This window comes from Myxine glutinosa, chromosome 10 (genome assembly GCF_964187855.1).
Source record: "Myxine glutinosa chromosome 10, kmMyxGlut1.1, whole genome shotgun sequence".
Classification (NCBI taxonomy): domain Eukaryota; kingdom Metazoa; phylum Chordata; class Myxini; order Myxiniformes; family Myxinidae; genus Myxine; species Myxine glutinosa.
Window position 1 is genome coordinate 31,716,429 of NC_136270.1, and position 72,089 is coordinate 31,788,517.

Here is a 72,089-nt window from a genome sequence, read left to right on the forward strand (position 1 = left end):
TGTTCCCCCCTCTGGGCTGGTGCTCCTGCCTCACACCTTGCTCGGCTTCACGCTGTTGAGGCCAAAGCTTTCAGAATCATTGGAATCTCCTGCGATGTAGTCAACGCCGAGGGCCTTTCACTCACTCACCGCAGGCAGGTTGGTGGTCTTTCTGTCTTCTACCGACTCCTCTCCGGCCTTGCTCCCCCAGCTCTCTCTGTGCTCTGTCCCCCCAATATTCCTTCAGGTCGCACAAGATCTGCCTGCAACCCTCTTATGGTTAAACTGCCAAAGTCTAGGCTCTCTGCTCACCTTCACTCTTTCATTCCCCTTTTCTCCTGCCTCTGGAACAAACTCCCCCACTCCCTTCAATCCCACTCCTCCCTCCAGGTCTTTAAAACAGCTGTTCACCACCATCTCTTATCTTCCCCCATCGAAAACCTTGATCTTTTCTACCCCCGGTAATTCACCCCAGAGTCCTTGCAGTGTTCATATGTTTTAATCCTCTCCCACCTCCCCCCAAGTCCTCCCGATGTCCCTGCTCTCAAATGTTGTGTTTGTGTCCTTCCCCTTCTTCCCCCTCTCTTTTGTGTCCTCCCCCCTCTCTCCCCATCTTGTCTGCCGCTCCCCTTGTTTTTTGTGTTTTGTGTGTCGGTTTGTCTTTTTGTGTGATTAATGTTTGCTCTTTCACGAGCCTCGATCTTGTATACAAAAAAGAAAAAAAAAAAAAAAAAAGGCGACGTGCCACCTCACGGTAGCTCAGTCCGCCTTGCAGCATGCCCAGGGCACGCTGCCGTTGATCCCTTGACAATCGTGGCATGTTGATTGAAATGCCCATTTTGCACTGGCCTTTTTAAAGCCAATATCAAGACATCACGTGCAGCTCATTAAAATCATCCCGTACCCCTTGGCTAATCACTGACAGTCAAAACGGCTGTTCAACAGCTGTGCTATGAAGTGACCATTGAAGGTTCAAGTGACCATCCGTGACCGTTTTGTCTGACAGTGAGGACACTATTGTCCACAAATAAGTTCACACATTTACTACACGCAGTGTTATTGTTGATATTTAAAGGTTTCAAAGGTGGTAAGTTTCTTTTGCGTTTCAGTATATATATATATATATATATATATATATATATATATATATATATATATATATATATATATATATATATATATATATATATATATATATATATATACATATATACATATTGTTGCGGATATGGGATTTGCATCCATCCATATCCGCTTGTAAATATTCCCCTATTTCCTCAATACTTCCCAACTCTCCCCAAATCCCCCATTCCCTAGTCCCATTTTCTGTAAACAACACTCTGTAGACCCGACCTCCCCCTATTTCCCCCATTAAATGTCGTGCCCAGGTTCACCGCATCTCATGTAAGACAACTATAGGACATCTTGCTAGTTATTCTTAGTCTATGTCAGTTAAGGACTCGTTTCCATTAATTCTGACCCTTCGTTGCACCAGAATGTGATTGTATGGCACCGTTAGGAAGTTTAGGACCTCCCAATACCTCCCCACAGCTCTTCCTCACAGTTCAACAACAACAACAACAACAACAACAACAACCACAACAACGAGCGCAGGGAGTGCGCGTCCTCACTCCGGCTTGGTTGGTAGGGGTGTTGGGAGGGCACCAGGCCTTCCCAACGAGCCGCCATCGAACATGTGCTCGACGGGGTTACCAAATAGGGGCTCCCTGTCAGCTCCTCGTCAAGGGCGGAGCCCGGTAACCCCTGCACCCAATGGAAGCGGCGGACCGGCCCAGTGGGGCGGAACCAACCAGCCGAGGGCGTGTCACTCCCCGCTGAGCATGCGCAGGGAGAGGGAGGTGAGGTCAGATGCGCGCCGAGCTGAGAGCAAGCAAGACGTCCCCTTCGAGCGCTGTGACACCTCCCCGCATCTTCTGGACCGTGCTTTATCCTGTCCCCGAGCCATGGTGCACCTTGAGCTATCGACCTACCTGTCCCTTCCTGCCATCAATCCCTGCGTAAGTCTGCCTTGTTCCGTTTGTCTGTGGTCTGTCTGGGATAAGATAAGACGGTAATTAAGTGCCCATCTCTTCTGTGTCTTTACCTCACTGCCTTGTAATCTACCCCTTTTCTCCACCACTGTAATTATACCCTCCTCCGGAGGTCTTGAGAACTGTACCCCTTGCGTCGTTTCCTCTTTCCCAGTCGTCGTGTCCTTTCTACCATTGATTTGGCATAGCGCGATTTGGCCAACGTCTGGGTGAATCGGGTGAGTTGGGGAAGAATCGGCGAAACTGTTAGGTCGCGGCAATACCACCGCTCGGTAAATAACATCTTTAACCGCGTCCGTAACAATTGGTGTCTGGGCGTGAGATACGGACCCGAAGCGCGCTTAACGCGCTCAAAATTACAAGTCACCGAAATTTGATTTTGTTTTACAAAACCCGAATTTTGAAAGTCGCGCTATGGGAGATCAAGACGGCTGGGTTCCGGTAGAGGAGAGTGAGGCAGGGTCGATCCAGGACCAAATTGAGGGACATGAGGAGAGCGAAGCAGTGAGGGCGGCAGGTTCGCAAAATGGCGTCCTCGCGCACGAGGTTACGGGCGCGCAAAATGGCGCCTCGCACATGGCTACGGCGACCGCGCCCGCGACCGTAGCAGCGCCGCTGGTGGATTTGAACCTTTTTTTTATACAAATGAAGGCCCTTATGGACAAGAATAGTGAAGAAATGTAAAGCAGAATGATGGGGGTAATGGGGAACCGGATGGATGCTCAGAGTGAGCAAATGAGGGCTGATAGTGAGCGATTGGGGGGCAAAATGGGGGGCAAAATGGGAGAAATGGGGGGCATAATGGGAGAAATGGGGGGCAAAATGGGAGAAATGGGGGAACGGCTAGAAGCTAAATTAGAGGGGTTAGACAATGGGATAGAAGGGGTGAAACATGGGTTAACGGGGGTAGAAAACAGAATGGCCGCTCAAGAGAATCAAATGGAAGGGATGAAAAAGGGGTTAGAGGGGTTAGAAAACAGTATGGAAGGCAAATTGAGGGACATGAGGGACCAAGCGGAAAGGGAAGTTAAAAAAATGGGGCAGCAGATAGAGGGGGTCAGAATGGGGGTAGAAACTAAATTGGATGCTCACAGGGAGGAAATGGAGCAGATGAGGGTGGCATCTGGGCAGGAGATGCAAGTGATGGGAGAGGAGATCAGAAGAGGTGTGAGTGAGGAGGTCGAAAGAGTGCGCTGTCGAGAGTAAGGGTGAGTGCGCTGTCAAGAGTGGCGGTGAGAGTAGTAAGAGTGACACGGAGCGTGAGTTGGTTGTGGCAGGTGAGAGAGGATGTACACCTGGAATGGAAGGAAGCACACCTGGAATGGTAGAGCGTGTGTGGGAATGCACGCTGGAATTGGTAGTGAGGCACGTGGTTGGGTGTGCGAGTGAGAGCACACCTGTGATCGTCACAGAGGAGGTGACCGAGGAGGGGGCGCGAAGAGGTGTGTTGGTGAGGTGTGCGAGCGACGAATGTGTGACAAGGTGTTCGGTGGTCAGGTGTGTGACCACGTCTGTGAGCGGAATGAGTGTACCTGGGTGTGTAAGAGAGGGTGCAATGACCAAGAGCAGGGAGACGGCTGGATGTGTGAGCAAGGGACGGGCTGCGGGGTGTAAGCATGCAGGTGAGGCATCGACGGTAACCGGGTTAGAGGTTAGAACGACTTATAGCCGAATCGGGCCCTAGGTGCGTGTCGGGCAGCTTCGCGCGCCGCGAGGACCAGCGGGGATCCGAACCACGGCGGTTTCGAAAGAACCGCCGTACGCGATCCACGCCGGGCCGCGCTTTGAACGGCCGCGTCCGTGCTCCATTAAGCGGAGCGGGCAGCCCGATAGGAAGGGTCGTCATGGCGACCACTTTTTGTTGAGGCATTCCGGCAGGTCGAGATCGGGCCATGGGATGGCTCCGTGCCGAGATGGTGCGTGGGATCTCGGCCCGGGTAAACCTCCTTCCCTGCACCGAATGTCGGACGCATCCAGCCGCCGGCACCAAACAACCCGCATTCATTGCTCGGCTTTACGAAGCCGGGCTGTGGAAGTGAATTGGCGCACCGAGAGGCATTAGTAAGTAGACTGTAATGACGAGGATAGTGTTTTGGCCCCGAAATTAGAAAAACAAAATTTGATGATTGGCAAAGGATTGGCAGTAATGATTGGCAGATGATGGGTAGTGATTGGCAAATTTTTGATTTGTTGAAATTTGATGTGCAAAATTGGTAGTGGGAGATGCCCCATGTGATGGGATGGCCAATACACCATCCCTCACAGAAAGAGGGGGCAAAGGAGCACGAGTTATGGGGTGTATGGCAGTGAAGACTAGCCCGGGAGGGATAGGATATAATGATAGGGACTAGAGGTGACTATAGGTGACCAGATTTAAGTAAGAGACTTGGTACCTGTAGTGGGGACGTAGTAGCTTAGTGTTTGATAATGACGTGGGAGCGCTGAGTGTAAGGGAAGACGGAGGAGCGCGAGTTTTAGAAGGGAGTAGACAGAGCAGATGATGCAGTGTGAATGGAAGTGCTGGTGAGCAGCTTCAAATGAGGCATCGGTGAGGCAATGCTCCGAGGTGTGTGTGAGTGTACAAGTGATGAATGAGAGAGCATTGCGGATGAGTGTCATGGTGAGTAGTGAGTGTTGTGGATCAGCGCGAATGCGCTTGGGGGAGAGAAGGGTGCAGGCGGCACCAAGTATGAGAGCACAGGTGTGCAAATACAGGTGTGTGGAATATATGGAGCAGAGAATGAGTGGTGTGGAGAGAGTTGGAGTAAGTGGTATGGAGTGGAGTGGATGGTGCGAAGGTGTGAATGGGGGAAGAGTGGATCCCCACCACGAATACCCGGGGTGGGTAGTGTAAGTGTTAGGTAGAGGGTATAGGTAAATTGTGGTTGGATATTGGCATCTGTGGTGCGGGTGAGAGAATGGCATTTGGATGGGTGCATTAGTGTTGTGGAAATGGCTGGGCGTGTAGCCTGTTAGTGTGTGTAGTTGGTTTGGGCACTCCACCACTGTGAGGATGTCGGCCAGGTGAGGCCGCAGGTGGGCTCTGGGAGCCGGTAGTAGTTGTTGTGGATGGGGCCCGAGGATCCGGAGGACGGACCCGGGTAGCCCAGTGCCAGAGGGCACCGAGGGGTGACAGAGCCAGGAGGGGCCTTCCCCAGTTAGTTAGGTTAGGGTGAGGAGCTAGGTAAGCTCGGGTGGCAACTGCAGTGGTGGAGGTGTGCAGGTGGGTAGACCTGCTGGGAGAGCTACACGTCGCAGCCCAGAAATTGTGCAAGGGCACCGGGAGATGAATCGGGGGAGTGAGACCCCAAATTGAGAAGCACCACAGTTTGGTCAATGGGAATTGGTTTTTAGAACCCATAGTGTAAGTTGGCCAATGGATTGGCAGGGAAAGACCCCGGGTAATGTAAAGTTGTTAAAGTCATTTAGGAAATAGTTAGGATTGATGAACCTGTCGCACCATACGCAGCCACTTACCTGAGGTGATGATGATGACTCCACACCTGTGTTTTCTTTGTTTTGTGTTGCAGGAAAGGAGAATTGCTGTTTGGATTTGTGAGACGCATCACGACGTGGATGAGACATTGGGGTGATTCCATCTCTCCCTCCTTAGGAGGGACTGATGGTGAATTGGTGATGGCAAATTGTGATGTTGAGTTGGAGATGGCAAATTTTGATGAGAGTTGGAAATGGCAAATTTGATTGGTTAGGAGGGAGAGAAGACGAATTTGGTTTATGGGAGGAACGGGGAAGACAGTAGGGACGTTTGTTGATGTGTAAAGTAGATGTTTATGGGTAGTGTTGTGTTTTGTGGATACAGTAAGGGGTAAGGGAGGGGCAATGTAGGTTACCTGGTGGGGAGGGGGGTGCGTACGGTAGGAACGTACCTGTCTCACCTGGTTCCCATGTGCCCCCAGTGTGCATTACCTTGTATTGCGTGCACTTTTGCGCCCTTACCACCTTACTCACTTGTCTTCTTTTGTCTCCCACCTCCGAGGATCTGGCTTTGGGGCAGAGAGAGAGGAGAGAGAGGTGCTGGCTCCGCAGTTGTGGGCCTGTACTTCCGCTGCTTGCTGCCTGGATCGATACACCATATGGACCGCAATTTTTGTGGCCGCCCACAATGGACTGCAGTTCTTTTGCGGTCAAGCACCACCCGTGGATGGACCTGGGTCAACGTGGCACCTATGCCATACAGGTGAACCACTTTTAGTTGGACCCCTGACGGCCACAATTAAGAAATGGACGCGGTTGGCACCTTTCTTTATTTCTAAAGAAGCCAGAAGGCCAAGTGCACTCCATGAAGGCAAGACCAGCGGCAGAACATCGGCCGGCTGCGACACCACCGGTGACCATGGACACTTAATTGTGCATTTTTATGAACACTTTATTGGTGCACCGGATGGTGCTGACTGTGCGTAATGGGGTGGTGCTTTTGGTGCTTGGACGGGGTGCTCTGCACATTATTAAAGGCCGTAGGGCCACAGGGCACGCGTGGGTTGGTGTATCGATGCTGGCATGCGTGCTCTCCCTATGCATAACATCTGCATGTGTTCCTCAAAGAACAGGTCCTGGATCGTAGTGTAAATATCAGTGTTGTATACATAATGCTCCCTACCGGCTGTATGTTTAGTTTGAGGATGCTTTCCGCGATTCGGTTATCCTGTGGGTGTGTTTCTGTTAGGAGAAGGGTGCAACGTCGCAGGGGGACATATTTACTCATTTGTGAACATCTGTAAAACTGTCGCACGCAGGGTTGAGTTAATAGTAGAGGGAACTACATCTGAGTGCCACACTAAAGTAGGTAAAAATCTATCGGGTCGGGACGCCCCGAGGTAGAGAAGGGTGCAATGTTGCGGATATGGGATTTGCATCCATCCATATCCGCTTGTAAATATTCCCCTATTTCCTCAATACTTCCCAACTCTCCCCAAATCCCCCATTCCCTAGTCCCATTTTCTGTAAACAACACTCTGTAGACCCGACCTCCCCCTATTTCCCCCATTAAATGTCGTGCCCAGGTTCACCGCATCTCATGTAAGACAACTATAGGACATCTTGCTAGTTATTCTTAGTCTATGTCAGTTAAGGACTCGTTTCCATTAATTCTGACCCTTCGTTGCACCAGAATGTGATTGTATGGCACCGTTAGGAAGTTTAGGACCTCCCAATACCTCCCCGCAGCTCTTCCTCACAGTTCAACAACAACAACAACAACAACAACCACAACAACGAGCGCAGGGAGTGCGCGTCCTCACTCCGGCTTGGTTGGTAGGGGTGTTGGGAGGGCACCAGGCCTTCCCAACGAGCCGCCATCGAACATGTGCTCGACGGGGTTACCAAATAGGGGCTCCCTGTCAGCTCCTCGTCAAGGGCGGAGCCCGGTAACCCCCGCACCCAATGGAAGCGGCGGACCGGAACCAACCAGCCGAGGGCGTGTCACTCCCCGCTGAGCATGCGCAGGGAGAGGGAGGTGAGGTCAGATGCGCGCCGAGCTGAGAGCAAGCAAGACGTCCCCTTCGAGCGCTGTGACACCTCCCCGCATCTTCTGGACCGTGCTTTATCCTGTCCCCGAGCCAAGGTGCACCTTGAGCTATCGACCTACCTGTCCCTTCCTGCCATCAATCCCTGCGTAAGTCTGCCTTGTTCCGTTTGTCTGTGGTCTGTCTGGGATAAGATAAGACGGTAATTAAGTGCCCATCTCTTCTGTGTCTTTACCTCACTGCCTTGTAATCTACCCCTTTTCTCCACCACTGTAATTATACCCTCCTCCGGAGGTCTTGAGAACTGTACCCCTTGCGTCGTTTCCTCTTTCCCAGTCGTCGTGTCCTTTCTACCATTGATTTGGCATAGCGCGATTTGGCCAACGTCTGGGTGAATCGGGTGAGTTGGGGAAGAATCGGGGAAACTGTTAGGTCGCGGCAATACCACCGCTCGGTAAATAACATCTTTAACCGCGTCCGTAACAATATATATATATATTGTTTGTAATTGTTTGGGCTCTATTAGCTGCTGTTTCGATTTCCAGTGTAGTAACATTTTCTATTTGCACCTGTTGGTGGAATTTATTTTCAAGGTGAGTTTGGCATATCTTTTCTGGATTGTTTTCTTTGTGCTCTTGCACAGAGATTGCATGCATCACCTTTTTCAAGTGAACGGCCTTCTTTGGATACCAACAACATTCCCACAAATGAATTTGAGCACAAGAAGTGTGAACTGGTTTATAGCTATGATTTAGTATTTCGGGGGAGATGTGTTATCAACACTAGTCGGATTCCACACAAGTATTGCTTATCAGTTCTCTTGTGTGCATTTGCTTGATAAATTTGGTAACCTTGTACTTTTTATCGTTTTTTTGTTTTGTATGCAAAGTCAAGGCTCGTGGAAGAGTGAGAACATAGAGGTAGGCATGGACAAATGAGGGATGTGGGGGAGGAATGAGGAGTAGGGGAAGATGTGCACAGAGGCAAACTCTTAGAAAGGAAGAACTCGAAATTTGGATGGTGGTAGGCTGGGAGGGGGGAGGGTTGTTAATGGGGGTAGAAAATATAAAGAGATGTGCAGATGTGCTGGGGGGGGGGGGGGGGGGGGAGGAGAGATGTGCAGAAGGGTGCAAGACCCGAAAGGAGGTGGTAGAAGGCAGAGTTCACTGACCTGACTGCGATAGGGATGTGATAGGCCCACAGACTCAATTTCATTGCAGGAAATTCCAATAATCTTGAAGGCCTTGGTTTCCACAGTGTCTAGCTTAAGCAAGATGTGATGCAGGGAAGCCATCCTGGAGGACAGAGCAGTACTCCATCAAGCTGCGGATGAAGGCCTAGTAGGTGTATCGGAGTCCAGGTGTGCCAAGGATGAAACTGTACAACGTAGGATGCCCAGTCACGGCTGGACTTGCTGACCAACTTTGAAATGTGGTTTGCCCAAGAAAGATCATGGCTGATAATGACACCCAGGAGTTTGAATGGCTGAACCTTGAGGATATTTGTTTGATGCTTCGTTTTCTCGCTTTTGTGTTGTTCTTAAGATGGTTTTGTTTGTTGCTTTCAATGTGCATCTGTTTGTTGAGAATTGCATGCATGAGTTTCAATGTCTGTTTTTATTATTTATTTATTTTCATCATTTTGCGCAAAACGTTTTTGGTCTTCCCTGTTCAGGAGGTGCATGGCTTTTTGTTCCATCGGATGTTAAATTGCATCCATGGTCTTCGTCGTTGATCAGATTGCTTAATAAGGGGTCCAGAGAGAAAGAGACCAGAAGGGGGACAGACAGAGCAATCCCATTCTGTGGGGTCAGCCGCACGGGGTGTTGGTGGCAAGACTTTCACGGAGCAGCTACCGAGGTATAACGGAGCCAATTTGAGCACGAATCTTACTTGTTTAGGGTAACTCACCTACTCTTCATGGAAGGTGGGGATTGATAATGTCCACCAGATAATGCTAACAGATGGGACACCCAGATTGTTCACTCGAGGGACTGCTTGCTTTATGATGCAACAACCTGCATTTTTCAATCAAATACAGTCCATCCAAATGAGACACAGTGTTTTTATAATGTCCAACGCCTTTTGTCCGTGTGCAGCCATGGACCATTAGGATCCGAACACGCGACTCTAATGGAAACTCCACTGATCAAGATTAATGCGTGTAATTTTTATGCCCAGGAACAGCAGTGCTGCCACCCTCGGCCAGCCCCCTTGCTGTGATGCCGCCAGCCCCCTTTCTGATCATCAACTGTGCTCCATTAATTTGATTCCATTCATTTGTATACCATGGAAGCGGCTGGTGCGTTAATGCTTCGAGCTGAAAAACGTACAAAGAAAATCACAACAATTGACGAAATACAATAACATCGAATAACTTTCCATGGTATATTAACACATGCGAACGAAATGGTTTTCAGAGCGGTGTAATAAACGGATGCAGAGATTGCCGATTCGATTTTGGTTCAGGACCAGATCCAGATCCGGCCTATCAGTGGATGAATGAATGAATGACTGATCGTTTTAAGGCCATTTTCCCCGCTAGAGCGGGGGTTAGCCTTGCAGGCCCCATGACAATCATGGTTCCCTGTTTGAGGCAATGTTTTTTTTATGGCCGGATGCCCTTCCTGACGCCAACCCTTGGTCGCCTCTTACGATGCACAGCGATACGGTGTACCCATTCTAAACCGGGGTACACACCGGGATCATTCATCCCAGCAAGCTGGTACTCAATTTGCCGACCTCGGAAGGATGACAGGCTGAGTCAACCCCCCTGGTGTTAATTCAGCGAACGACCAGGATTCGAACCCAGGATCCCAAGCCAGCACCCTAACCGCTAAACCAACACCAGGCTACCAGGCAACACCGGCCTATCAGTGGATACAAAACGTAAACTCAGGATGGCGTATGTATGCGTTTTACCAAGTGTCGTTCTAGTTGATCCTGAGTTGCACCGTGATATCTACATAATGTACACAAGAGCCAAGTTTCATACACTTGAGAAGGTTGAAAAATTAACAACGGTCAGCAAGCGATGACGTCACAATATGAACTTTTAGAATTTTTTTTTTTAACTTTGTTCAGAAAACCCGTTTGGATACCTTGTTCTGAACGGGTTTCGGTGTAAACCCCTCGGACGTGAAAACAGGGCACCGTGTGGCTCGAGGATTAGGACGATTTCCAAGATGGGATGAGCAATGTATCACACAGCGTGCACATCAATATAAAGCAATGCACCGAAGACGAATGAGGAGAGCAGTAATTAATACCATTGCAAAGATAAAATGGAAGGGACCATTAGGTCGCGATACGGTGGTTTCCCGGTGGGAGATTGCACGACTTATCGACGATCCTGAAGGAGTTTTCAGCCATGCCATTATGGGGTACGTTGAGCCACCGAAAACTCAAATTGGGGTTTTCCATCTGTGTGAACCTTTCATGCTGTGCAGCTGGGGACAGGCATGGCAGCAGGAGAGGAACAAAAGGCAGGGATTGGGGAGGGAAAGCAAAGGATGCACGTGCCGGAGATTCGTCTATGATGTACAAGAGGATAAGGGGCCATTCATTTGGGTTTTTAGGGGAGGGAGTGGGTGGTGTTAACAAAGTGAGGGTATTGAAGATGGGGAGATTATGGCACACTTTTGGGGAGAGAGAAAGAAACAAAATAAATAATATAAATAAAATTGTCTGCTCTAATGTCTGTCCAGCATTCTCATTCGAATCGATGATTTGCGATGCCCAGAACGTCGTTTTCAAATCTCGTATACCACAAGTATTTGTCCATTGTCTAGTAATGTCCTTGTAATTTGCATTCAAGTACACAGTTGATGTCTACTAATGTCTTTGTCCTGCATGTGATTTATATAGTATAAGCTCCTTCATGAGCCTGAGATTGATGTAAAAGAAAGGCAATTTGAGATGGAGGAGGCCTTGTGTGATAGCAGTTTTCACCTCATGGAGCTCAGCACTTCCTTTAGCATCCATAAGTTCATATAATACTGTCGCGCGGACCCTTCCGGTTAATATCCGGGGCCGCGGATGGACCAGAACGGATTTACTTGAGGCGACGACCAAACATGGATTCAGCGATAAAACGCGGGAGGAAGAAGGGAAGTGGAAGCTGTGGCAAAAGCGCTTACCTTCAGCGAACCGACGGCAGCTGCAGGGAAATTAATGTACTCGACACCAAATTAGAATGTACAAAAATAAGCACGTTTATTCCGGAACCCAAGACAATGAAACGCGACGGTAATCAAATAAAGAGCCTAAGTTGGGATCCCACACACCTCACTTCAGAAACGAGACACAGGAATGAATTAATAAAAGAACACGTCGTGTAATTGTGAATGTGGTGCGTCTTAACTGTCCGTCGTCTTGTCCCCACTTGGCTCCAAACTCTGGCGTGGAGGAACCCTCCAACCACCTCGCACGCTTCGCTAGGCCCGAGCCAACGCCCTCTCCGTTCGCACACGAGGTCCCACCCGTTCACAGCACCGAGGCCCGCTCCTGCACAAACACCGAGCACCGCTCCAAGCACCACGCAGATGGCGAGCCAACGACCACCAGGACCTCTCAAGACCAAGAAGAAGCGCAAGAGCTTCAAAAACGTCGAGACAGCCAGAGAGCACAAGGGCTAGAGCTCCTGAAATGTCGTGCAACGCACTTTTATCACCTGGGCGGTGACGTCAGCCTTGGCGCGCCAACAACCAGCGCCTTCCATCGAACCTTACAGCTCCTTCCCTCCAATCACACGTTCCCGGTGGCGTGGTCACGCGATGTTGCTCGGCCTAGCTGGTGATGTAGCTGATGGCGGCCACCCGGCGGTGCCCCGATCTGACTTTCTGCCTGTCTTTTTCCAAAGTCGTTGTCAGAGAAGGGGATTTAAATACTGTGTGCACTACAGGGCCTATCCAAGTGTTTATATGTGTGCGTTGCCATAAGGGACAAAGGTCTGATTACCAGGTGCGACACGCAAGGGCTGTTATCTTTGATCCCTACACTATCTAACACCTGAACATCCTGGTATGTTCACAAGTATACTCTTACCCGACAAACCGGACTAAACACACAGAACTTATTACAAGGCACACACAGAACTTATTACAAGGCAGATTCCTTATCGCGACAGACGAAGCATGTTACCTTTTCAGATCTACCTGACTCTAGATATTCCTCTACCCTCCTGACATAACAATACCTTATCCTTCCTTCACACCCACGCACTTACTGTAAAACAGTGAAACGACACGCTACGAACCACTGTCATATTGCTAAGCTTGTGTGCAAGCAATGAATCCAAGCGACGGACAAACTTGTGTCCTAAATATCACTCGTCACAAAAGAACATTTAATCGCAGCCTCTTGAGCCGCAATTATTAATTAATTATCATTATTTTTCGTCGATTTTCAGTTAATTATTGATTATTTCCCCACTGTTCGTTGTCCTCGTGCTGTAGCATTAATAAAAAACAGAGACAGGACGCCAGACTTCCACGGACACGTTTAATCGCACCGCAGAGTTCAGTCGGTCGGTCATCGTAGATGGATTGAGTGAGTGGGAGGAAATCTGAATGATTGACAATGTGGCATGCATTGAGGTTAGCAAAGGTAGGGCGGTTTGCTGTTGCATATCGCCACCACCTGGTTAAACTGCAGCTTCACCGCAGCATCGGGAGATGGGCTATTGTATAAATTGTCCGATTAAAAAAAAAAGAAAAAAAAAATTAATGCTAAGATGTACGGAACACAAATGAGTAACAGTCGACAAACAATTACTCCATACTCCAAATCGTTTTTGCTGTCAGAAATGTAAAATATGTTACATAAAATACAGTGAATAAAGAAATCTTCACTAACCGGTTAAAAACAAAACCGGAGCTCGAGGATCGTGCATCGGTTCATAAAACCCTGTCACGGCATTCTGACACGTCTGTAAAAGCTACAGTTCAAACCGTAAATCCCAAACCGCTTTTCGGCCGATGGGGAGTGAATTAAAAAACAAAAATGTACAAGTTTATGACAAACTCTCTCGGGCACACGGACTTAACAGTGCGACGCAGAACGGTCCTCTTCTGACCACGTGCTTTCCACCAATTGAAAGAGCTCCATGGTAGCCCTTGCGTCCTCGACAGAACAATGGCCCTTGTTCCCAACCTGTGGGCAGATAAGTCGGGAGTTTGGGGGAGGGTAGTGGTGGAGAATGGTGGTGGTTAGAGGCATGATGAGACCGACTCGAGTCCACAATAAATGCTTAAACCAATCTTGGCTCCTCAGTCACAGCTGATTGGCCGAGTATCAGTTGCTGAACAAAACAAAAGCCACGACAATTCGCACAATCTGATACTTGTTATAATATCATGTAAACTAGAACGGCACTCAGTAGAGAGCACACCTCCACCTGGTTGGCCATATCACTCAATGGTGAAGAATCACTTTTAAAATTCTACCAGCTGGATCCGGATCCGGATCTTCACCAACATTTAATCGATTCTTCCTTGTCAGACACACAACCTGTCCAACAAGTTTTGTCCAAATCCATCCATAACTTTTTGAGATATTCTGCTATGTATCGTTTTTGGCCCGATCTCCCAATGGTGAAGAATCACTTAAAAAAATTCTCGTAGCCGGATCCGAATCGGGATCTTCACCACAATCTAATCATTTCGTCCTTGTGACATACGCTGCATGTCTGCCAATTTCGTCCGAATCCGTCCACAATTTTTTGAGATATTTTGGTCATAAACGGACAAACAGGGGTGAAAACATAACCTCCATCCACCTTTGGTGGGGGAGGTAATTAAGACAGAGTTTGAGTGTTTGGGATTCGCCGCTTGTTTCCTGTGCTGGAAAAGCCGCCTCCGACGATCACGTTTCCAAACGCACTCTCACATTCCTTACGCCTTGACAACATAAAAGAAAAAACAACAGCTTCAAGAGCGCCCTCAATCCTGCTTCTCCAAAGTGTCAGACTCACTCCTTGGAATCTTGCAGCCAGATTTTCCAGACAATCCCAAAATCTGAATTGAACTCATGCCTTATACATCCCCCTTTTCTCACCAAGCCTGTCTGACTTCCTTTTCCTCACTCTCAAATAAAAAATTTTTTCTTCTATATATCCAATCACCTCTTTACATCCTAATGATTACATTCGCCTCCAAAGGTGGATGGGGGTTGTTTTCACCCCTGTCTGTCTGTTTGTGAACAAAATATCTCAAAACGTTGCGGACGGATTCTGACAAAATTTGGCAGACTTGAGTGACAGACTTGAGACTTGAGCGTATGTCACAAGGACAAAACGATTACATTTTGGTGAAGATCCGGATTCGGATCCGGCTGCTATAATTTTTTAAAAGTGATTCTTCACCATTGGGAAATGGGGCCAAAAACGATACATAGCAGGATATCTCAAAAAGTTGTGGACGGATGATTTTCATTAAATGTGATTTTGTATTGTGATTTTCTGGTCTACTCTGGGATACAAAACACAAGCTGTTCGCCTGGCGGAGGTATGCTCTCTACGGAGTGCCGTTCTAGTTTCACCTGCAGCCGTACCATTGAATAGCCGTTTAGGAATGTTGCTGTCCAACAAAGGCATCCGTACAATGTGGAATGTGGAACCTGACAAGGTGGAGAAGTTTCTGTCAAACCTCGACTGTGATTGTGAAACTGGACCAGATGGCATCAGCCCACGGGTCCTAAAATCCTGCTGTGCCACTCTTTCACACCTTCTCTCTGTTCTCTTCACCCTCACTTTTGCTCAAGGTCATCTGCCATCAGTTTGGAAATCAGCCAACATTACCGCTGTGCACAAAAAGGTGCAAAAATAGATCCTTGCAACTACAGACCAATCAGCCTGCTCCCAATTATCAGCAAAGTCATGGAATCCATCATTGCTTTGTCATTGATCATCAATTTCGATTCAGACCAGGTCATTCTACTCTGGACATGCTGCTTCTGCTGTCTCAACAATGGATGGAGGTCCTCAATGCCAAACAGGAAATCAGAGCTGTCTCCCTTGACATATCACGTGCCTTCGATACGGTCTGGCACCCCGCTCTGCTCACCAAACTCTCCTCCTATTGTTACGTGCTCCTCCCTGACCCCCTGGTCACGATGTACCTCCGAGCCCCGAGAGGAGCCACGGCAGAAAAATATGTTACTCTGTGTTAGAAATCAATAGTGAAACCACACCAATGATTATAAACAAACAAATATTGTATTGAAAATCACACCAGAATAACGGTACAACCAATAGCAATCAAAAGTACACTTCATACATCTTATGATGGTACCATCAGCTAAAGTCAGTTAACTCACTGCGTTCCAAGTGAGTGAAAAAGAACACTCCTCAATGTCTCTATCACTCAAAGGTGATCCCCTCCTGCGAGTAGTGATGAGGCGATGAGGCGAGTAATGAGGCGTAGGCAAAGCGTAGACAGTCACGTGGTCCAAACCAAAGGCAAACTGGCGGCGGAATGGGAAGTCCCAAAGGTCCCCTCCAGACGTACACATTCACAGTTCAATCAGCGAACCACAACGTAATCCTCAAACGCCACGTTTGCGCACACACATCCCCGACAGACGACAGGATGGTGAGAAAAGCTGACGCATAGCAAAAACCTTTTTCGATGAGCGAAGCGCGAGGGTCAAAATGGCCGACGGCTCTTACTCGAGGCGAAGCGACCAGGCGAGGATTCTTCAGAATCTCAACGCCTAAACCTGACTACGCAGGTTTCTCTATCCTCTAGCGATAACACCTATCGCAGGAAGTTCCTTTCAAGGAAACTCGAAGTTCCCTAGCGACTTTCGTTCGATAACGCTCGCTACGGAGCTGGAAGCCACGCGTCTTGTCCGACTTTTCTCGCCACGCCTTCCTCTTCCTCTTCTTCCTCCTCCTCGTCGTCGTCGTCATCCGGTTCCGGTTTAATTTAAAACATTAATTCTTTTTACCTTTTGAAAACAGTTCATAAACAATAAATCTTTTGAAGACAATAATAGTACATAGAATCAGAAATATTTCAAGTGGAGGAAAACCCCATCAACGGAAGTGACAAATCCGTAACACGATGGTATCCATGGAAATCTCCACGCATGGCTTGCGGACGTCCTCTCTGGTCGTAGTCAACATGTGGCCCTGAATGGATTTCTCTCATCTCCCCTTCCTGTTCAGGCTGGAGTTCCCCAATGCAGTGTTCTGGGCCCTGTGCTTTTTTTGGTCGTCATCAATGATCTCTCCGACTCTCTGTAAAATCCTCTCTATCTCTTTTCTGATGACTCCACTCTCTGCCGCACCATACCTCATCCCTCAGATCGGCAGTCTGTAGCCGCCTCACTCTCTGCAGACCTGGACAAAATCACAGACTGGTCAAACAACAATCCTCTCCAAGAAGTTCTGTCACTCAAGCTTTTGGGTCTCGCTATCTGCCATGATCTTTCCTGGGAAAAACCACATTTCCAAGCTGGCCTCCAAAGCCAGTCGCCGAATGGGCATCCTCCGTCGTGCGAAGTCCTTCCTTGGAACACCTGAGCTCCTCACCACATACAAGGCTTTCATCTGTAGCTCAATGGAATACTGCTCGCCCCTCTGGGCTGGTGCTCCTGCGTCACACCCAGCTCGGCTTCACGCTGTTGAAACCAAAGCTTTCAGAATCATTAGAATCTCCCGCGATGAAGCTAACTCTGAGGGCCTTTCACTTACTCACCGCAGGCAGGTAGGTGGTCTTTCTGTCTTCTACCGACTCCTCTCCGGCTATTCCCCCAGCTATGTCTGTGCTCTGTCCCCCAAATATTCCTACAGGTCGCACAAGATCTGCCAGCAACCCTCTTCTGGTGAAACTGCCAAAATCAAGACTCTCTGCTCACCTTCACTCTTTCATTCCTCTTTTTTCCCGCATCTGGAACAAACTCACTCACTCTCTTCAATCCCACTCCTCCCTGCAGGTCTTTGAAACAGTTGTTCACCACCATCTCTTATCTTCCCCGATCCAATACCTTGATCTTTTCTACCCCCGTTAATTCACCCAAGATCCACTTCTTTTTTTTTAAATGCCGACTTTTTTCCTGCAAGTCCTAGCAGTGTCGACGAGTTTTATACCTCTCCCCTCCCCCAAACCCCTTCCCATTCCCTCTCCCCCCCAAGCCCTCCCCCGATCCCCGATGCCGATGACAGATCTCCCGATGTCCCTGTCCTCTACTGTTGTACTTGTGTGCTTCCCCCTCTCTCCTTTTTGTGATTAATGTTAGCTCTTACGCGAGCCTCGACCTTGTATCCCCAAAAAAATAAAAATGGAAAAGCATCTCGTTTATGAAATAATATGGTGTGAAATTTATGACAATTGATATCGATTTGTAATTCTAAAAAGAAACTGAAGCGGGAGTTTGCTTTTCCTTGTTGATTCGAGTTATTTTGGATATACGTATATCATTATGAAGCTGGTCAAATACAAATCCATCATTAATTGTTATTAAATCATCAATCAATCTAAAGATGTTGTGGGTTTATTCTTGTACATGTTCTGGACACAGTCAGACTCGGAAATTTGCAAATAAAGGTGTCGGATCTGAACCCCCTGGGTAATGGGTATCATGTTGCCAAATGTAAAGTTACCGTTATTCAAGAGAAATCAAATACTTCCTTCAAGTTTACTATTCGGGGAAAAACAAAACATTACATGAAGATGGACTTTCCTTAACAGACCCGTGCGCTCTTTTTGATCAACTGTAATGTACATTTTACTCCCTCCGGTTAATGCTTTATCTATCGCTCAGTCCAATGCGGCTGCGAATTTGTTATGTAGAATTTTCGGGTCTAATGTGGAGAAATAAGTTGATAGACATTTAGATTTATCTCTGTTGCTGATGCTGTCGATGGTTTAAAAAAATATATTGTTTAGCAATTAGTTTTCTCTTCCAATCACTCATTCCTTTGGGCTGACAGGATGGCCGAGAGGTATGCACATTCACCTACAAGCTGTCGAGCTTGGGTTTGAATCCTGACCTAGCTATAAACTGTCATCTCAGTGTTTCACAGGCAGCATAATTACCTCCGCCACCTAAGGTGGAAGGAGGTTATGTTTTCACCCCTGTCTGTCTGTTTGTAAAGAAGATATCTCAAAAAGTTGTGGACGGATTCGGACAAACTTTGGCAGAGATGTAGCGTATGTGACGAGGACGAAATGATTAGATTTTGGTGAAGTTTCGGATCCGGGTCCAGCTAGTAGAATTTTTAAAGTGATTTTTCACCATTGGGAGATAGGGCCAAAAACGAGACATAGCAGGATATCTGAAAAGGTTAAGGACGGATTTGGACGAAACTTGGTGTATAGATTGGGTGTTTGACAAGATCGAATCGATTCAATTTTGAGATCTGAATATGGATTCGGATACGTCAGGAAGGGGATCCGGCCATAAAAAAGAAAGAAAAAAGCATTGCCTCAAACAGGGAACCATGATTGTCATGGGGCAATCTCACTCATTTCTGCAGATATGGACCCCATATACCACTCATTTTGTTCGTGAGGACATGGCCCACTTTTATGAATAAATAATACGAAGTTTAGACTCGCGTCTTGCATGAGTCACTCAAACATGAAAGACGTGACCTTCGTGAAGGTCATTTTTCCCATTTTCAGAAAATGAAATCCATACAGTTTCAAAATTACAAGCTATCGATCAAATTTGGTGTCACAAGTGGATGCTGGTTCCACTACAGTAGCTCAATACCAAATATTGTATGATTTGAATGATGTATATGGTCAGGAGAGCATACATTGTAACGTTGAACCTCTCCGAACCCAGCACCACTGTAATTAACACATATATGGGCCCGATTGGGCCACCAGACTCGGTGGTGTGAAAGGTAAGAACCTCCGTTCCAAGTGTGGGAGGTCGGCTGTTCGATCGTCGTCCGAGTCTTACCACAGTCGACATGTATGCTCCATTGGGGTATAAAACCTGACTTGTGGGGTATATATATAAATACTGGTACCGATGACGAACACAAAGTCTACCAGACAATAGAAAAGACGAACTTGATGCTGCACTGTTGCCACTCGTCACCACTCGGTTAACCCATTTTCCCTTCCCTCGTCCGACGTCAAATGGTTACACCTTATTTTGAGTCAGCCCGCAGATTTTGTCAAACATACCTGCCATATGAACTGTGAACGATTCAGTCTATCAATGATGTGGAACAAAAAAAACAAAAAACAAAAAAAAAACAAACAAAAAAAACTTACCTGGATATTTCTGTTAAGAATGAGTTTGGTGAGGCGTTTCAGCGAGACGGGCATCGGGGAGGAGATGCCGGCACGCTTGCGCAGTGCCACGCATGATGCGATGTCTCTCGTCTGTGGTTTGGGGAGGGTGAAGCCGATGGCCCGAAAATCATTGAGAAGAGAGTGACCGACTACAATCTTTCCACGAAGGGCCGCTGCGATCTGCGAAGAATTTCGCAGAGGAATTAGAGAAAATGCAAATAGCTTATTAAATCTTCATTTGCTAAGTCCAATCATTTCTGCAACTATTTCGTAGATACACAATCACCTGTTCTGAAGTAAACTTGAGAGTTCCTAGAACACCTTACGCAGTATCGTCTTGAGAAAAAGGACATGGGACGGGTCTTTTCAACTCTTGCTTTGCATTTCCGAGCACCATCTGTATTGGTTTTGTTTGTGAACTTTGAATACTAGGCCTGATTGTAATCATAATGATATGAAGGCGACCGGTCAAACGGAGCAGTCTAGAGCAGAACCTTCTGCTAACTCTTCTTGGAGAAACATACGTTTTTGAATGATCTGAAAAAAAGATGCATTTAAACAAATAGATCTTTTGGACGAAGTGAGCTCTGTTATTGCATCACCAGCTGCCACCATTTTGTCTGAATCTCGCTGTCAGTCCACCCTCAGAGCACGCGACAAATTTCATTGGTCGACAGGGCATGAAATTTTGGTCCAAGTACTGCTACGCTGAAGGGTTTTGGAAGTGCAAACAAGGCGATTAGTGTTCTAGTGTTCAAATATATAATTAAATTGAAATGAGTTTGAAAAGCTGTTGAAAAAAAAAAAAAATCTGCATCGTCAAAAGAAACCAGGACTTCACTAGGCTGCCAGAGATGGGGCAAACCTCACCGCAGGTCTCATCGGACGATCCACTGCCTTGCTATAACCGAATGCTGACAGGTGAGGGAACCCAGGCCATAACGAGCATGATCCTCCACAGATGGTCCACAGTTGGCGACATTTCCTGCACGAGGTTAGATCAGGTACACAGAATAGTTCAGCTCACTTATACCACACAATAGCATGTAACTGGGTGTCTAAAAATGGCCATTCAAGCTTCTTGCCCACAGAGAGGGTTCGGATCGACATTGTAGCCTTCAGACTTGAGGAAATGTCATTAAATTCCCGAATTTTGCTGTATTAATCACCAAAGTGTGTTTTGTGGTCAAGAAATGGTGGATATTGCCTTAATATTTCCTTCAAACATGTTTGCACAAAAAACAATGGCATCTTTGGAGTCACCATTTTCTATCAAGCAAACCGAATGAAACTAGTCCATCTTAACTTACCACCAAGTTATGTAATATTAGCCAAAGGAAAGCAAGCCTTACATCTTTCTGTGCCGCTTTGTAAGGAATGGCATGGCGCAGGTGTCTCGCTGTGATTCCACTCCAAGGTGTGCGGTAGTCCGTTATGGGTGCCTCAGGTTGAACGTACTGGTCGTATATTACATCTCCGTTGGATGCGACGATACTACAGCGTGCCAGGGCACCGTGACAACCTTTAGGCCCCGTACCGACCATTTCGCAATCCAGAGACACGTACTTGCCCGGCTCGACTTGCATTTCCAGGCCATTTTCCGTTTCTCCCTTTACTCCACCATAGTTTTCAACTTCCGTAACAAATCCCCCGGCGTCGTACTTTAAAAGTCCCGAAGGCTCCGGCCTGACAACCAGAGATGTTCTGTTCGTTGATGAACAATTGTTTATCTTGCCAACCTCAGAACTCCCGACTTGATGAACGGTATGTGCCATAGTGGCTGAGTGAATGGTGTCGGACGGGCCCATTGGCATATCTGCCTGAAAAGGCAATCGTTTCCGCCTTCGTCTCGGAAGCTTCTTTGCAGCCCTCCCGGCCTCCATGGAGCAGATGGGTAAGAGTCGAATGTATACACCTTGTATTGTCAGCTGCAAAATACATCAGTAATAAGTGTACATATAAATATATATTACACACAGGCAAATAATAGCACTCACAATGCATTATTACAAATAAACTATGATGGCACTCTGTAGAGCACATACCTCGACCAGGCTGAACAGTTTACATTTTGTATCCCACTGATAGGTCAGATATGGATCCAGGCCTTAATCAGAATCAAATCGGCTTATTCGTGTCACCTACCCAACTCATCCACCAAGTTTTGTCATAATCTGTCCACCACTTTGAAATATCATGCTATATATCGCTTTCGGCTCCCTTTCGGCTCTCTCTTTCTTTCTTTGTTTTTGTTTTTGTTTTTCTTCTCTTTCTCTTTCTCTTTCTCTTTCTCTTTCTCTCTCTCTCTCTCTCTCTCTCTCTCTCTCTCTCTCTCTCGAAAATTTTTAAAAAATTATCATATCCGGATCCTCACCAAAATCTAATCAATTTGTCCTTGTCACATACCCAACCTGTCCACCAAGTTTCATCCCAATCCATCTATAACCTTTTGAGATAACCTGCTCACATCACAGACCTCCCAAACCAGATAAAGGTATAACTTGCGCCTTCCTCCCAAACCAGATAAAGGTAAAATTTGCCCCCTCCCAAACCAGATAAAGGTACATCTTGCCCCCTCCTCCCAAACCAGATAAAGGTATATCTTGCCCCCTCCTCCCAAACCAGATAAAGGTGTATCTTGCACCCCCTCCAAAACCAGATAAAGGTACAACTTGCCCCCTCCTCCCAAACCAGATAAAGGTACAACTTGAACCCTCCTCCCAAACCAGATAAAGGTACATCTTGCACCCCCTCCCAAACCAGATAAAGGTATAACTTGCCCCTTCCTCCCAAACCAGATAAAGGTAAAATGTGCCCCCTCCCAAACCAGATAAAGGTACATCTTGCCCCCTCCTCCCAAACCAGATAAAGGTATATATTGCCCCCTCCTTCCAAACCAGATAAAGGTGTATCTTGCACCCCCTCCCAAACCAGATAAAGGTAATCTTGCCCCTTCCTCCCAAACCAGATAAAGGTATATCTTGCACCCCCTCCCAAACCAGATAAAGGTATATCTTGCCCCCCCCTCCCAAACCAGATAAAGGTGTATCTTGCACCCCCTCCCAAACCAGATAAAGGTATAACTTTCCCCCTCCTCCCAAACCAGATAAAGGTGTATCTTGCACCCCCTCCCAAACCAGATAAAGGTATATCTTGCCCCTTCCTCCCAAACCAGATAAAGGTATATCTTGCATCCCCTCCCAAACCAGATAAAGGTATATCTTGCCCCTTCCTCCCAAACCAGATAAAGGTATATCTTGCACCCTCATCCCAAAACAGATAAAGGTGTATCTTGCACCCCCTCCCAAACCAGATAAAGGTATATCTTGCCCCTTCCTCCCAAACCAGATAAAGGTACATCTTGCACCCTCATCCCAAACCAGATAAAGGTATATCTTGCACCCCCTCCCAAATCAGATAAAGGCGTATTCTGAGATATTAAACCCCCTTGTAGTGCACGCACGTGCGTGCGTGCACGCGCGCACACACACACACACACACACACACACACACACACACACACACACACACACACACACACACACACACACACACACACACACACACACACACACACACACACACACACACACACACACACACACACACACACACACACACACACACACACACACCTCGTTTTTTTATTTTTGTTTCTCACAATTCTATCTTATGATTTTCAATTCTTATCTCTCTTATTCAAGTCTTATTTGAAGATACATTTAATTAATTGTACAGTATTGGTTGTTCCTAAATTTCAATACAATTTAAAGGATTGCTATAAAATGTAAATTATGTTAGTTTTACAACATCCCATATTCAACTTTATTTAAATTGCAAACCTCAAAACCTAAAGTGAGACCCTCAACCTATAAGCAATTGACTCGTTTCCCCACTGCATGGATCATCAGCTGGGCACCGTTCTTCCTCGAGGTTTCGATCCTTTCAGCCCAGGACCTCTCCAAACGGCGGATCCACAACCTCGATCATGGATCCACATCAGTAGATGGTGCATCAGTAGATCCACAACCGCAGTTGCGTCCAGGCAGTCAGTCAACCCATCAATGTAACATCACAAATCAAGCTTTACTCGCAAGATGATTGAATGCATTATCATATATTTACAACTTTCTTTACACACTCCATAATATGATAATATCATTAAATCATGCACATCTTACCTTAAATAAACCCATGCCCACCAACCAGCACGCCCACACCACCTACCTCTCGATCAAACTGGATTTCGAATGTTCTGTCACCGATAACGGCTTTTTAAAAAATGGTGCCGTCTCCTAGCAACATTGTCGTATATTTATTACTGTATTTTAAATGTACTGTATTGAACAATGTACTGTATTTATATATACTAGGGCATGCCCGTACTATATATATATCTAAAATTATATCCCCCCCCCTCTATTTACATGAAATGGTTTGGTCCAAAGCGAACGGCTTGCGAGTACGGTGACAATCCCCCCCCCTCTATTTACATGAAATGGTTTGGTCCAAAGCGAACGGCTTGCGAGTACGGTGACAATCCCCCCCCTCTATTTATATGAAATGGTTTGGTTCAAAGCGAACGGCTTGCGGAGTTTGGTAAAGAAATCGCCATAGCGTGCACAAAGGCGCAGGAAAGCGAAAGAATGGCAAATTAGTTTTAATTAGTTTTAAAACATAGTTTAACGCCAACATAGTTTGCCAACGTGAAATAAATGAATACGCTCTCAAATGTGCCGTCCGAGGCAGAGTCTGTTCGGCACGTTCGGCACACGTGATAGCTCGCTGCTCTCTGATTGGTTGAATCGTTTTTTGGACATAGCTCGGTAACTACTTGTCCGATTAATATGAAACCTTGAAAAGGCACATCCTCGGGTCCCCAGCAATATACCTGGCAAGTTTAAAGTATATCGGACCCGTGGTTGTCGAGAAACAGCGGTCACAGACAAACAAACAAACACACACACAGACACACAGACACACAGACACACACACACACACACACACACACAGAGATTGCTGGAATTATAGATAGATATGTCGTTAATAATATTTTTACTGTTCATATTGTATTTTACTATTTATATTTGGTGTCGTTTTGTGATCTTAAACAAAACTTGTTTTAATCTGCCAACTGTAGCTCCATGTGCTAGTAAACGTTTAACTAGTTGTTTAAATCTATTGATAAGTTCAGTGCTGTATTAGTAAACGTCTAACTAGTCATTTTAATCTATTGATAACTTCAGTGCTGTGTTTGTAAACGTCTGACTAGTTGTTTTAATCTATTGATAAGTTCAGTGCTGCATTAGTAAACATCTGACTAGTTGTTTTAATCTATAGATAAGTTCAGTGCTGTATTAGTAAACGTCTGACTACTCGTTTTAATCTATTGATAAGTTCAGTGCTGTATTAGTAAACGTCTGACTACTCGTTTTAATCTATTGATAATTTCAGTGCTGTATTATTAAACGTCTGACTACTCGTTTTAATCTATTGATAATTTCAGTGCTGCATTAGTAAACATCTGACTACTTGTTTTAATCTATAGATAATTTCAGTGCTGTATTATTAAACATCTGACTACTCGTTTTAATCTATTGATAAGTTCAGTGCTGTATTAGTAAACGTCTGACTACTCGTTTTAATCTATTGATAAGTTCAGTGCTGTATTAGTAAACGTCTGACTATTCGTTTTAATCTATTGATAAGTTCAGTGCTGTATTAGTAAACATCTGACTACTCGTTTTAATCTATTGATAAGTTCAGTGCTGTATTATTAAACATCTGACTACTCGTTTTAATCTATTGATAAGTTCAGTGCTGTATTATTAAACATCTGACTACTCGTTTTAATCTATTGATAAGTTCAGTGCTGTATTAGTAAACGTCTGACTACTCGTTTTAATCTATTGATAAGTTCAGTGCTGTATTAGTAAACGTCTGACTACTCGTTTTAATCTATTGATAAGTTCAGTGCTGTATTAGTAAACATCTGACTACTCGTTTTAATCTATTGATAAGTTCAGTGCTGTATTATTAAACATCTGACTACTCGTTTTAATCTATAGATAAGTTCAGTGCTGTATTAGTAAACGTCTGACTACTCGTTTTAATCTATTGATAAGTTCAGTGCTGTATTAGTAAACGTCTGACTACTCGTTTTAATCTATTGATAAGTTCAGTGCTGTATTAGTAAACATCTGACTACTCGTTTTAATCTATTGATAAGTTCAGTGCTGTATTATTAAACATCTGACTACTCGTTTTAATCTATTGATAAGTTCAGTGCTGTATTAGTAAACGTCTGACTACTCGTTTTAATCTATTGATAAGTTCAGTGCTGTATTAGTAAACATCTGACTACTCGTTTTAATCTATTGATAAGTTCAGTGCTGTATTATTAAACATCTGACTACTCGTTTTAATCTATAGATAAGTTCAGTGCTGTATTATTAAACATCTGACTACTCGTTTTAATCTATAGATAAGTTCAGTGCTGTGTTAGTAAACGTCTGACTACTCGTTTTAATCTATTGATAAGTTCAGTGCTGTATTATTAAACATCTGACTACTCGTTTTAATCTATAGATAAGTTCAGTGCTGTGTTAGTAAATGTCTGACTACTCGTTTTAATCTATTGATAAGTTCAGTGCTGTATTAGTAAACATCTGACTACTCGTTTTAATCTATTGATAAGTTCAGTGCTGTATTAGCAAACATCTAACAAGTTGTTTTAATCTATTGATAAGTTCAGTGCTGTATTAGTAAACGTCTGACTACTCGTTTTAATCTATTGATAAGTTCAGTGCTGTATTAGTAAACGTCTGACTACTCGTTTTAATCTATAGATAAGTTCAGTGCTGTATTAGTAAACGTCTGACTACTCGTTTTAATCTATTGATAATTTCAGTGCTGTATTATTAAACGTCTGACTACTCGTTTTAATCTATTGATAATTTCAGTGCTGTATTATTAAACGTCTGACTACTCGTTTTAATCTATAGATAAGTTCAGTGCTGTATTAGTAAACGTCTGACTACTCGTTTTAATCTATTGATAATTTCAGTGCTGTATTAGTAAACGTCTGACTACTCGTTTTAATCTATTGATAATTTCAGTGCTGTATTATTAAACGTCTGACTACTCGTTTTAATCTATAGATAAGTTCAGTGCTGTATTATTAAACATCTGACTACTCGTTTTAATCTATAGATAAGTTCAGTGCTGTATTAGTAAACGTCTGACTACTCGTTTTAATCTATTGATAATTTCAGTGCTGTATTAGTAAACGTCTGACTACTCGTTTTAATCTATTGATAAGTTCAGTGCTGTATTATTAAACATCTGACTACTCGTTTTAATCTATTGATAATTTCAGTGCTGTATTAGTAAACGTCTGACTACTCGTTTTAATCTATTGATAATTTCAGTGCTGTATTATTAAACGTCTGACTACTCGTTTTAATCTATTGATAATTTCAGTGCTGTATTATTAAACATCTGACTACTTGTTTTAATCTATAGATAAGTTCAGTGCTGTATTATTAAACATCTGACTACTTGTTTTAATCTATTGATAATTTCAGTGCTGTATTATTAAACGTCTGACTACTCGTTTTAATCTATTGATAATTTCAGTGCTGTATTAGTAAACGTCTGACTACTCGTTTTAATCTATTGATAAGTTCAGTGCTGTATTATTAAACGTCTGACTACTCGTTTTAATCTATTGATACTTTCAGTGCTGTATTAGTAAACGTCTGACTACTCGTTTTAATCTATTGATAATTTCAGTGCTGTATTAGTAAACGTCTGACTACTCGTTTTAATCTATTGATAAGTTCAGTGCTGTATTAGTAAACATCTGACTACTCGTTTTAATCTATTGATAAGTTCAGTGCTGTATTATTAAACGTCTGACTACTCGTTTTAATCTATTGATAATTTCAGTGCTGTATTAGTAAACGTCTGACTACTCGTTTTAATCTATTGATAAGTTCAGTGCTGTATTATTAAACATCTGACTACTCGTTTTAATCTATTGATAAGTTCAGTGCTGTATTAGTAAACGTCTGACTACTCGTTTTAATCTATTGATAAGTTCAGTGCTGTATTATTAAACATCTGACTACTCGTTTTAATCTATTGATAATTTCAGTGCTGTATTAGTAAACGTCTGACTACTCGTTTTAATCTATTGATAATTTCAGTGCTGTATTATTAAACGTCTGACTACTCGTTTTAATCTATTGATAATTTCAGTGCTGTATTATTAAACATCTGACTACTTGTTTTAATCTATAGATAAGTTCAGTGCTGTATTAGTAAACGTCTGACTACTTGTTTTAATCTATAGATAAGTTCAGTGCTGCATTAGTAAACATCTGACTACTTGTTTTAATCTATAGATAAGTTCAGTGCTGTATTAGTAAACATCTGACTACTCGTTTTAATCTATTGATAATTTCAGTGCTGTATTATTAAACATCTGACGACTCGTTTTAATCTATTGATAAGTTCAGTGCTGTATTAGTAAACGTCTGACTACTCGTTTTAATCTATTGATAAGTTCAGTGCTGTATTAGTAAACGTCTGACTACTCGTTTTAATCTATTGATAAGTTCAGTGCTGTATTATTAAACATCTGACTACTCGTTTTAATCTATTGATAAGTTCAGTGCTGTATTATTAAACATCTGACTACTCGTTTTAATCTATTGATAAGTTCAGTGCTGTATTATTAAACATCTGACTACTCGTTTTAATCTATTGATAAGTTCAGTGCTGTATTAGTAAACGTCTGACTACTCGTTTTAATCTATTGATAAGTTCAGTGCTGTATTAGTAAACATCTGACTACTCGTTTTAATCTATTGATAAGTTCAGTGCTGTATTATTAAACATCTGACTACTCGTTTTAATCTATAGATAAGTTCAGTGCTGTATTATTAAACATCTGACTACTCGTTTTAATCTATAGATAAGTTCAGTGCTGTGTTAGTAAACGTCTGACTACTCGTTTTAATCTATTGATAAGTTCAGTGCTGTATTATTAAACATCTGACTACTCGTTTTAATCTATTGATAAGTTCAGTGCTGTATTAGTAAACGTCTGACTACTCGTTTTAATCTATTGATAAGTTCAGTGCTGTATTAGTAAACGTCTGACTACTCGTTTTAATCTATTGATAAGTTCAGTGCTGTATTATTAAACATCTGACTACTCGTTTTAATCTATTGATAAGTTCAGTGCTGTATTATTAAACATCTGACTACTCGTTTTAATCTATTGATAAGTTCAGTGCTGTATTATTAAACATCTGACTACTCGTTTTAATCTATTGATAAGTTCAGTGCTGTATTAGTAAACGTCTGACTACTCGTTTTAATCTATTGATAAGTTCAGTGCTGTATTAGTAAACATCTGACTACTCGTTTTAATCTATTGATAAGTTCAGTGCTGTATTATTAAACATCTGACTACTCGTTTTAATCTATAGATAAGTTCAGTGCTGTATTATTAAACATCTGACTACTCGTTTTAATCTATAGATAAGTTCAGTGCTGTGTTAGTAAACGTCTGACTACTCGTTTTAATCTATTGATAAGTTCAGTGCTGTATTATTAAACATCTGACTACTCGTTTTAATCTATAGATAAGTTCAGTGCTGTGTTAGTAAATGTCTGACTACTCGTTTTAATCTATTGATAAGTTCAGTGCTGTATTAGTAAACATCTGACTACTCGTTTTAATCTATTGATAAGTTCAGTGCTGTATTAGCAAACATCTAACAAGTTGTTTTAATCTATTGATAAGTTCAGTGCTGTATTAGTAAACGTCTGACTACTCGTTTTAATCTATTGATAAGTTCAGTGCTGTATTAGTAAACGTCTGACTACTCGTTTTAATCTATAGATAAGTTCAGTGCTGTATTAGTAAACGTCTGACTACTCGTTTTAATCTATTGATAAGTTCAGTGCTGTATTAGTAAACGTCTGACTACTCGTTTTAATCTATTGATAATTTCAGTGCTGTATTATTAAACGTCTGACTACTCGTTTTAATCTATTGATAATTTCAGTGCTGTATTATTAAACGTCTGACTACTCGTTTTAATCTATAGATAAGTTCAGTGCTGTATTAGTAAACGTCTGACTACTCGTTTTAATCTATTGATAATTTCAGTGCTGTATTAGTAAACGTCTGACTACTCGTTTTAATCTATTGATAATTTCAGTGCTGTATTATTAAACGTCTGACTACTCGTTTTAATCTATAGATAAGTTCAGTGCTGTATTATTAAACATCTGACTACTCGTTTTAATCTATAGATAAGTTCAGTGCTGTATTAGTAAACGTCTGACTACTCGTTTTAATCTATTGATAATTTCAGTGCTGTATTAGTAAACGTCTGACTACTCGTTTTAATCTATTGATAAGTTCAGTGCTGTATTATTAAACATCTGACTACTCGTTTTAATCTATTGATAATTTCAGTGCTGTATTAGTAAACGTCTGACTACTCGTTTTAATCTATTGATAATTTCAGTGCTGTATTATTAAACGTCTGACTACTCGTTTTAATCTATTGATAATTTCAGTGCTGTATTATTAAACATCTGACTACTTGTTTTAATCTATAGATAAGTTCAGTGCTGTATTATTAAACATCTGACTACTTGTTTTAATCTATTGATAATTTCAGTGCTGTATTATTAAACGTCTGACTACTCGTTTTAATCTATTGATAATTTCAGTGCTGTATTAGTAAACGTCTGACTACTCGTTTTAATCTATTGATAAGTTCAGTGCTGTATTATTAAACGTCTGACTACTCGTTTTAATCTATTGATACTTTCAGTGCTGTATTAGTAAACGTCTGACTACTCGTTTTAATCTATTGATAATTTCAGTGCTGTATTAGTAAACGTCTGACTACTCGTTTTAATCTATTGATAAGTTCAGTGCTGTATTAGTAAACATCTGACTACTCGTTTTAATCTATTGATAAGTTCAGTGCTGTATTATTAAACGTCTGACTACTCGTTTTAATCTATTGATAATTTCAGTGCTGTATTAGTAAACGTCTGACTACTCGTTTTAATCTATTGATAAGTTCAGTGCTGTATTATTAAACATCTGACTACTCGTTTTAATCTATTGATAAGTTCAGTGCTGTATTAGTAAACGTCTGACTACTCGTTTTAATCTATTGATAAGTTCAGTGCTGTATTATTAAACATCTGACTACTCGTTTTAATCTATTGATAATTTCAGTGCTGTATTAGTAAACGTCTGACTACTCGTTTTAATCTATTGATAATTTCAGTGCTGTATTATTAAACGTCTGACTACTCGTTTTAATCTATTGATAATTTCAGTGCTGTATTATTAAACATCTGACTACTTGTTTTAATCTATAGATAAGTTCAGTGCTGTATTAGTAAACGTCTGACTACTTGTTTTAATCTATAGATAAGTTCAGTGCTGCATTAGTAAACATCTGACTACTTGTTTTAATCTATAGATAAGTTCAGTGCTGTATTAGTAAACATCTGACTACTCGTTTTAATCTATTGATAATTTCAGTGCTGTATTATTAAACATCTGACGACTCGTTTTAATCTATTGATAAGTTCAGTGCTGTATTAGTAAACGTCTGACTACTCGTTTTAATCTATTGATAAGTTCAGTGCTGTATTAGTAAACGTCTGACTACTCGTTTTAATCTATTGATAAGTTCAGTGCTGTATTATTAAACATCTGACTACTCGTTTTAATCTATTGATAAGTTCAGTGCTGTATTATTAAACATCTGACTACTCGTTTTAATCTATTGGTAAGTTCAGTGCTGTATTATTAAACATCTGACTACTTGTTTTAATCTATTGATAATTTCAGTGCTGTATTAGTAAACGTCTGACTACTCGTTTTAATCTATTGATAAGTTCAGTGCTGTATTATTAAACATCTGACTACTTGTTTTAATCTATAGATAAGTTCAGTGCTGTATTATTAAACATCTGACTACTCGTTTTAATCTATAGATAAGTTCAGTGCTGTGTTAGTAAATGTCTGACTACTCGTTTTAATCTATTGATAAGTTCAGTGCTGTATTAGTAAACGTCTGACTACTCGTTTTAATCTATTGATAAGTTCAGTGCTGTATTAGCAAACATCTAACAAGTTGTTTTAATCTATTGATAAGTTCAGTGCTGTATTAGTAAACGTCTGACTACTCGTTTTAATCTATTGATACATTCAGTGCTGTATTAGTAAACGTCTGACTACTCGTTTTAATCTATAGATAAGTTCAGTGCTGTATTATTAAACGTCTGACTACTCGTTTTAATCTATTGATAAGTTCAGTGCTGTATTATTAAACATCTGACTACTCGTTTTAATCTATTGATAATTTCAGTGCTGTATTATTAAACGTCTGACTACTCGTTTTAATCTATTGATAAGTTCAGTGCTGTATTATTAAACGTCTGACTACTCGTTTTAATCTATAGATAAGTTCAGTGCTGTATTATTAAACATCTGACTACTCGTTTTAATCTATTGATAAGTTCAGTGCTGTATTAGTAAACGTCTGACTACTCGTTTTAATCTATTGATAAGTTCAGTGCTGTATTAGTAAACGTCTGACTACTCGTTTTAATCTATTGATAAGTTCAGTGCTGTATTAGTAAACGTCTGACTACTCGTTTTAATCTATTGATAATTTCAGTGCTGTATTATTAAACGTCTGACTACTCGTTTTAATCTATTGATAAGTTCAGTGCTGTATTATTAAACATCTGACTACTCGTTTTAATCTATTGATAAGTTCAGTGCTGTATTAGTAAACGTCTGACTACTCGTTTTAATCTATTGATAAGTTCAGTGCTGTATTAGCAAACATCTAACAAGTTGTTTTAATCTATTGATAAGTTCAGTGCTGTATTAGTAAACGTCTGACTACTCGTTTTAATCTATTGATAAGTTCAGTGCTGTATTAGTAAACGTCTGACTACTCGTTTTAATCTATTGATAAGTTCAGTGCTGTATTAGTAAACGTCTGACTACTCGTTTTAATCTATTGATAATTTCAGTGCTGTATTATTAAACGTCTGACTACTCGTTTTAATCTATTGATAAGTTCAGTGCTGTATTATTAAACATCTGACTACTCGTTTTAATCTATTGATAAGTTCAGTGCTGTATTAGTAAACGTCTGACTACTCGTTTTAATCTATTGATAAGTTCAGTGCTGTATTAGTAAACGTCTGACTACTCGTTTTAATCTATTGATAAGTTCAGTGCTGTATTAGTAAACGTCTGACTACTCGTTTTAATCTATTGATAAGTTCAGTGCTGTATTAGTAAACGTCTGACTACTCGTTTTAATCTATTGATAATTTCAGTGCTGTATTATTAAACATCTGACTACTCGTTTTAATCTATTGATAAGTTCAGTGCTGTATTATTAAACATCTGACTACTCGTTTTAATCTATTGATAAGTTCAGTGCTGTATTATTAAACATCTGACTACTCGTTTTAATCTATTGATAAGTTCAGTGCTGTATTATTAAACATCTGACTACTCGTTTTAATCTATTGATAAGTTCAGTGCTGTATTAGTAAACGTCTGACTACTCGTTTTAATCTATTGATAATTTCAGTGCTGTATTATTAAACATCTGACTACTCGTTTTAATCTATTGATAATTTCAGTGCTGTATTATTAAACGTCTGACTACTCGTTTTAATCTATTGATAATTTCAGTGCTGTATTATTAAACATCTGACTACTTGTTTTAATCTATAGATAAGTTCAGTGCTGTATTAGTAAACGTCTGACTACTTGTTTTAATCTGTAGATAAGTTCAGTGCTGCATTAGTAAACATCTGACTACTTGTTTTAATCTATAGATAAGTTCAGTGCTGTATTAGCAAACATCTAACAAGTTGTTTTAATCTATTGATAAGTTCAGTGCTGTATTATTAAACATCTAACAAGTTGTTTTAATCTATTGATAAGTTCAGTGCTGTGTTTGTAAACATCTGATTACTTGTTTGAATCTATTGATAAGTTCAGTGCTGTGTTAGTAAATGTCTGACTAGTTGTTTGAATGTATTGATACGTTCAGTGCTGTATTTGTAAATGTATGACTCGCTGTTTTAATCTATTGATAAGTTCACCCTGAGAGTGGTACAACAAGGAAATTACCTGAGAGTGGGGCAACAGGGAGACGCCCTGAGAGTGGGGTAACAGGGAGACGCCCTGAGAGTGGGGCAACAGGGAGACGCCCTGAGAGTGGGGCAACAGGGAGACGCCCTGAGAGTGGGGCAACAGGGAGACGTCCTGAGAGTGGGGCAACAGGGAGACGCCCTGAGTGGGGCAACAGGGAGACGCCCTGAGAGTGGGGAACAGGGAGATGCCCTGAGAGTGGGGCAACAGGGAGACCCCTTGAGTGGGGCAACAGGGAGATGCCCTGAGAGTGGGGCAATAAGGAGACGCCCTGAGGGTGGGTCAATGGGGAAATGCCCTGAGAGTGGGGCAACAGGGAGACGCCCTGAGAGTGGGGCAACAAGGAGACACCCTGAGAGTGGGGCAACAAGGAGACACCCTGAGAGTGGGGCAACAAGGAGATGCCCCGAGAATGGTACAACAAGGAAACGCCCTGAGAGTGGGTCAACGGGGAAATGCCCTGAGAGTGGGGCAACAGGGAGACGCCCTGAGAGTGGGGCAACAGGGAGACGCCCTGAGAGTGGGGCAACAGGGAGACGCCCTGAGAGTGGGGCAACAGGGAGACGCCCTGAGAGTGGGGCAACAGGGAGAAGCCCTGAGAGTGGGGCAACAGGGAGACACCCTGAGAGTGGGGCAACAGGGAGACGCCCTGAGAGTGGGGCAACAGGAAGACGCCCTGAGAGTGGGGCAACAGGGAAATGCCCTGAGAGTGGGGCAACAAGGAGACGCCCTGAGAGTGGGGCAACAGGGAGACGCCCTGAGAGTGGGGCAACAGGGAGACGCCCTGAGAGTGGGGCAACAGGGAGACGCCCTGAGAGTGGGGCAACAGGTAGATGCCCTGAGAGTGGAGCAACAGGGAGACGCCCTGAGAGTGTGGCAACAGGTAGATGCCCTGAGAGTGGGGCAACAGGGAGACGCCCTGAGTGTGGCAACAGGGAGACGCCCTGAGTGGGGCAACAGGGAGACGCCCTGAGTGGGGCAACAGGGAGACACCCGGAGAGTGGGGCAACAGGGAAATGCCCTGAGAGTGGGGCAACAAGGAGACGCCCTGAGAGTGGGGCAACAGGGAGACGCCCTGAGAGTGGGGCAACAGGGAGACGCCCTGAGAGTGGGGCAACAGGGAGACGCCCTGAGTGTGGCAACAGGGAGACGCCCTGAGTGGGGCAACAGGGAGACACCCTGAGTGTGGCAACAGGGAGACGCCCTGAGTGTGGCAACAGGGAGATGCCCTGAGTGGGGCAACAGGGAGATGCCCTGAGAGTGGGGCAACAGGGAAACGCCCTGACAGTGGGGCAACAGGGAGACACCCTGAGAGTAGGGCAACAGGGAAACGCCCTGACAGTGGGGCAACAGGGAGACTCCCTGAGAGTGGGGCAACAGGGAAACGCCCTGACAGTGGGGCAACAGGGAGACGCCCTGAGAGTGGCGCAACAGGGAGACGCCCTGAGAGTGGGGTAACAGGGAGACGCCCTGAGAGTGGGGCAACAGGGAGACGCCCTGAGAGTGGGGCAACAGGGAGACGCCCTGAGAGTGGGGCAACAGGGAGACGCCCTGAGTGGGGCAACAGGGAGATGCCCTGAGAGTGGGGCAACAGGGAGACTCCCTGAGAGTGGGGCAACAGGGAAACGCCCTGAGAGTGGGGCAACAGGGAAACGCCCCGACAGTGGGGCAACAGGGAGACTCCCTGAGAGTGGGGCAACAAGGAGACGCCCTGAGAGTGGGGCAACAGGGAGACGCCCTGAGAGTGGGGCAACAGGGAGACGCCCTGAGAGTGGGGGAGACGCCCTGAGAGTGGGGCAACAGGGAGACGCCCTGAGAGTGGGGCACAAGCAATGGGATAAACAAACAGAGGGAGGGGATGTACAACGTACAATACAAGTATAGGGGGGGAGTGCAAGTCGAAAATTTCACAGGGAAAAATGGCGGGATGACTTGAAGGTGGTGGTGGGCCGCCAAGGCGGAGTCCTGTTACTTCGAGGGAGGTTGAACAGACTGGAGAAGGAGGCTCCACAAGTGGTAGAGATACCCAAGGTGAGCAACGATCCTGGATTCTGGATGTATAACCAGGAGGCGGCATGACATGCAGGGAGGGACTCAAGGAAGACCGAGCTGAGGGAGCAAGACCCGAGCTGAGGGAGCAAGACCCGAGCTGAGGGAGCAAGACCCGAGCTGAAGGAGCAAAACCTGACCACAGGGAGCAAGACCCGAGCTGAAGGAGCAAGACCCGAGCTGAAGGAGCAAGACCCGAGCTGAAGGAGCAAGACCCGAGCTGAAGGAGCAAGACCCGAGCTGAAGGAGCAAGACCCGTGCTGAGGGAGCAAAACCCGAACACAGGGAGCAAGACCCGAGCTGAAGGAGCAAGACCTGAGCTGAGGAAGCAAGACCCGAGCTGAGGGAGCAAGACCCGAGCTGAGGGAGCATGACCCGAGCTGAGAGAGCAAGACCCGACCACAGGGAGCAAGACCCGACCACAGGGAGCAAGACCCGAGCTGAAGGAGCAAGACCCGAGCTGAAGGGGCAAAACCCGACCACAGGGAGCAAGACTCGAGCTGAAGGAGCAAGGCTTGACTGGATGAGGAAGCGACAGGCCTCCCGCTTCTGCTGGTTAGTGGGAGATCACAATGATTGACGTCAACACAAAGTTTGTGAAACACTCAGATTGTTCACTCCAGGAAGGAGAACGTACACAGGACTCTCCACAACTTTCATGGACCATTATTACAACCGGAACCTCCACATTCAATTTGCCCCAAGGCTTTGTGGGTAGTCAAGCGCTTGCTCTTTGGTCCTGGAGCAGAACGGGTTACCTCAGCAGCGTTTGGCTGGATTACCGCGATCAATAAATCACATACCTGTTTGAAAAGAGAATGAAACAAAACTCATTCGAGAAACGGTGTTAATCATCGGGTGTAACGGAACCGGGCGCACGGACAGTACGGGCCACGTGACCAAACGGACTGCAATCACGGAGTGCGCGAGGAAAATCAAACGAAAAAAAAACACAAAAAACTTCCCCTGGAAGTTTTTTGCAACAATCCTTGAGGTAAAGTTGTAATTTCTTGAAACGTTCCGGTTAATGTTTTTAAAAAAAATCTAAATTTCAAATACCTCCTCGTCAATTGTTTTTATTAACGTCAAACGTTTATGAACCGCGACAATTTCAAAAAAAGGCACTGATAAATAAATATATTATAACAACATTTTAATAATAATAATATATATTATGGGGTGATTAGTGAAGAAGTTTGTGTTTTCTTTGTGAAGCCTTCGATAGCTCAGTTGGTAGAGCGGAGGACTGTAGTGGAAACCCAAAGGCATCCTTAGGTCGCTGGTTCGAATCCGGCTCGAAGGATTTTTATTTTTCAAATTTGTTTGATTTTTATTTCTTAAATTCGTTATTTCGTTGTACCTCAGAACAGAGTATTGTAAAGGACACTTTCTCGTCGAATTACAATAGCCTTTTCATTCCGATCCCAGTGGCGTCTGTTTTGCCGTTCGACGGCGGCACCACCAGGGCGCGCTGGAGATTTAAAACGGGTTTTTCCCCCAAAATGGCGCAGATTTCGTCACAGGTCACGAGTTGTATTGGACTTTTGCCGCCTCGTCCATTTGTCGTGCTCATGGGTGTTGTCATATTACTGTCCGTCCGTTAGGATTTTTCTTAACGTATGAAGCTTACGTAGTACATATTGATCGTATACATACATGATCTTAAAGCGCGGCGTTACGCGCGCTGCTTGCGAGCAAGGAGGGAGCGGACAAGCGGTAACTTATAAGCGTCTTTATTTCAGGAGCTCACTGTAACACTAGCGCGCTCCGGGCTGCGTGCCCCGTGTATATCCTCAGGCCACGCCTACCCCTCGGGCGTGGCCGCCGCCCACTTGGTGCGCGGAATGGTGTCACCACGCCAGTGCAGTGGGCTTTCGTGTCCGCCACACGCGCCCCCCCAGAATTCCCGCGCACCTGGAGGGCCAGTTTGCGGGGCAAACGGATGACCCGGCCGAAGCGCCCCCTGGCGATCGGCAGCGTCCGGGGTGCAGGGATGCCAGGTGGGATGCCCCTGGCTGCCCCTGGGATGGGTGCAGGACCGGGGGGCGGCGGGGCTGGGCGGTGCCGGGGGTCCGCCCGCAGGGGGGCGGCCCCGACGCGGGGGTCGGGCCACTGGCGGTGGATGGTCCACGTCGAGGTGGGCCGGCTTGAGGCGGTCTACAGAAACGCGGTCAGGAGTACCGCCGATGTCCAGGGTGAAGTGCTTTGCCCCGGTCTCCAGCACGCGGAAAGGCCCGTCGTACGGGGGCTGCAGTGGTGTCCGGTGGGCATCGTGGCAGACGAAGACGTACTCCGCCGTGCGAAGCTCCGGGGCGACGTGCGTCTGTGGGTGCCCGTGGCATGCCGTTGGCACCGGGGCGAACCTCTGGGCGGTCTCTTGCAGAGCGGAGCGCTGCTGTGCCGCGGACCATGGTGCCGTGGAGTCGGGGAGGAACTCGCCCGGCACCCGCAGCGGTTGCCCGAAGACCAACTCCGCCGCGGATGCGCGCAGGTCCTCCTTGGGCGCCGTCCGGAGGCCCAGCAGGACCCAGGGGAGCCTGTCGATCCAGCCGCCGTCGCGGAGGGTGGCCCGGAACGCGGCCTTCAATGAGCGGTGAAATCGCTCACACAGGCCGTTAGCCTGGGGGTGGTAGGCCGTGGTTCGGCGCAGCCGGACCCCGAGCCCCTGCGCGACCGCCCCCCAGAGCTCCGAGGTGAACTGGGGGCCGCGGTCGGACGAGATGTCTGAGGGGGCGCCGAACCGGGCGACCCAGGTGGCGATGAAAGCCTGCGCGACGTCCGCCGCCGTCGTCGACTCCAAGGGCACGGCCTCCGGCCACCGGGTGGTGCGGTCCACCATGGTGAGGACGTGGGTGAAACCCCGCGAGGGGGGCAGAGGTCCCACCAGGTCCACGTGGACGTGGTCAAACCGGCGTTCCGGCACCGTGAACGGGGCCAACGGGGCCTGGGTGTGCCGGTGCACCTTGGCGCGCTGGCACGCGGGGCACGTCCTGGCCCAGCCGCAGACGGCCTTCCGGAGGCCATGCCAGACGAACTTGTCGGCGATCAACCTTTGGGAGGCCCTCGCGCCCGGGTGGGACAGGCCGTGGATGGCGTCAAACACCTGGCGCTGCCAGCCCGCGGGCACGATGGGGCGAGGCCGCCCGAGGGAGACGTCGCACAAGAGGGCCGTGCCCGCGCCGTCGAACGGCACCTCGGTGACGCGGAGGCCCGTGACGGCGGTCCGCAAGGCCTGGACGTCGGGGTCAGCGGCCTGGTCCACTGCCATCCGGGCATAGTCGATGCCGAGGTGGACTGCGTGGGCGACGGCCCGGGAAAGGCAATCCGCCACCGGGTTGTCCTTCCCCGCGACGTGCCGGATGTCCGTCGTGTACTCGGACACGGCCGAGAGGTGACGCTGCTGCCGGGCCGACCACGGCTCGGTGACCTTGCCCATCGCGAAGATCAGCGGCTTGTGGTCGACGAAGGCCATGAACGCACGGCCCTCGAGCAGATGGCGGAAGTGCCTGACCGCCAAGTGAAGCCCGAGCAACTCGCGGTCGAAGGTACCGTAACGGCATTCGGGCGGGCGAAGCTGCCGGCTAAACAACGCCAGCGGTTGCCAAGCTCCACGCACCCGTTGCTCGTGCACCGCGCCCACCGCGTAGTCCGAGGCGTCGGTGGTGAGGGCGATCGGTGCACCGGGCGCCGGGTGCGCGAGCATGGTGGCGTTAGCCAAGGCGAGCTTCGCGCCCGTGAACGCCGTGTCCATCTGCTCGGTCCAGGTAACGTCGCCTTTGCCCGGCTTACCTCGGAGAGCTTCGTGCAGGGGGCACAGGAGCTGGGCGATACGGGGCAGGAACCGATGGTAAAAGTTCACCATGCCCAGGAACTCCTGCAGCCCTCTGATCGTGCGGGGGCGCGGAAACCCCTTCACCGCCTCCACCTTGGCCGGCAGGGGGACGGCTCCGTGCCTGGTGACACGGTGCCCCAAAAAATCGATTACGGCGACGCCGAACCGGCACTTTGCGGGGTTCACAATCAGGCCATGCTGGCCCAGGCGTTCGAAGAGCGTGCGGAGGTGGCGTAGGTGCTCTTCGCGGGACGCGCTGGCGACGAGGATATCGTCCAGGTAGACGTAGACAAAATCCAAGTCGCGCAGGACGCTGTCCATCAGTCGCTGGAACGCCTGAGCCGCATTCTTCAGACCGAAGGGCATCCGCAGGAACTCGAAGAGTCCGAATGGCGTGATGACCGCCGTCTTCGGGACGTCCTCCGGCCTGATGGGGACCTGATGGTAGCCGCGTATGAGGTCCACCTTCGAGAAGAAGGACATGCCCGCCAAACGGGTGGAAAAGTCCTGAATGTGGGGGACGGGGTAGCGGTCGGGAGTGGTGGCGTCATTGAGACGGCGATAGTCCCCGCACGGTCGCCATCCCCCGCCGGGCTTCGGCACGATGTGCAGCGGCGACGCCCAAGCACTCTCCGAGCGCTGAACGATGCCGAGTCGCTCCAGGGTAGCGAACGCCGCTTTTGCCACCGCCAGCTTCGTCGGCTCGAGGCGGCGTGCCCGGGCGTAGACCGGTGGCCCGACGGTGGGGATGTGATGGGCCACCCCGTGCTTGACGGTCCCCGCCGAGAAGGTGGGCCGCGTGAGGGCCGGGAAGCCGGCAAGGAGGCGGGTGAATTCGTCCGCTGCCGGAAGCGTACAGATCAACGTGGCCGGAACCGAACCGTTCGGCAAGCCGCTCGTTGAGCTGCTCGACGAGCTGGGCAGCGCACAAGCGAGCGAGCTGAACGTCTCGGCCTGGACAAGACGTCTGCGCTTTACGTCGACCAGGAGCCCATTAGCGCACAGGGGGTCCTCGCCAATCAGTGCCATGGGCACGTCGGCGGTGACGAACGTCCATCGGAAAACCTGCCCTCCGAACCGCAGAGAGAGGCAGCGTTTTCCGTACGTACGGATGGGCGTCCCGTTCGCGGCAAGCAGCGCGGGGCCCCCGCCCGCGGCGTGCTTGTCTGACGTACTAGCGGGAACGACACTCACCTGCGCTCCCGTGTCACACAGGTAACGGCGCCCGGATAAGGTGTCCGTTATGAACAGCAGGCTGCTCGAACGGCCGGCGCTCATCGCCACTATTGAGCGCCGGCCCGGTCGTTTCCCGACCTGTTGAAGGAGCATGGCGGATGACACTGCCGAGCCTCGTGGCCGAACTTGGCGTGGAACCAGCACCAGGTGGTGGAGCTGGAGGAGTGCGGCTGGCTCCGCCAGGCCGGTGGAGTTGGCGGTGTTCCCCGCGGTGGCGGTTTTCGCCGCGGCGGTGGGCGGGGCGTGGCGGCGGTCACGAGGTGCGTATCAGCATGCTGCGTATGCTGTGTAAGCTGATGCTGTGGATCAGCATCATCAGCAGCATCAGCCTCGAGGTCCGTGACAGCCGCACCGACTCTCGCCCGCGTGTCCGCAGCCGCGAAGTACCTGTCCGCCTCGGCTGCCAATGCTCGGGGTTCCGTTAGCACGGTCCCGGCCAAGGCGAGGCGAACCTGCGCTGGAAGTTGGCGATGGAAAAGCGCCCGGAATAGAGAACCGGGGGCTTCGTCGCCCAACAGTGACAGCATATGGTCCATTCGGAGCGACGGGCGCGTGTCGCCGAGCTCGGGGAGATCCAGGAGGCGGTCGGCCCGTGCGTCGTCCGTGAGGCCGAACGTGGCTAGGAGTAGCCGCTTGAGTGCCTCGTACTTGTGGCCGTCCGGTGGGTGGCGAAGGACGGTCACAACTCGAGCGGCCGTGCCGGGCCCGAGGGAGGCGACGACGTGGCAGCAGCGCGTGTCGTCGCCGGTGAGGCGCCGAAGGTGAAATTGGGCTTCGGCTTGGACGAACCAGACTTCGGCCTGGGCCTCCCAAAATTCGGGAAGTTTGATGAAGTTGGCCATGGCAATGGCGTCGTGTGTGGAAGGATCGCTCCGGCAGATCCAACGTCGAGGGTCACCAGTAAAGCGCGGCGTTACGCGTGCTGCTTGCGAGCAAGGAGGGAGCGGACAAGCGGTAACTTATAAGTGTCTTTATTTCAGGAGCTCACTGTAACACCAGCACGCTCCGGGCTGCGCGCCCCGTGTATATCCTCAGGCCATGCCTACCCCTCGGGCGTGGCCGCCGCCCACTTGGTGCACGGAATGGTGTCACCACGCCAGTGGGCTTTCGTGTCCGCCACAATCTCTCGTATAGACCAGGTCTTGTCAGACAGTTTGTGGGGGAAATGTGATACCGTAATCCCCTAACCCCATTGTACTTTGTGCACTGCTGACACCACTTCGTGAAATGTTGAATGATAATCACATCTTTTTGGAGGTATCGTGTGTGTGTGTGTGTGTGTGTGTGTGTGTGTGTGTGTGTGTTACAGGTGAACCCATAAGTTTCTGTTATAACGCTTTTACCAAGTTACTTTTAGCTCTATATAGCACAAAATTAGAGCTTCTAGCACCAAGTTATACCCTCTAGCACAAAGTTATAGCTTAAAAAAAAAATAATAACCACCTTTAGAGGCCATTTTTCCCCGCAAAGCAGGGGTTGGCCTTTTTCGGGAACCGTGGTTGTTGTTGTTTTTCGGTCCCCTTTTTGAAGCAATGTTTTACGGCCGGATGCCCTTCCTGCCGCCAACCCTTTTTGCCGCCGTTAACGACAAACAGGGAATTACCAGTGAACTGGTACTCAATTAGCCGACCTCGGAAGGATGAACAGGCTGAGTCAACCCCCCTGGCGTTAATTCAGCGATCGACCGGGATTCGAACCTAGGATCCTTGGTATCCTAAGCCGGCACCCTAGCCGCTAGCCCAACACCAGGCTTGTAGCACCAAATTATAACTTCTGGCACCAAGTTATAACCTCTAGAACCAGGTTATAGCACCAACCAAGTTATAGTTGTAGCCTCTCGTCAACACCAAGTTATAGCTTCTAGCACTACGTTATAGCCTCTAGCACTGTCATGTATATATATTGTTATGTCTGGCGGGGTAGTGATATGTGGAGCAGATAGATCTGAATAGGTAACGTGCTTCGTCTGTCGCGGTAAGGAATCTGACCTTGTAATAAGTTTCATGTGCAGGCGTTTTGTCGGTAAGATGTATACTTGTGAACCTACCAGAAGGTTCGTGTGTTAAGTAGAGTTAGGGATTAAAGAATAGCACCCCTGTATGTCCTCACCTGATCCCTGGTGTTGGGCTAGCGGCTAGGGTGCCGGCTTAGGATCCTAGGGTCCTGGGTTCGTAATCCCGGTTGATCGCTGAATTAATGCCAGGGGGGTTGACTCAGCCTGTTCATACCTTCCGAGGTCGGCTAATTGAGTACCAGTTCACTGGTAATCCCCTGTTTGTCGTTAAAGGCGGCAAAAAGGGTTGGCGTCAGGAAGGGCATCCGGCAGTAAAACATTGCTTCAAAAAGGGGACCGAAAAACAACAACCACGGTGCCCGAAAAAGGCCAACCCCCGCTTTGCGGGGAAAAATGGCCTCTAAAGGTGGTTTTTATGTCCTCACCTGGTCAGCCAAACCTTTGTCCCTTATGGCACTGCACACCACTTATGCACTTAGTTAGGATCTTTATTGCAACACTAAATGACGGCCTTCCCCGACATGAATGTGAAAGAGAACCAGCAAAAGGAAACCAGGCCGGGACACCGCCGATAATGACCGCCGCCACCTACACCTCCGGTGGGCCTATCCACCTCGAATAGCACGCGCTATGACCACGGAGTAGGGAGCGAGGTTGGGAGGCGCGGTGGGCGTGGGCCTGAGGGAAGCTGGGAGGTTCGGTGGAAGGGACTGATTGGTTGGCAGCGCGCCAAGGCTGACGTCACCGGCCAGCAGATATTAGCGAGTGCCGAATGCCATTGAGGTAATGGGTTCGAGAGTGACTCTTGAGAGAGTTGGTTCGGGGTAGTTGCTTCTGGCAGTGAGTTGGCAAGCAGAGGAGTTGGCCAAGAGTCGGTGTCTCTCTCCACCACCTCCAGTTTGCACAGGCAGAGAGTTATGAGAGAGTTGCTTCGTTGGCTTGGACTTGGCTCGAAGCGGCACTTGGCGTGCAGTGGACTTGCGCTCTCTTCCCCTTTTTGCAGTTCTTCGTCGTTTTGTGTTCGTGCTCGAGTTGAGGGTTGACCTTGTGTGGAGCTCGCGGGCCTGGGTTGGACACGTGGTGCTTGGTGCACGGACCTCGTGGGCGACGAGAGGATCGGAGCTTGGAGCGAGGCCTGGTGGCGCGTGAGCGGGGCCGTGTTACACGCAAGACTACAGACAGATAAGGCCGAGATCCGCGTGTACACTGCACACGACGAGACGTGTTATTTTCGTATTCATATTCCTTCGTCTGTGGTTGAGATCTGTCGTGTGGGGACGACAGATCTCAACTTAGGCCATTAGTTGATTATCATCACGGTTTTCCTGTCCCACCATCCTTGTTAATAAACCGTTATATTATTTTTATATTCCCTGTACACCCGAGCCCGCTCGAGTTGATTTCCCCGACAGGATCGCGATTTCGCAGTTAAGCGCTTCCGCAGCCTCCATTTTCCTTCTTCCTCCCGTGCGACATAAAGTACAATCCGTGTTTGGGTAGTTGCCTCTGAATAAGACTGTTTAGGCTATCCGCGACTCTGGTGTTAACCCGAGTTGCGCGACAATATACTAGCTGAAAGCACCCGGCGTTGCCCGGGTTATTTTTGAATGAATTTACTACTATAATTCAGATTTTACTCGCGGCCGTAGAAGATTGACTACTATAATTCAGCTCAGCTTTTAATTGTGAAATGGGCCCAGCCCAGCCGATGCGGCCTTGACCGGCCTTGCCACCTATCCTATAACCTTCCCAGGGCCCATCCCGACATTTTTGGTTCTCTTTGAATGAATTTACTACTATAATTCAGCTTTTACTCATGGCCGTAGAAGAATGACGACTATAATTCAGCTCAGCTTTTAATTGTGAAATGGGCCCAGCTCAGCCGACGCGGCCTCAACCAGCCTCGCCACCTAGCCTATAACCTTCCCGGGGCCCGTCCCGGCATTTTTCGTTCTCTTTGAATGAATTTACTACTATAATTCAGCTTTTACTTGCGGCCGTAGACAATCGACTACTATAATTCAGCTCAGCTTTTAATTACGAAATGAGCCTGGCCCGGCCGAAGCGACCTCAACCGGCCTCGCCACCTCGCCGAAAACCTTCCCGGGGCCCGTCCCAACATTTTTTGTTTTAGAGGTTTCGTCCTATCTTTCACCGTTCAGGAGATTAGCTTGCGCAGAAAAAACAAACAAAAACTTTCTTTTATAATATAGAGATATACAGTCACGTGAAAAGTAAGTACACCCCATGCAAAGTTTTGACCTTTTCAACATATTTTAACATACAGCTATTTGATCTTCATTTCAACAATATTAATAGATAAAGGTGATATAATATAACAAATATCATGAAACATTTACATTTTGTAGTCCATTGTATAATTTAAATAAACATAAATGCAAATTTCGCATGTGGAAAAAGGAAGTTTACCTATATTTACCTTTACCAAGTTTACCTAGTTTACGATTACCTATATATATATAAAGATTGTTTTTTTGAAGTAAAAAAAAAAAAAAAAAAACGCTCGATAGTGCCGAAGCCTTTTTAAAAGTAATGACAGTTATATACAAGTACACATTCGCATAAATAAATACAAAACAATCACCAGACATTTTAACACAAATCCCCTTACCTTTCCCCCCCCCCCCATCCCCTCCCCTTCCTCACCTCCCTCCCCCTACACCCCCTCCCCCGCCCGGCAACGCCGGGTACTTCTGCTAGTATATTTATTTGTGCTTAGCGGTTCGGGTGCAGGCTTGGGACCCTAGGATCCTGAATTTGAATCCCGGTTGATTGTCGAATTAACGCCAGGGGGGTTGACTCAGCCTGTAATTCTTCCGAGGTCGGCAAATTGAGTACCCGCTTGCTGAAATGAATGTGCCACTGTGTGCCCCGGCTTAGAATAGGTACACCATATCCCTGCGTGTTTTAAGAGGCGACTAAAGCCCCAGTCACACCGGGCCTGCGACCAGGTTACGACCTAGCTGCGACTGAAAATTTTGTGAATCGCGGGCAAATCGTAGAAAGAGCGCGCGACTGGTGGTCGCAGAGGTCGTGGGTGATCGCCAGAGCAAAATCAGTCGCAGCAAGGCCGATGGTCATGTTCAAAACTTCTGACCTGCGATTCCAAATCGTAAGAGGTCGCAGACAGGTTTTACATGGTCGTACCACCAGTCGCGCATGGACGCACCACCAGTCATGCATGATCGCGGGTCAAGTAGTCACACGATTGGTCGTGCTACTGGTCCTGCCACCTGACGATTGGTGGCGCCACCTGTCGTTCAACCTCACGATCGGTAGTGCGAGCGTTCGCAGGTCGCCACGATTGATTGTCCGAGCGGTCGCAAGTCGCCACGATTGACCATACGATTGGTCGCTGATCGCCACCACTATTTGCACGATTACCTACGATTGATCTTGCGATCGATCTTCTCCAATCGTTGGTGATCGCACAACCACGTGTACCACCAATCGTACGATGACCCCTAAGACCAATCGCTGTTTGCGATCGCAAATGGAGAGCGTAGCAAACATTGACGATTGGTCGTACCTCGGCCAGATTGCCATCAATCGCACGATCCAGAAATCGTACGATCCAGTGTGACTGAGGCCTAAAGGGTTGGCGTCAGGAAGGGCATCCGGCCATAAAATCATTGCCTCAAAAAGGGAACCATGATGATTGTCATGGGACCTGCAAGGCTACGACCCACTCTAGCAGGGAAAATGGCCTTAAAAAGGGGGGAAAAAAAATTATATGCATAGAATTGATTATTAATGTGCAATGATGTGGATTGCATGAATTTCCATTTGTCACCGACATATGACGCTTAATAAATAAAATGTTTTATTACTTTTGTTGATTCAAACATTAATATCTTTGTTGGTGTTTGACCAATATCAATTCTGATTGTAAGAATAGAAAGTAGAGTTATGAGGATTTTTAAAACAAGTTAGTTTTGATTTTATGATAAATAAACTTTTTTTTTTTAAATTTTTGAAGGTTTTTCAGAAAAAGTGTGTTCAATGGCTTTAGCAACCCTTATATCATCACATTGTGCGCGAGTTTTAACAACATCATATCTTATGTGTGTGAATTCACAATTGATAAATGTCAGATTTGACACTTTTGCCCTTGAAAATGACCTTCAGAGTTAAAATCAGAGTTGGAATCTGCCCACATAATGTTGGGCATTCCATGACCTTTAGAACTAGCAAGGATAAAAACCACCGTTTAGAGGCCATTTTTCCCCGCAAAGCGGGGGTTGGCCTTTTCGGGGACCGTGGTAGTTGTTGTTTTTTGGTCCCCTTTTTGAAGCAATGTTTTACGGCCGGATGCCCTTCCTGACGCCAACCCTTTTTACAGCCTTCAACGACAAACAGGGAATTACCAGTGAACTGGTACTCAATTAGCCGACCTCGGAAGGATGACAGGCTGAGTCAACCGCCCTGGCGTTAATTCGGCGATCGACCGAGATTCGAACCCAGGATCCTAGGATCCTAAGCCGGCACCCTAGCCGCTAGCCCAACACCAGGGATTGGTGCAGGAGTGTGGTGGTAGTAGGTAGCAGGCGGTTTGAAAATGTGTGTAACACCTCACCTTGCTCCTCGGTTAGGGTTTCAGGGAGTGAGGGAGTGAGGGAGAACTAGCAAGGATGCCATCTGTTAACAGGAAAAAGGTGTCCTGACTTTTTATAGAACACGCTTTGAATGTTAGCCGGTCTACGAAGGTGATGTATTGTTTTCCCAACTTTTTCGGGCCCCATGACAATCATCAAAACACTGTTCTGTCGCACACTGTCGAGGTGCTGTGTGGTTTTGCCCTGTTGTCTGGCAAAGACCAATGCAGACACAAACACAAATACAAATACACACACAGACACACAATGTTAAATCTGTGACTTCAATGCCTGTAGCTTGAGTATGTGGCTGCCATGGAAATGAGCTAAAAGCCTCAGGATGAGAAAGAAACACTGTGTCATGAGATGACGCACAATTCAAACGGATGGACGTATGTTTCCTTGGTCATCATTATATTACATCTACAAAACAATATTATTGAAGACTTATCTAATTATTCTTACTAAGACTTATCTAAGCACTATCTAATTATGAGACTTAGATTGGATTAAATATCAACATTCCTGACGTCATGAAAATGGTATTCGCTATTTTTAGTTAAAAAAAATATTCTACCTGGAGGTGCCTACCTGCAGGCCTAGACTTCAGGGCATTCAACAGCCGATAATTATGGGAGGACACAGAAGGACACATTGATGCAGTTAGACTTTCTTGCGTTTGATTAAGACATGTTCCAGGTCTAGATCTGAAGCTTACCTGTTAGTAGTGAGAGGTACTTTGAGAAAGACTAAATGAAACAGAAGATTTTATAGGGAAACGATAATGTCGTTGCTGCAGACTAAAAAGAGATTGTCCCAAAACACTGTTCTGTGACACACCACCCACAAGAGTTTTTTTACAGCGTAGCCCGGAGGGCAAAGCCATCTAGAACAGCGTTTGTCAGTTCCCTCACAAACGTCCACCAATCAGAGCTGAGGATCTGTTCACATGACAGGGGGACAGCATCTAGTAACCATTACAGTTGCATATTTTATTAAAAGGAAATATAATAACCTTCTGTGGAATGTTTTGGGTTCCCAGCGGTTGTCGTAAGGTAGGTATGAGGTTCCAGAAATTCCTCAATACAATTATGATTTTGAAATGTGATCGATACGGACCTTGCTCCCGAATCCACAAGTGAACAGATGATGACGGTTCGCTGGTTTGATAATATCTCAACACAATCATGATTTAACATTATATTTTGATATATTAACACTTTATATGTACTAATTTGTGATTGTATTGTTGAATGATGCTGTTTGGAATGAAAATATAGAGATATTGAGTTTAAAGCAGAATGAGGAAATGACGTAAGAGTTTCCATCTGTGACATTCTCGGATTCCCCATTTGCAGTTTCGCTATTGACTGGATATACGTTGGTGGATCAGGTGATTGGGGTAGAAAGGATCATGAGTATTGATGCGGTATGACATGAGATGGTGGTGTGCCATCAATTTGAAGTTCTGTTGGGAAGAGTAGAATTGGAATGCCTCAGGAAGGTAGTTCTACAAATGGGAGAAAAGAGGAATATACGAGTTGAGCAGTTAACCTGGACTGGACCAGGTGGGGTTTTTTTTTTTGGGTTTTTTTTTGTATACAGAATCGAGGCTCGTGAAAGAGCTAACATTTACTTCACAAACAAATCAACCAGACAAACAAAATATATAAAAAGAGGGAGCGGAAAACAAGATGGGGAGAGAAGGGGAAGCACACAAGCAGAACATTTGAGAGCAGGGAGATATGTGGAAGGGAGAGGGCTTGGGGGGAGGAGGCGTGGGAAGGGGGGGGGGGGGGGGAGAAGTATAAAACACAAGGACACCAAGGACTTCCAGGACAGAAGTTGGTATTTCAAAAAAGTGGAATTGGGGTGAAATTAGCGGGGGTAGAAAAGATCAGGGTTTTGGATGGGGGAAGATAAGAGATGGTGGTGAACAGCTGTTTTAAAGACCTGGAGGGTGGAGTGGGATTGAAGAGAGTGAGGGAGTTTGTTCCAGAGGCGGGAGAAAAGAGGAATGAAGGAGTGAAGGTGAGCAGAGAGTCTTGATTTTGGCAGTTTGACCATAAGAGGGTTGCAGGCAGATCTTGTGCGACCTGTAGGAATATTTGCGGGACAGAGCCCAGAGAGAGCTGGGGGGGGGGCAAGGCCAGAGAGGAGTCGGTAGAAGACGGAAAGACCACCAACCTGCCTGCGGTGAGTGAGTGAGAGGCCCTTGGAGTTAGCTTCATCGCGGGAGATTCCAAAGATTCTGAATGCTTTGGTTTCAACAGCGTGAAGACGAGCTAGGTGTGAGGCAGGAGCACCAGCCCAGAGGGGAGAGCAGTATTCCATTGAGCTGCGGATGAAAGCCTTGTATGTGGTGAGGAGCTCAGGTGTGCCAAGGAAGGACTTTGCACGACGGAGGATGCCCAGTCGGCGACTGGCTTTGGAGGCCAGATTTGAAATGTGGTTTTCCCAGGAAAGATCATGGCAGATAGTGAGACCCAAAAGCTTGAGTGACAGAACTTCTTGGAGAGGATTATTCAGAAAGTGGATGGGAGGGTTGTCCAGTCGGTCTTTTCGGAGAGACATCGTAAGAGTGTGAGATTTGTCAGGATTGAAAGACATGTTCCACTTGTTTGCCCAGTCTGTGATTTTGTCCAGGTCTGCAGAGAGTGAGGAGGCTGCAGACTGCCGATCAGAGGGATGAAGAATGGAGTGACAGAGAGTAGGGTTAACTGGAAGAATGCACGTGTCCCGTAGAAGCTGGGGAGGGTCACACAGGTGGGCGAGAATAAGAAGCTAGACCAAATAGACCACCAACCTAACCTGTCTGCATTATTAAAGCAACAGGCTTTGTGCCCTGCCCTCATCTGAGTAGATGCCAACTACGTGTGGATTCGTCCGTGATGGCAATTTGTCTTTTCAGGTTGAAAAATCCCATAATGAAAATGAGGCATCCAATAATGTGTTCGTTTCTTGAGGAATGAATATCATTGGCTCAGGACAGTCACGTGCTGGTTTTTTCCTCTTTCACTTCCCAGGTTGGTTTTATCCTCGAGTCGATGACAATGAAGACAATCTGTGAAAATGAGAATTTATTCTGTAAAACCCTTGAACCAAATGAAAGCAAAAATGTGAAACATTTCGTAGATTACAGGTGTGACTTCCATGTACAAGTGCGGACAGATTAGAGTGGCATCACCGGATGCCACCTTCCCCTGCCAGCGTGGATATTCTAAGGCTTTAGTGCCGTCGTACCAAAAAGTGGTGGAATATTTCACTGGAGAGTGTTCCGAGATGTCTGGTCTTGGGTTCCTTTGGTCCTTTGAACAGATGATCCACTTCTGGTGAGGTAATATAGGACGACATCGAACTTGCCAAGAAATTTAATTGCTCTGGATATCAAGTGTAAGTTGAGTAAATGGAATGTGTTGAGTGAACTACAGATTCATGAAAGATGAGTGGAGTAAAGGAACACCCTGCGATGTGCCACTGCATTATACTTCGATTTTTCCATGGGTGGCGCTGGGTAGTCGTTATACGCATCCCATAAGTGCCGCCCCGAGAGTGATAGCTTAACGCCGGGGCTGTTTCGACTTGCAAGGCGCCTTGCAGACCTGCTTCACCTGTAATCTTGTACCTGCACTCAGTCATATGGGCGGTTAGTTTGTTCGCTGGCTAAATCCTCACCCCACCCTCCCACACCCCATGACTCCCGACGACCGCCACCACTGCCCCCTTTTCCAAACCAGCCCGATGGGTGAGGTTGCATGAAATTAATGAGATCATGTGATGTTGCTTATGTATGGAGTACAATGGGTCTGAATTATGATTATTAGAGGACTCCGACGCTGAGCTTGATGTTCCACGTGCTAATATAAGGTTGGCATAATAGGTGCCTACCTGCCATTTGCCTTCTTCTGTAATAATGTTTTTTCTTTACCATCGATCACAGACATTAAGTACCATTTATGTGCTCTGAATAGTCTACAGATGGTACAAAAAAACGATCTTTCATGGTGTCTGACAACCTGAGAGACATAGCTGACTGTAGTACTTTCACTGGTCTCAGACATCTACGGATAGGAGTTATGAGTGTACAATTGATGTTTGTAATACAATGGACATTATACTGGAGGACAACAGACTGGGGAAGTTGGCGAGAGAGAAGAGGAACAAATGAGAGGAGGTGAGCAGTGAGCCTGGATTTTGAGAGTTTAACAAAAGACACTGTGAGATCTTTAACATCCACTAAGTGATGCTAGCAGACTGGACACCCAGCTTAATGTCCATTGAACGTAGGCCGCATTTGTGATGCATCAGACCGTCTGAGAAGCATCAATCCGACATTGTATGCTTAGATGTCGGATTAGGGATAGGGTTAGGGTTAAGGTTAGGGTTGTTGTTGTTGTTGTTGTTGTTAGGGTTGTTGTTGTTAGGGTTAGGGTTAGTTGTTAGGGTTAGGGTTGTTGTTGTTAGGGTTAGGGTTGTTGTTGTTAGGGTTAGGGTTGTTGTTGTTCGGGTTAGGGTTGTTGTTAGGGTTAGGACTTAGGGTTTGGGTTAGGGTTGTTAGGGTTAGGGTTGGGGTTGTTGTTGTGAGGGTTAGGGTTAGGGTTAGGGTTGGGGTTGTTGTGAGGGTTAGGGTTAGGGTTCGTAGGGGTCGGGAATCAAATCCACCCAGATAGACAACTCAAAGGTTGGTATGCTACCGAGTTGTTAGGGTTAGAGTTAGGGTTAGGGTTAGGGTTGTTGTTGTTAGGGTCAGGGTTAGGGTTAGTAGGGGTACACACGCGAATCAAACCCACTCAGATAGACAACTCAAAGGTTGGTGTGCTACCTCTCCACCATAGTGTCGGACCACATGTGAACTCGGCCCTAAAGTCTGGACTGACATTGAGTTTGTGTTTGAATCTTGTTACCGACGCCACCGAAGGTGGACGAAGGTTATCGGTGTTTCACCCGTCTGGTTGTTTTGTTTGTGACCACGATAACTCAAAAACTTATGGACTGATTCGGACGCAATTTGGTGGACAGGTTGCGTGTGTGACAACGACGGATTGATTCGATTTTGCTTCAGGTCCGAATCCGGATCCGACCTATCGGTGGACACGAACTGTTCGGCCTCGTGGAAGTGTGCCCTCGACCTCGTTCCGCTCTAGTTTGATGTTCCAGTTCACTTTGGGATTTCTGGTCACTTTCGGTGGATTTATTTGGGAGTGAGTCATCTTCTCGAGTTAGATATGGAATTTCAGGTTCTCTTTAGGGATTATTTGGGCTCCACTTTGGGTTTAGTTATTTTTGACACTGGGTCTGATTTTAACGTTTGATTTCAAATTATTTTAAGTTTGGTTTTAGTTTAGGTTGATATTTCAATGACTATGACTTTTTATAGTTTATTTTTATATTTAAGGTCTGGTTTTATGGTCTCGTGTAAACTTTCAAACATAGTTCTTTATTTAGTTTGAGATACACATTTTGCTTACATCGTGTGTGATCAAAAGGCTCGCACAGCGATCTAATTACCACCCCATCCTTAACTGGAACACCTGAAATTTCCCAGCACCATTACCTTCCCTGGATCGCGGCCAAGACAAACGTGCCTCGTCGTCCATCTCTCCAAGCACCACCCTGAGGTTGGAGCCATGTGGGGAGGTTCCCGTCTGGTGAGTGGATGCCCGTCATGGCCTCCACCCTGAGCATCCCCACCACCCTAGGCGACCTCACAGGTGACCCCCGTCCCAACGCGACTTCACCAGCTCCCCGATACGTCAATGGTGTCCTGGGGAAACTGCGCGACCCCACGCGTCCCGCTCCCCTCAACCCCGGTCCAGCCCATGCCCGAGCTTGCCCCGGCAGGGCGTGGGGCCTTTTCACGCTTCGCGGACAAATCACTGTCAGACGAAGGAAGCACTTTGTCAAATGTAAATGTCGTTGCCCGAACTCCTTGTCCGTGTTCTCTCTCTGTACATTCACCGTTTACCTTTGTGTCGAACATGTCACGTGGGTTTGATTGGATCCGAAGCGTGACAATGACGTCACAATTATGAATTACTGATGGGTTCTTCATTCTTGTTCAGTAATTTATACTTGATGGATGCATGAGATCACCATATTGTTTAACAATGTCGGTTATAACATCAATAACAATTTTTATTTACTTTTCAATCACCATACGTCTTGCTTTATATCAGTATTAAATAAATAGTCTCTTTGTCGTTTAGTTCGACAAACGCGACATGATAATTTATGTATTAATCTGTACTCGCACCCCCACACCAACATCCTCGCCCTTCCATACCCCGCACCCCTACACCCTCACACACCCATAACCCACATCCCTGCACCCTCACACCTTTACACCCCACACACTCGCACCCTCACACATTTGCACCCCACACACTCGCACCCTCATACCCCACACCCCACACCTCTATATCACGCACGACACCCCTCCACCCCCCAACCACACGCACCCCCACCTCCACACCAACATCCTCGCCCTTCCATACCTCGCACCCCTACACTCTCACATCCCCCATAGCCCGCATCCCTACACCCTCACACCCCCATAACCCACATAGCTACACCCTCACACCCCCATAACCCACAAAGCTACACCCTCACACCCCCATAACCTGCATCCCTACATCCTCACAGCAACATAACCCGCATCCCTACATGCTCACACCCCCATAACCCACATAGCTACACCCTCACACCCCCATAGCCCACATCCCTACATCCTCACACCCCCATAACTCGCATCCCGACATCCTCACATCCCCATAACCCACATAGCTACACCCTCACACTCCCATAACCCGCATCCCTCCATCCTCACACCCCACACACTTGCACCCCCATACCTTTGCACTGCCATACCTCACACCCCACACCTCTATATCCCGCACCACACCCCTTCACCCCCATACCCTCGCATACCCATAAATCCACACTGCACAGTCCCACAGCCTCGTACCCCATACCACCACACCCTTGCAACCCCCACCCCTGTCCCCACACCCTGCACCCCTCCCCAGTTCCCACAGCCCCCCACACTCGCACCCTTCCCCCAATTCTCCCTCCATGTTTCCAAATCATCTTCGGTTGGTGAACATCACCACAAATTAATTTTACAAATCATCTGAGGTGATTTCATTACAAAAATAATTTCAGTTCATTTACAAGGAACTTAAACACTGGAGGGAGACTGTTCGGCTCAAAGCCTGCGGACAAATGACGTCACGTAAATGTTATGTGGTTGCCAACCTATGCCTATACTATGGTTGTTTGGCGGTGCTCTACCCTCTTAAATGTGGAGCAACAAGGAAGCAGCAAATAGACAAATCCCAAAACAAATACAATATACAATCCTTTTTATAAAGTCCTTGGTATGTGACTTCCGGGGGTTCAAACTGCCGACGTCCCAGACTGGAAGAAAACTCCTTTATTCGTCGTCAGGCCATAGCCGAGTGATGTGCTCTCGCAAGATCTCACACAATCCCGTTTGAAGTGGAAGGGAACATGGAATTTCACAAAACATGGAACCATTTTCACAAAACAATGGACTTCTGCTTCTGGTCTTGCTGGCGAGGTTTCGTTCATTCGCAGCTGTCCACGCTCTCCATCGAAATCGAAGTTAAGTAATTGTTCCCATTTGTATTTTCATTATAACTGTATTTATTTTATGGTGTGTGTACGTATAGTGTGCCCCGAGGAAGATTCTCGGTGTAAATCTTTCACACCTGTATAGAAAATCGTGTTAATTCGTGTCGTGTCTTTTGAGGCCTTGTACAGTGTCCAACCTTGAGGCTTTGTTTTTCTCTCAGCGGTCCATCGTTTGTGCTCCAATAACTTTCGTTCTCTGTAATTCCCAGTCTTTTCACCAAATAGCCTCCTACTTCCTTGTTTAAAATCTCAACTCAACAACAACAAAAAAAACATTTCCTTCTCTGTTCTTATTCGTTGTTCTCGTTCGTTTATTCATTCTTATTCGTTCGTTCGTTCTTCGACCACGTGTTTCTCCCCCATTTCCCCAGATAGTTTTCACTGTTAAACTTTAAAATGTTTCAACTTTCCCCTCAAGTTCTGTATTCTGTCGTATATTATAACACCTTTTTCTTCTTCTTCTTTAAAAGGTTGCTTTCGACTTGCTCACCAAATCTATTCATCCCCAAAAAAAATTCCAACTCTTACAGTGCCTCTTTTCTACATTCCCTAAACTCTCCTGCACTCCATCCTCCCTCCAGCGTCCTTAAACGTATTTTTGATTTGAAGGTCACAAGAAACTCATTTTGCAATAAATGTTCGTTTCCCATTAATCGTACACTTTCTAAAATCCAATCTCACCGCTCCCCTCCAAATCTTCCCCATAACCCCTCCCCTCCAAATCTTCCCCATCACCCCTCCCCTCCAAATCTTCCCCATCACCCCTCCCCTCCAAATCTTCCCCATCACCCATCCCTTTCAAATCTTCCCCCTTGCCCCTCCCCTACAAATCCTCCCCATCGCCCATCCCTTTCAAATCTCCCCCCTTGCCCCTTCTCTCCTAAACTCCCCCCACACCCCTCCCCTCCAAGACTCCCCCTCGCCCCTCCCCTCCTAGACTCCCCCCTCACCCCTCCTCCTCAAAGCATCCTCCCCGCTTCTTCCCCCTTCCAACTCTCACCTCCATCTCCCCCAACCTTCTGCCTCGCTCTTCCCCCTCCTCAAATAACACCTCATTGTGCCTCACCCAATCACCATCAAACCTTTTGTCCGCCCCATCCTTCCCTTTCTCCGAGCTATTATGAAATCTGTGGCACACCTTCAACAGCTCTCCCTACCTCTTCCACCTCTTCCACATCTTACCCTACCCCTCCTCCCCCCTGTTCTGTATCCGATGCTCCCCCTTCCTCTTCATTAATGGTATGGACCTCAAACATCCGGGGCCTTCGTTCAAACTTAACTGATCTCTCCATACAGGTTGCTTCTGACAAACCAGACATGATCTGCTTAACAGAAACTTTCCTCCTTCATGATGTCTCTGATTCCTAAGTATCTCTCCCGGGTTACTCCCTCCTCCGGTATGATAGACCTAAGCCTCGTCCTGGAGGTGGGGTTGCTATCTTTATCAAAAACTCTCTTCCTCACTCGCCCTGCACTGCACTCTCTCCACCTCACCCCCAGGAATACCTCTGGCTACGGCTTCCCCTTCGCTCCCACCTTTTGTTCATATGTGTGTTGTACCGTCCACCAAACAGTGATGACTCCATCTACATCTCGCTGTCTGATAATATGGACCACTTCAATCTACTCATCCCAACTCTCTCTTCCTCATATGTGGTGATTTCAATTGTCACCATGCCAGTTGGCTGGGTGTGGGTACCTCTCTCACCAGCCATGGCTCTTCAGCAAAGGACTTCTGCGACTCACTGGGACTGACACAATCTGTCAATTTCCCGACCCGGATCTCAGTCAATGGAGCATCTTCTCTTCTGGACTTGGTTATGACTAACTTCTCTGAAAATGTCTGCTGCTCTTCTTCTGCTCCAATCGGCTCATCTGATCATTTGCTTGTTAAAGTGGACATCTCTCTGACCATTCTCAGGGAGCCTGCTCAACGTCGACGAGTCTGGCATTTCACTCAGGCCAACTGGCACGGTCTTCAAGCAGCCTTCAATCATCTGGACTGGTCTCCCATCTCTACCACCTCTGACATCAACTCGTCCTGGGAATTCTTCCAAAGTAAATTGCTCTCTCTCATGCACAGATTTATCCCATCTCGTCTTCAGTTGTCATACCCTTCCTCCCGTCCATGGTACACGGAATCTTGTGGTGAGGCTGTTGCCCAGAAACAACTTGCCTTCGTCTCCTGGAAAGCAAATCCAACGGAAGGAAATCTCATTTCCTTTCACAAAGCCCGAAACAAGTGTGTGTCCGCCCTCAGGAGAGCCAGGAAACAATATCTCTCCGTTCTCAAGACCGAACTCTCTTATCTGTCTCCCTCTTCCAAATCCTGGTTGCGTCTGTTCAAATCTGTTTCTGGTGTTTGTTCCCCCGACATCCCCTTCCTTACCTCAAACGGCTACACAGCTGACTCCGCACGTGAAAAAGCTGAATGCCTCAACTCTGTGTTTGCCTCTAAATCTTGTGTCCCAAACCCATCCCTCTCTGTACCCACCGTAACCAGTTGTACCCAGCTGCTCCTGGACTCCGTGTCCTTTCCTCCTGACAAGGTGGAAAAGTATATATCAACCCTCGACTCTGATTCTGCAACTGGACCTGACGGCATCAGCCCACGGGTCCTAAAATCCTGTTCTTCCGCTCTTTCACTCCCTCTCTCTGTTCTCTTCACCCTCTCTTTTGCTCAAGGTCAACTGCCATCTGCTTGGAAATCAGCCAACATCACCGCTTTACACAAAAAGGTGCAAAAACAGATCCTAGCAACTACAGACCAATCAGCCTTCTCCCAATTATCAGCAAAGTCATGGAATCCATCATTTCTTCAGATATGAAATCTTTCCTCTTCTCCAATGGCTTGATCTCTGATCATCAATTTGGTTTCAGACCAGGTCACTCTACTCTGGACATGCTGCTTCTGCTGTCTCAACAATGGATGGAGGTCCTCAATGCCAAACAGGAAATTAGAGCTGTCTCCCTCGACATATCACGTGCCTTCGATACGGTCTGGCACCCCGCTCTGCTCACCAAACTCTCCTCCTTTGGTATCCATGGAAATCTCCACGCATGGCTGGCAGACTTCCTCTCTAGTCGTAGTCAACGTGTGGCCCTGAATGGGTTTCTCTCATCTCCTCTTCCTGTTCAGGCTGGAGTTCCCCAAGGCAGTTCTGGGCCCTGTGCTTTTTCTGGTCTTCATCAATGATCTCTCTGACTCTCTTGAAAATCCTCTCTATCTCTTTGCTGATGACTCCACTCTCTGCCGCTCCATTCCTCATCCCTCAGATCGGCAGTCTGCAGCCTCCTCACTCTCTGCAGACCTGGACAAAATCACAGACTGGGCAAAGAAGTGGAACATGTCTTTCAATCCTGACAAATCTCACACTCTTACGATGTCTCTCCGAAAAGACCGACTGGACAACCCTCCCATCTACTTTCTGAATAATCCTCTCCAAGAAGTTCTGTCACTCAAGCTTTTGGGTCTCACTATCTGCCATGATCTTTCCTGGGAAAACCACATTTCCAAGCTGGCCTCCAAAGCCAGTCGCCGACTGGGCATCCTCCGTCGTGCGAAGTCCTTCCTTGGCACACCTGAGCTCCTCACCACATACAAGGCTTTCATCCACAGCTCAATGGAGTACTGCTCTCCCCTCTGGGCTGGTGCTCCTGCCTCACACCTAGCTCGTCTTCACGCTGTTGAAACCAAAGCGTTCAGAATCATTGGAATCTCCTGCGATGACGCTATCTCCGAGGGCCTTTCACTTGCTCACCGCAGGCAGGTTGGTGGTCTTTCCGTCTTCTACCGACTCCTCTCCGGCCTTGCTCCCCCAGCTCTCTCTGGGCTCTGTCCCCCAAATATTCCTACAGGTCGCACAAGATCTGCCTGCAACCCTCTTATGGTTAAACTGCCAAAATCAAGACTCTCTGCTCACCTTCACTCCTTCATTCCTCTTTTCTCCCGCCTCTGGAACAAACTCCCTCACTCCCTTCAATCCCACTCCTCCCTCCAGGTCTTTAAAACGGCTGTTCACCACCATCTCTTATCTTCCCCAATCCAAAACCTTGATCTTTTCTACCCCCGCTAATTTCACCCCAAATCCACTTTTTTGAGGTGCCGACTTCTTTCCTGGAAGTCCTTGGTGTCCTTGCGTTTTATGCCTATCCTGCCTCCCCCCAGGCCCTCTCCCTCCCACACATCTCCCGATGTCCCTGCTCTCAAATGTTGTGTTTGTGTGCTTCCTCCCCTTCTCTCCCCATCTTGTCGACCGCTCCCCTTTTTATATACTTTGTTTGCTTGTTTGTTTGATTTGTTTGTTTGATAAATTTTAGCTCTTTCTCGAGCCTCGACTCTGTATACATACCCCCCCCCCCCCCCCCCCCAAAAAAAATAAACCAAAGACACACATGGAGCAGGAACCACATAACATTACATCTCCTCTCCTTCAGAGTGAAAATCAAATCAAAGATCAAGTTTGTCCGGACGTTTTACAACACAGCCCGAGTGAGTAGTATCGGCAAAAGGCGCACGGAGTTGTTCATCTCACACAACAGTGGGGGTCAATGGAGAAACACCATGGTGATAATCATGGGAGGCAAGACATGGGGAGGAAGCATGTTGTGTTCATCATAGTTCGAGCTTCCAATCTCTGGTTCACACATAGCCAATGTGATTGTATTGGGCAGCTTGCAATAGTTTGATGTTATAACATGGACTACCAAGTGGCTAAAAGATGCACGTGCGAATGTGGAGAAGGCACACCAAACTACCAAGCTAAACTAAAACTACCAAGTGGCTAAAAGATTCAAGTGCGAATGTGGAGAAGGCACATCAAACTACCAAGCTAAACTAAAACTACCAAGTGGCTAAAAGATGCACGTGCTAATGTGGAGAAGGCACACCAAACTACCAAGCTAAACTAAAACTACCAAGTGGCTAAAAGATGCACGTGCTAATGTGGAGAAGGCACACCAAACTACCAAGCTAAACTAAAACTACCAAGTGGCTAAAAGATGCACGTGCGAATGTGGAGAAGGCACACCAAACTACCAAGCTAAACTAAAACTACCAAGTGGCTAAAAGATGCACGTGCTAATGTGGAGAAGGCACACCAAACTACCAAGCTAAACTAAAACTACCAAGTGGCTAAAAGATGCACGTGCTAATGTGGAGAAGGCACACCAAACTACCAAGCTAAACTAAAACTACCAAGTGGCTAAAAGATGCACGTGCTAATGTGGAAAAGGCACACCAAACTACCAAGCTAAACGAAAACTACCAAGTGGCTAAAAGATGCACGTGCTAATGTGGAGAAGGCACACTAAACTACCAAGCTAAACTAAAACTACCAAGTGGCTAAAAGATGCACGTGCTAATGTGGAGAAGGCACACCAAACTACCAAGCTAAACTAAAACTACCAAGTGGCTAAAAGATGCACGTGCTAATGTGGAGAAGGCACACCAAACTACCAAGCTAAACTAAAACTACCAAGTGGCTAAAAGATGCACGTGCTAATGTGGAGAAGGCACACCAAACTGCCAAGCTAAACTAAAACTACCAAGTGGCTAAAAGATGCACGTGCGAATGTGGAGAAGGCACACCAAACTACCAAGCTAAACTAAAACTACCAAGTGGCTAAAAGATGCACGTGCTAATGTGGAGAAGGCACACCAAACTACCAAGCTAAACTGAAACAACCAAGTGGCTAAAAGATGCACGTGCTAATGTGGAGAAGGCACACCAAACTACCAAGCTAAACTAAAACTACCAAGTGGCTAAAAGATGCACGTGCGAATGTGGAGAAGGCACACCAAACTACCAAGCTAAACTAAAACTACCAAGTGGCTAAAAGATGCACGTGCGAATGTGGAGAAGGCACACCAAACTACCAAGCCCAAAGAGGTGCACTTGACCATCAAGAAAATTACCACCAAGTCAAAAAACAGAATGCAAACAGTAAACAGTATAAGAAAGGGGAAGTTCTGACATACCTGCGGGATGTTAAAAACCGCTGGAAGGAAAAACAACTATGAAGACTTGTACAATAAACAAAACTTTGCAAATGAAGAGATGATAAATAATATCCCACAAATGTCGAGTACAGACAAGGAGCCAGAAATTCTTCGAGAAGAGGTTGCCAGTGTGATCCAGAGGCTGACTGAAGGTAAAGCACCTGGCTACGATAGTGTCACAGCTGAAGAAAGAAAAGCTTCCGGTGAAATAGGTATCTTACTATAATTCACCAAATGTCCGTCCGTCTGTCTGTCTGTCTGTCTGTCCGTCCGTCCGTTTCCAGGTACCGCAAAAACGGCTGCACCGATCGCAACGATATTTTGGGTGAGTAATCCTGGGACTCCCTGGAGTAAAATAGGCTATATTGTTTTTCCAATTTCAGCTTTGGTCTCCAGCATTTTCAGGTTTGGACTCCCGCATAACGTGATTGTCCCGACTCCCGGGTACCACTAAAACGGCTGCACCGATCGTAACGATACACCTCCATGCCCTTGGGATTCCCACAGGTGACACCACAGGTAACCCCACTATTAGACATAATCTACCATTTATGCAAGTTGGTCTGGAAGAGTGAAGTATTTCCCGACGACTGGGTATAAAGTATAAAGCCATCATTACCCACGTATGCAAAAGAAGGACAAGTTAAACTGTGAGAACCACAGAGGCATCTCCTTGCTGAGTCGGGCAGGGAAAATCTTAACTTATTTATTCAAAGAAGAATGATGAAGAAATTCGAAGAAATACTTCACGAAGCGCAAGCTGCATTTTGCCCAGGAAGATCAACAGTTGTTCGATTTATTCACATTAACATAAATAATAGAAAAATACCTGGAAATGAACTGGAAATACCTGGAAATGAACTGGAAATACCTGGAAATGAAATGAAACTGAAAATACCTGGAAATGAAATGAAAAATACCTGGAAATGAACAAGGTTGTATGTTGATGGTATATAGATGTTGAAAAAAGCATTTGACTGTGTGGCAAGATGGCTTATGGAGGGCACTTAAATTATTTGGCTTCCCTATTAAAATCACCAAGGTACTTCAGGTACTCTACAGCAAGTCAAAGACGGTAGTAACAGTGATTGGAGATCCCAATTAAAATCACCGAGGTACTTCAGGTACTCTACAGCAAGTCGAAGAGGGTCGTAACAGTGATTGGAGATCCCTATTAAAATCACCGAGGTACTTCAGGTACTCTACAGCAAGTCGAAGAGGGTCGTAACAGTGATTGGAGATCCCTATTAAAATCACCAAGGTACTTCAGGTACTCTACAGCAAGTCAAAGAGGGTAATAACAGTGATTGGAGATCCCAATTAAAATCACCGAGGTACTTCAGGTACTCTACAGCAAGTCGAAGAGGGTCGTAACAGTGATTGGAGATCCCTATTAAAATCACCGAGGTACTTTATACACTCTACAGCAAGTCGAAGAGGGTAGTAACAGTGATTGGAGATTCCTATTAAAATCACCGAGGTACTTTATACACTCTACAGCAAGTCGAAGAGGGTAGTAACAGTGATTAAAGATCCCTATTAAAATCACCATGGGACTTTATACACTCTACAGCAAGTCAAAGAGGTTAGTAACAGTGATTGGAGATCCCAATTAAAATCACCATGGTACTTTATACACTCTACAGCAAGTCAAAGAGGGTAGTAACAGTGAATGGAGATCCCTAGTAAAATCACCGAGGTACTTCAGGTACTTTACAGCAAGTCAGAGGGTAGTAACAGTGATTGGAGATCCCTATTAAAATCACCATGGTACTTCAGGTACACTACAGAAAGTCAAAGAGGGTAGTAACAGTGATTGGAGATCCCAATTAAAATCACCATTGTACTTTATACACTCTACAGCAAGTCAAAGAGGGTAGTAACAGTGATTGAAGATCCCTATTTAAATCACCATGGTACTTTATACACTCCACAGCAAGTCAAAGAGGGTAGTAACAGTGATTGGAGATCCCTAGTAAAATCACCGAGGTACTTCAGGTACTCTACAGCAAGTCAGAGGGTAGTAACAGTGATTGGAGATCCCAATTAAAATCACAATGGTACTTTATACACTCTACAGCAAGTCAAAGAGGGTAGTAACAGTGAATGGAGATCCCCAGTAAAATCACCGAGGTACTTCAGGTACTTTACAGCAAGTCAGAGGGTAGTAACAGTGATTGGAGATCCCTATTAAAATCACCATGGTACTTCAGGTACACTACAGAAAGTCAAAGAGGGTAGTAACAGTGATTGGAGATGCCAATTAAAATCACCATTGTACTTTATACACTCTACAGCAAGTCAAATAGGGTAGTAACAGTGATTGGAGATCCCTAGTAAAATCACCGAGGTACTTCAGGTACTTTACAGCAAGTCAAATAGGGTAGTAACAGTGATTGGAGATCCTGAGTAAAATCACCGAGGTACTTCAGGTACTTTACAGCAAGTCAGAGGGTAGGAACAGTGATTGGAGATCCCTATTAAAATCACCATGGTACTTTATACACTCTACAGCAAGTCAAAGAGGGTAGTAACAGTGATTGGGTATCTGACTGATTGGTACATTTTTGTCCCCCGTCGCACCGCGGAGCGAAAGGGGGACTATGGTTTTCCCCTCCGTCCGTCCGTGGGGGCGGGCGTGCGTGCGTAAGCGAAGGACCGCATTCAAATTTGGTGTGTGGGTGCAACCCACGTCAAAATCCAAGTTGGCCGCCGCCATGTATGTCTGACGCCATGTATGTCTGAACCTTGTGAGGGGAATATCTTGAAAAACAAGCGAAGTACCAACTTCTAATCTGCTGTGTGGGTGTATCTAGGCATAAGGAAGAACCCTGTTGAAAATTGGGTCGCCACGTCAAAATCCAAGATGCCCGCCGCCATGTATGTCTGAACCTTGTGAGCTGAATATCTTGAAAAATAAGCGAAGTACCAACTTCTAATCTGGTGTGTCGGTGTATCTCGGCATAAGGAAGAACGCTATTGAACATCGAGTCGCCACGTCAAAATCCAAGATGGCCGCCACCATATATATGTCTGAACATTGTGAGCGAAATATCTTGAAAAATAAATGAACTACTAACGTCTAGTCTGGTGTGTGGGTGTATCTACGCATAAGGAAGAAAGCTATTGAAAATTGGGTCGCCACGTCAAAATCCAAGATGGCCGCCGCCATATATGTCTGAACCTTGTGAGCGGAATATCTTGAAAAATAAGCGAAGTACCAACTTCTAATCTGGTGTGTGGGTGTATCTAGGCATAAGGAAGAACGCTATTGAAAATTGGGTCGCCACGTCAAAATCCAAGATGGCCGCCTTGCGTTTTCCACTTTGTCAACTCGCATCACTTCACCAACGGGGGACCGAGGCGTAACGCTTGTTAGAGTTGGGTTCTGTCAGGGATGTGTGATATCACCCCAGCTCTTCACCTTTTTGCTTGAACCTGTGATGCTGCACGCAATACATGATATGCCGCAAGGAGTTAACATCCAAGGAAAAGTTGTAGTCAGGTTCACTATGTAAATAAATTATATTTCGTTCAAAATCATGGTAGATTAGCAAACCTATACATTTTTGGAAAGGTTATAGCATAAGGAAACTAAAAATCAATGTTTACATTTGGAGAGATACCTGTATGGCGGCCATTTTGGATTTTCAAAATGGCCACTGTAAAATACATATTTTGTTCTATTTCTGCCTCTAATTACCCGAAAAACTTTTAAAAATATACTAAACCTATATTTTCAGGGACAAGGAATCCAATGAAAGTATCAAATTAGTGCTATGGGGAATGGTAAGGCACGAATCAAAGGTTTTGAATTGCAAAATACTGTCTTTATATTCGCGATAAGTTGCATAATCAAATACATGTTATCGTTTTGTACAGGCAGTTAATAACATCAAAATGTGTCACAATAATTCATATCACCAAACATACACAGGCAGTCAGCAAAATCATATATACACATGCAGTCGGTATAACTTCACATCTACACAGGCAGTCAATGACAAAATATACACAGGCAGTCAATGGCATCAAACATACGCGATTACAGAATATGCCATTCAGAGTTCGTCATCACTGTCCTGTGTGTCGTATCCGACAATATAGTCCGCATCGTTTTCACAGTCCGTTCCACACAAGCAAAGGTCGGTCAAATTGATTGGCAAATCGAATTGGTCGAATGGTCGATCGAATCGAATTCGATGAATCGAATCGAATCGATCGAATTGGTCGAATGGTCGAATGGTCGATGGAAGCGATTGGTCGAATGGTCGATTGGTCGAATTGGTCGAATCGAATTGGTCGGAATTGGCAAATGTAAACATTGATTTTCAGATTTTCCATGTAATAACGTTTCCAAAAATGTATAGGTTTGCTAATCTACCATGATTTTGAACGAAAAAACATAGTGAACCTAACTATTGTATCAAACCTATGATTCGCAGACACCATTCTCTTGCTGACAGAGACATGCAAATCGTTGTAGATTGTGTTTACAGCCGCCGTAGTGATCTGGGCATGAAGATCAACGTCACAAATACAGACAAGTAATCGGTAGGGACCACACAAATCAAATTAACATCAATATTTACGGAATAGTTTCAAAAGTGGCTCAGGAATTTAGTTATTTGGAGGGAACCATATTACAAGATGGATCAAGCACCGAAGACATCAAACATATAATTGGGAAAGCATTGGGAGCATTTCAATGGATACAAAGTATTTGGACGGCAACAGATATCCAACGTGACACCAAAGTTGAACTGTATAGAGTCCTGGTTCTCACAATCTTGAATCTCACAATCTTGGAAGTCATCTGGACCTTGGAAGTCATCTGGACATTAACAAGGTCAGAAACTTGGACATTGAAACAAGAAGATGAACATAGACTCCGTGTTTTTGAAATAGTGTGCCTCAGAAAAATAATGGGAGTAACTCGGCTGGACAAACTAAGGAATACTATAATAAGGGAAACCCTCAGAGTAACACGCACAATAACAGAGAATATAACACAAATAAGGCTTTGATTTTTTGGGCACATTCAAAGGATGCCCCAGAACAGACTTCAAAAAATTCTCACACAAGGAAGAGTAAATGGCAGCAGATGAAGAGGAAGATCACCAAAAAGGTGGATGGACTGCACCAAGGCAGATTACAGGGCCAGACAAATAACGTCACTGGCGGAAGCACGCACATTGGCTCAAGATTGAAGTCTGTGGCGACGGATCATCATTATGGAACAGATGGCAGGACAGGGAGTAGCAGTCGCTGCTCCTGTGTCGACGCCTTAGATAGATAGATAGATGTGCAGTGGTTCCCCGCGGACATGCTGGCCCTGAACTAAAGGTGGCCGCTCGCTCTACCTGATCATGATAGAACTTCTGCTTTGTCTTCTCCATATCAAAATGTCGTTGAACATCATGAAAGCTATAGGATCTTGGTACAAATAAGCTGCGCTTTGCAGGTAGCTTCTACCCATCAACGACTGTGTAGGGGACAAGTGTAGTCCTTCTGGGGGAGTGGTGCGGTCGTCTAACAAAGCCAGATGTTTGTCCTCCACTTCCATCCACAATAGCACGAACAAATCGAGGGCTGGAAGTAGTTTGGTTAATGCCGCCATCAAAACAAAACAAGTTGAACTCTGGACATTAACAAGGACACATTGTCGCTCGTAAGACCCTCAGGTATACCATGTCTACTAAAGATGGACTTGGGGGCATCAATTGTTTTGTGGGTTCTCATATCCTTGAGCTCAAATACCTCCAGAAATTTTGAATAATAATCAACAACTGAAATGACAATTTTGACTCGAACTCAAATAGGTCCATGGCTACCTGGGTGAAGGGCAAGTTTGTCGAATAGGTCCACGGCTACCTGGGTGAAGGGTAAGTTTTTCGAATAGGTCCATGGCTACCTGGGTGAAGGGTAAATTTGTCGAATAGGTCCATGGCTACCTGGGTGAAGGGTAAATTTGTCGAATAGGTCCATGGCTACCTCAGTGAAGGGTAAATTTGTCGAATAGGTCCACGGCTACCTCGGTGAAGGGTAAATTTGGAATATGTGTTGGTACGAGCGGTTCTGGAGGAAGCTTATTTTGGTAATCCGAACATGTAGTGCAGCTTTCAGCACATCTTCGATCTGCTGGTGCATTGCTAGCCAATGCAGTACGTCCCTAGGCCTCTGTTTGCACTTTGCAATACCAAGGTGAGAGCTGTGTATTGTTACGGATTCGTCACTTCCGTTGTTGCGATTTTCATCCACTGTAAACGTTTTTGATTCCATGTACTATTATTGTTTTCAAAAGGTTTATTGTTTATGAACTGTTTTCAAAAGGTGAAAAAGTTAGAGTTAAAAGAAACCGGACCGGGAACCGGACGACGACGACGAGGAAGAAGAGGAAAAAAAAAGAAGGCGGAGCGAGTGAGTCAGACAAGAAGGAGCCGAGCGGCGTTGAGGTTTTGAGCCAATGCTAGCGAACGGAGGTCACTAGCGAACTTTGGGTTTCCCGGGAAAGGGATTCCTGCGACAGAGTTGTTGTCGCTGTGACAGATCAACCTGCGTGTCGTTTCACCATTGATCTTTGACACAGAATAACACATTTTTCTGCCGTGACTCCTCTCGGGGCTCGGAGGTACACCGTGACCAGGGGGTTTGGGGAGGAGCACGTAACAGTATGATGGAGGGTATATGCTGATGGAGACAAGGTGGCATTACTATCCGCATACCTTTATAGCGGAGACTCACCCTTTGAGTCCCAGTATGGTCTCATTGGAATGGGCACTTCACTCCAAGTGCTGGGACATCCTGTGTGGATCATGTCCAGCAGGTGTCGAAATTCTAGTTGGGTTTGTTACTGCAGCTGGCCATACATCTCCTTGGTGATGGAGACCTCCGCCAGGGAAGTGGGCATCCCATGTGAGGGTGCAGTGTCGTGGTGAAGAAGAGGCTGCCGTTTAGGGAACCCAGTGAAGCAATGGGGCCCAAGGTTTTCAGCAGACTCCCCAGATATCACCTTCTCCTGATTCAAGTTGACCAGCTACATACCGGTTGGCTTCATTTTTTAAATACCCAAATGACTAGTACAAGTAATCTTGGCATTTGATCACTGAAGGGAAACGTACTCCATGATGCATACTCTCCTTCATTATTGCACCACAAAGGGTGGGAATGTGAAGACAAAGAGGTAAAGACAATTTATCCTGCCAAATTACAATATAAATAAATAGTCTTTTACAGAATCGGAAGAGCAGACATCTAATGCCAACTGGATTACGAAGTCATCTCGTCTGGTATGTCATTCCAAACCGAAAAACAATCCTCATGTTGCGACTGACTTGGACCCTCACATGCATGATGAGCAAGCTTGTCCTCCAAACAAGGAGGTTAAGTTACCTCATTAGTCGAGTTACTTCGCATTGTATCTTTCGATACAAATGTAAGGTTTTCGGATGTTACGACCCTCCTCCGTCCCCAATGTCTATTTATTACGTACGAACGGAGGGGCTCCACTCAGAACATGAAAAATGAGAGCAACATACAGTCTGCGTGCACCGTACGTTAAAAATAGATAACCCCCAATTTCTGGTCCAAGCTTCAACACCAACACAACGAGCTCGTCCTTTCATTGGATCACGCGGCGGACCTCGGGAGCGCTTCAAATCCGCCATCCCTCGACATGGAAAATAAATAAATAGGACCTTTGGCAGAGAACAAGAGGCGTCCATTGTTCGCGCGAGACATGGCTTTAATTGCCGTCACTCCCTGCGTTTGGGTGGGCGAGCGTGTGGGGTGAGCTGCAAATTTAACAGCACACGCCATGGTATCAAGCACAAATTGAAGGGTTCGGCCCGCGGCGGCGCGGCACTCGCACCACGTGTGAACCGCAGGGAGGGGTCCTGTTGGACCATTATTTTCGCCTCTACGTGTCGGCTGGATGGTTCATATATAAATACACATCCCATCGAAGATCATACAAGCAAGAGAAATGAGAACACGAGAGGGCTTGCGGTATTCCTTTGGATTTGTTGGACCTGCACAGCTGGCACAAAATCATGACATACATCTCCAACCCCACCAATTATATATATATATATATATATATATATATATATATATATATATATATATATATATATATATATATATATACATACATATATACACAAAGAATTAAGTTAAGCACCCCCCCCGTTTTTTTACAACCTCGCACATTACAAGTTTGTTGTCGTCAAAACAGTGTAATATACCCATGATATTGCTATATTTTCTGGAGAAGTGATATTATGGTCACATAAAAACATAACAATCATGCCGTTTTCAATATTTTATTCTGAATAATTTAAGGTGAAAATTTTTGGGAATTTTAGGCATATTTGCACCTCGATTTAAGTATGGAGCTATAGGTCCATCACGGACAGTGTGGATGACGTTTATGTTTTCTAACGTACAGTCATTGTTCTGAGAAGACCTCTAGCGATCTTTGCGTCAATAACGTGTGTAGGACCCACGTGATCGGATCACTGACTCAACCCTACGTCTCATAGACCCTGTAAGCCGTCGTATGCGTTGCTGTGGCAGGTTGTTCCATTCCCGATGTAATGCACGTTCCAATTCATCCAGATTGGCTATTGGAGGGACCATCTTCGCAATTTGTCGTCCCAACATGTCCCAAACGTGCTCGAGGGGGTTCAGGTCAGGACTGTACGCAGGCCAGGGGATGGTTGTCACAGCACCTTGCTCCAGCAAGGCTCGGACGCGTCTCGCACGGTGAGGCCTGGCGTTGTCATCCATGAAGATGGGTCTGCTGGCGAGGGTGTGGTCATCGAAGTGCGGGATTACGGTGGTATTCAGGATTTCCTCGGCATATCGCTCTCCGTTGAGGTTACCTCGCACAGTTAGCAGGTCCAACTTACAGTCATGGGAGAAGCATCCCCAGACCATAATCGAGCCACCACCAAAGGGTACCGTTGGTTGAATGTTTTTAGGTGCATACGCGGTGTTTTTGTGGCGCCACACCCGAACACGCCCATCTGTCACGTACAGCAAGAACCGGCTTTCATCCGACCAATGAACTCGCCTCCAAGACCGGATGTTCCATCCACGTCGCGCTAGGCACCATGCCAAACGCTCCCTCTGATGTCGTTCGAGTAGCCTTGGACGCTTGATCACTCGTCTTGACCTTAAACCGGCCGATTTCAGGCGGTTCCTCACGGTACGGTGACATAGCCTTCTGTTGGGCAGCCAGTTGTCCTTCAGGAAATGGCTCGAGGCGAAGGGATATCGTCGCACCAGTCTCAAAAGCGCTCTATCTTGGCGGACTGTTGTCACGCGAGGTCTTCCAGACCTTGGGCGGTCCTTCACCGCATCCGTTTCCTGGTGTTTCTGCACCAACCGACTGATCACCGAATGGTGGTAACCAAACGTTCGAGCTACAGCTTTTCTGGACATTCCGGACTCGATCATGCCTATTATCCGCCATCGTTCTCCGTCCGACAACCGTCTACGAGCCACCATTACGAGAAAATGACCATGTAACCCCCACACGAGCTCAGGCGTGACTTGCAATAACCCGTGATGATAGTGCATTTACAGAAAATCACGACCACGTGGATGATAACACGTGCTGCACGAGCGATGGGCGTCACAGATGAGTGCACTCATCTGCATTTCATCAATGGATAATTGCTAATGTCATACCAATCATTATTTGATCTCACATACCTTAGAATATATGCCAATGTATACATATACACAAAGAATATATATTAGGGGGTGCTTACCTTAATTCGTTGTGTAGGGGTGCTTAACTTAATTCTTTGTGTATATATATTGTTGCGGTTTTGAGAACCCACATGTGTAAATATGACATCATTAAAGGGTTAAAGGTTGCACCCCATAGGTAGGCCACAAGCAACATGTAGGCCACCATAGGACTTCAGTTATTTCATTAGTATGTGTATAGGTAAGGCCGTGTTTCCAATAGTTGAATCTGCGTTGTGTCAATCAAATAAGAAGTAGGCCCATTCCGTTCATTTTGTCAGCCTCCCTCTCCAAGCGACGCCATTACGCACCCTCCAGTCTGCCCATGGCCCTCCCAAATTGTTACACGCCTCTGCCAGCAGCGTTCACAGCCTCGCTGGGCTTCCGTCCAAACGCCGCCATAAGCCACGAGGTGAAACCGGAAAAAGGGGGCGGACGGCCAGGAAGAAGGTGTGGCCACGTCACCCAGCCGTCAAAGGCGGAGCCGGTAAGCCCTCACCAGCCAACCAGGGCTAAAGTGACATTGCCGACAGGCATGGCTTTGGGGTTCGTGGAGTGATCGCTTTGTTGGCTTATATAAGCGTGAACGCAAAGCCCTTTCAGAGGACTTGGAGAACTGCATCATACGATTGGCATTGTAATGGACTTACTGGGAAACGCGCATTGCAAGAGGACTTGGAGAACTGCGTCATACGATTGGCATTGAAAAGGACTTGCTGGGAAACGTGCGTTGTTAAACAGGACTTATCGGGAGGGCGCACCTTTGTGAAGACTGTTGCCGTGGCGCTGATTAAGAGGACATTGGAGAGAGGGGGGCGTTTGGCACGAGTGTGCACCTATTATATTACGTACGCAGGACACCAGCCTTCCCCCCATTATATAACTTGTCCGGTCGCGTTCCACTACACGCGGAGAGATGCT

General features: G+C 46.2%; 1 protein-coding gene and 1 non-coding gene across 2 annotated transcripts; one reads left to right on the forward strand and one right to left on the reverse strand.

The window, feature by feature from the left end:
• Positions 1–13,000: 13,000 nt before the first annotated feature.
• LOC137434423 (interferon-stimulated gene 20 kDa protein) lies at positions 13,001–37,053 on the reverse strand. Its single transcript, XM_068127401.2, has 4 exons — positions 36,861–37,053; positions 21,122–21,697; positions 19,749–19,949; positions 13,001–13,665 (listed from the first exon to the last, which is right to left on the reverse strand). Exons 2-4 carry the CDS (start codon positions 21,650–21,652, stop codon positions 13,555–13,557), a joined length of 843 nt encoding a protein of 280 aa, XP_067983502.1. The 5' UTR covers positions 21,653–21,697; positions 36,861–37,053; the 3' UTR covers positions 13,001–13,554.
• A 219-nt stretch (positions 37,054–37,272) lies between these two features.
• Positions 37,273–37,360, forward strand: TRNAY-GUA (transfer RNA tyrosine (anticodon GUA)). The gene is given in 2 exon segments: positions 37,273–37,309; positions 37,325–37,360. It is a non-coding gene; the product is annotated as a tRNA-Tyr (tRNA).
• The last annotated feature ends 34,729 nt before the right edge of the window (positions 37,361–72,089 follow it).

Bases quoted from the DNA above. Each gene is read 5' to 3' on its own strand.
- LOC137434423 (XM_068127401.2), bottom strand. From the start codon at position 21,652: ATGGAGGCCGGGAGGGCTGCAAAGAAGCTTCCGAGACGAAGGCGGAAA. The intron at 19,950-21,121 runs GTAAGGCTTGCT...AATTCTTCGCAG, and splicing joins ACAAAGCGGCACAGAAAGAT to ATCGCAGCGGCCCTTCGTGG. The intron at 13,666-19,748 runs GTAAGTTTTTTT...ATCTGCCCACAG, and splicing joins TTCTTAACAGAAATATCCAG to GTTGGGAACAAGGGCCATTG.